Below are 72,089 nucleotides of genomic sequence, written 5' to 3'. Positions count from 1 at the left end.
ACCTTGTTTTAATAGTTTTAAATCGTTAAAAGTGCCTCCCCCCCCCCCCTTTAATTTTTATCTTAACAAAATTTACTTAAATTTATTTTTAAATCTTTTTTTCATTTCAAGCTATGTCATGTCAAGCTATTTGTTTTTTCATTAGTAGGTGAACAAGAAATTACTTTACCTTTACTACCCTCATCCTAAATTGTTCTCCTTCCTTCAGAAGATGTTTTTTCCTCCGATTTTTGTGTTTTTCTTTTTGTCCTTGTTTTCATCTCTGCTCAGTTCTGTTTGAAATGTTTCATGTTACTCTTTTTTTTTTTACTCTTTTGGTTATTTAAAATTTTAAGATTGCCCTTTCGCTTGTGTGCTTATTTGAGCAAATTTTTTCCTAATTGTTGAAGTTTTATGTCTTTTACGCCTTAAACAATTTCTCTTCTTTGGCACCTTTTTCGAATTGAAACAATCATTTGGTTCAGTATATTCCACTAAGGCTCTTATGCTAAAAAAAATAAATAAATAAAACCAAATTACTTTCTCCATATATCCTTATATATTATTTCTGTAGCCTGCTTTTGATTTCTACTACGCGAGATTTTCCTCAATTCTTGATCGATTTCTTTGATTTACACCTTATTTTAAAGCTTATCATGCAAGCTACTGACGAAAAATAGACCCACGGTCTAAAAAAAAAATTTTCGGGCAAAAAACCCTGTTTTAAAGAACCAGAATGAGGTTTTCGGTTAAATTTATAACTTTAACTTGCACTGTTACCGACAGAGCTGATTAGCTTGATCGGCAGAGCGTTCGACTGGTAACCAGGAGAATGCGTGTTCAGGCCCACGTCCGGACAATCTGCATCAAAAAACTAGAAAAATATCGCGCATTACATGAACAATGAATAACGAATATGAGGAAATGCATGAGGTAGAAACGCTCCTAGCTGTTATGAAAACTCGATGCAACACGGAGCTAAATTGATACTATTGCAAGGGTTTTTTTTTTTTTTTTTTTTTTTTTTTTTTTTTAAAGCTTTGACTCTGGGAAGAAAATTAAAGCATAATGTAAGCGAAAATATAAGTATCAGGTTTAAGATTTCAGACTACATTGGAATTGTTTTTTGTTCAGTAAAATATAATAAATCGTATGTGGAAATATAGATTCTTCTAATGAGTTTTTGACTCTTTGTACAAATAAAAAGAATACTACCTCAATTTAAAGGGTAATATATATATTTTTCTTCTTTTTGCATTAAAAAAAAAAAAAACAAGTAGCGTATCACATTTTTACTACATTTGAAAAGCTACGTTTAAAAAAGAACTTAGTTCAAATTATTTTGTATTTTAACCGTACTGTTAAATGATGAACACATGCTGCCATCTAAGTCATAACGGTTCAAACAGCCTGCGATAACAAATTGTAAAAATTTTTAAAAATAAAAACACTTCTCGGCAAGAACAAAAATTTTAAATTACCTATGGGTTTTTTTTTTTCGGTAGAGCGTTCGGCTATAAACTGTCTGATATATGTCTCTAATAACTGTCTCTAATATTACGCATTACATGTACTCATAACATACAACAGATTACACACATAATAAAATAAATGCAGTGGGAATGCTATTTGGTGTTTCGACTCCTTTATGCAGGCTACAGTTATCATTCAGATAAGTTGACTGCTAATCGAAGGGTGTTCTTCCCCTTTTTTTTAAGCTTTGACTCCGTCCAGACCACTGAGCATAATGTAAGCATAAAAAAAAGTATTAGATATACCTCAAGGGAATCATTTTTGTGCAGAAAAACATTTTCATTCATGCTTAAATGTAGATTTTTCTAATAGCAGTGTTCGAACTTTTGTACAAATGAAAAAATACTACACCAAATTAAAACTTCGAGCTTCAACCAGTAAATCTTTAATTATTTATTCGAATACGATATAAAACATTAAAATTATTATCGACTTCATTAGTAAGAAATCATTTTCTACTCCTCTGCTTTCGGCTGAAAAAAAAAACATTTTGTCTACGTTTGAAAAATTACACTTAAAAAACGGACTCAGTTCAACTGGTTTTAATTTTGAATTTTAAGTGTTCGATTAAAAGAAAAACAAGTGCGGGCTTTTAAGCCGTACAGGTTAAAGAAGCCTGGTATGGGAAATTGTTGAATATTCAAAAATAAAAACACTTATTTTTTCAACCGAATTTATTACTTCGCTAGAATGTTTGTTTCAATCGCTACGTGAGATCTTCCTCATTCTTTAATCAAATTCCATGTTTTACGAATAATTTTAAATCGTATCATGCTGTCTAATGACAAAACATAGACGCATGATCTTATTATATTTTTTTCGACGAAAAACTTTTTTACTGTGTTTTATTACGCATTCCTTCAATGAATAGCATTCGAAAAGGAAGGCACAGTTGCTAGGTTTGTTGGAGCGTCTTACTGTTAATCAGAATGGCGCCAGTTCGAATCCGTGCCACTAAATATCTCTTTAATGTTTCTTTTTTTCCATCAGATGCTCACATGGGCAGGACTGTATTTGCCACAACCAGTTTTTTCACATGCAAAATTACTGATTTTTCACGTGTCACTAAGCCACACTTTTAATGATATTCATATTTGCAGGGCTCCCAAATGGTCCGCTTTTCCCGCCAAAGTCCGTTTTTTAAGGTTAAGTCCGCTTTAGACCGCTTTTTAACATTTTGGTCCGATTAGTCCGCTTTTATATTGTTTTTACTTAAAAATCAGATTTTAAAAGTTTCCATTGTGTTCAAAGATACTGTGCACCCAAACACGCGGCCGCGGCGCCTTAACTTGACTTTCCCATATTATTTCGCTTCAGATTGACGTCATTACTCCTTCAACCGCTGCAGCATGGAAATCCATAAAAAAGAGGTTTGGGGGAAGAGTTATGACGTCGAATCGCGGAACAGGGTGCTACGATATTTCTCGGAATTGCAGCCTCACGTTTGCGATAACGAATGAACTTTCCGATCTCGGATCTCGATAACTCGAATATTCATCTCAAAGTTTTCATTGGATCCCAAGCTCTTGAGACTTGTGTCGTGCGTTGACTGTAATAGTAACACTGCTATGAACCACCTCTTTTGCAAATAAATTCGGAAGTAATCTCGTGGCGCATGCGCCATTTTTTTTACAGGCGCATATGTTCGTAAATTTTACGCCCTTGAAAAACCTTGAAAAGTTCCTGAAAAATATAAAGTTTTTTTCCCAAATGCTTGAAAGCCTTGAAAAAGCATGAAAAGTTTCTTTATTGCCTGATTCTTTCAAAAATCATTACAAGCAATCTAAAGCATACTTCAGATTGCTTGTAATTCTTTTAAAAATATTTCATCAGTGCAATTTTCTGAACATAGGTTCGATATGCAGTATCGCGAAAAATTGCTTTCGTGTTTGAGGTTTCAATCCTTTTGCATCTTGTAAATATTTTGATGTTTTTACAATCGGAAGTTATTTTGACATGTGCTACCTTAGATTAGCTTATTTTTCGTTTAATTTTAATAATTAACGAAGGAATTAGTTTGGAAACCATGACAACATTGAACTTACTCAAACTTTGCGGAAAACTGCTTCTCGCGTTTGAAATTTCAATCCTTTTGCATCTTGTAAATATTTTGATTTTTTTAACAGTAGGAAGTTATTTTGACATATACTACTTTAGATTAGTTTATTTTTCGTTTAATTTCAACAATTAACGAAGAAATTTAGAAACCATGACAACATTAAACTTAATCGGACTTCGCAGAAAACTGCTTCTCGCCGTTTGAAATTTCAATCCTATTGCATCTTGTAAATATTTTGATGTTTTTGACAGCAGGAAGTTATTTTGACATATACTACTTTAGATTAGCTTATTTTTCGTTTAATTTCAATTATTAACGAAGGAATTAGTTTGGAAACCATGACAACATTGAACTTACTCGGACTTCGTGGAAAACTGCTTCTCGCGTTTGAAATTTCAATCCTTTTGCATCTTGTAAATATTTTGATGTTTATGACAATGGGAAGTTATTTTGACATATACTACTTTAGATTAGCTCATTTTTCGTTCAATTTTGATAATTAACGAAGGAATTAGTTTTGAAACCATCACAACATTGAACTTACTCGCACTTCGTGGAAAACTGATTCTCGCGTTTGAAATTTCAATCCTTTTGCATCTTGTAAATATTTTGATTTTTTTAACAGTAGGAAGTTATTTTGACATATACTACTTTAGATTAGTTTATTTTTCGTTTAATTTCAACAATTAACGAAGAAATTTGGAAACCATGACAACATTAAACTTAATCGGACTTCGCAGAAAACTGCTTCTCGCCGTTTGAAATTTCAATCCTATTGCATCTTGTAAATATTTTGATGTTTATGACAATAGGAAGTTATTTTGACATATACTACTTTAGATTAACTTATTTTTCACTTAATTTCAATTATTAACGAAGTAATTATTTTGGAAATCGTGGCAACACTGAACTTACTTGGACTTCGCGGAAAATGGGTTTTAGTGTTTGAAATTTCAATCTTTTTGCATCATGAAAATATTAAAATATTTTGCCCAATCGAATGTTATTTTCCCAAATGCTACCTAAGATTAGCATGTTTTGTGTTTAATTTAGTAGAAAATAAATAAATTTATTATATGGAAAGTATGCCAAACTTGAACTTGGTTCGTAAAAATTTGCTTATCTGAGCTTTCAATCGTTTTGCATCTAATAAATATTTTTATATTTTTGGCAATTTGAAGTTGTTTTGACATGCTGCATTAGATTAACTCGTTTTAATTTTTATTTAAGTAACTAAAAAAATAATATTTTTTTTTAAATTCAAATTTCTAGTTTTGCAACCTTAACTTGCAAACTTAAGTTTAATTATTATTAGCTTATTTTCGGTTATTACTGTTTCTTATAGGGGGGGGGGAGTATTAAATGTAAACAATTGAGTGCATAACATTTTAACTTAGTTTTTGTATTTAAAACAAAGTTGAAATATAAAATTTTATAAAGGTGAATTTTAGTACATTTTTTTCATTGTCATGATGCTTGCTAAAGAGGGGAATCAGTCCCCCCCCCCTCCACCCGCATAAAAGTTCAAAGCACTCATGGTCTTGCAATCATGGAGTTTTTTTTAAATCTAAGTTGATCTGCTTCTCTTTGTGATTAAGCATTTCAGACATTTTTAGGAAAACTTTCATTACAGTAAATCTTTTATTAAAGTGTCTCTTGTAGAAAAAGCAGTTTGTTTTCGTATACTTTTTATATTACTTTCTTTTATTTATATGTTAGCATTAAATGAAATCTGCATATAATATTTATGTGCGAATTTAGGGTAGTACCTTGAAAAACATTTTTTTACACTTTTTTTCTCCCTAAAGAGTATGAACCGTGTGATAAGGAGATTAAATTTAAAATTCAAATATAAAATATTTTATTATAAACTCAGTTGTAGCTTTGTTGAAAATCAAAACAATATTTTTTAGGTAGTGCAAATTTCTGAGCAAATAGTTAGATGAAACTGATGAAGATGGGAACAAAATTAGAGACTGGGGAAAACAACAAGAGAATAAAGTTTTTTTTTTTTTTTGTTTGATGTATGATAACGCTATATTAAGAAGCATTAAAAGACAGAAAAACATAAAAATAATTTTAAACTAAATAAAGATGAAGTGCAACTTCACCTATCCTTCAGTGAGACGTCAAAATATATCATTATGCCTATTTAGTTCTAAAGAGGCTGCCTTAAGTGCTGAACTAAGTGCTCCCCCCCCCCCCCCCAATGTTATGCACTTTTATCAATGGATAAAAAAAAATCAGTTTCACTGGTGATAAAAGAATTGTATCTCTCGTTATTATAGTTAATTAAGGAATTATCTTCACAAATTTAGCAGCTGGCAACTAATTTGCCTTTTGGTCTCTTCATGGGTTTAACTATGAGTGGTCCTCCCAAGGTCCTCTTTTTGATCCTAACTGGTCCTCTTTAGTCCCCTTTTTGATTGAAAATGGTCCTCTTTTACCCTTTTCTGAAGCTAATATGTGTTGGGAGCCCTGTATTTGCATTGAAAATACGTACAATCAAAAGGGGAGCGATGATCAAATTATCACAACGTTGTATTTAACGAGGTTTTGTTACTGATGTCTTCAAATTACATGCCTTCTCTTGTGAGCTTACTTTTTTCCGTTTACTTTTTTCGGTTTTTCTTCATAATATTCTTTCTTTGAAATTTTTAAAGAGCGAAATGCCTTATTAAACGATTCGAAGTACAGTGCGGAGATCCGCACGGGTTGACTAGTAAATTTATATTTATATTACGAAGGTATAAAAACAGTTATCTTACCTTATTTTTTATTTCGTGTGAAAACCTGACTGACATGAGTCAACTTTAAGCTATTTGCACATGCTAAATACCTGTATTTGTATCTTTAACTTTAAAGTTGAATATACAAACACGTTTCCATATTTCTTAACCTGGTTTCTGCATGTTATTAAGGTTATAAAAGATAAATATTTTTTCTCCTGCCAATAAAATTTATCTTAAACTTGATTGTTTCCCCTTGACGTATGTAATCATATATTTTCCTACTTTTTTAAGTTATTTTTTCGTACTTTTTTGATTTTTAATTCCATATTTCCTACTCCCCCCCCCCCCCCCAAAAAAAACACTTCGGGGCCTGTGTGGCATCTAATGCTATAAAACTTCCACATAATTAAACATTTAATACAAGCTGAATCATTGGACGCCATACTTACAGAATGACGTTATCAGTGTGGCTAACCTTGGAGAAACAGTTTGAGGAGCATTTTGAAATTTTGTGGAGCAGCTGGGTGTATTCTACAAAAATCATTAAAAACTAAACGCAATCTAAAACTTTTTGAGCTTTGATGTTCATTTTAAACATTAGCATAAAAATGGTTATTTTTAAATTTATAAAGTTTTAAACACTGTGTCATGATTTGAGAATTTAAGCATCTTTAATTTCCTATATTTACATGTCCGTCATAATAAAGTAGCACAGTATAATTAAAATAAATTTGAATTTATTAAGATCTTCAAGAGCTATATCTTTAGTAAGCCTGATAAGCAATAAAACTAGATTTGAAGAATGATGTTGGCTTAAATTAACTCGAATTGAATAGGATAAACATTTTTGAATAGGCGTGGCAGTCTTCATAAAATAAATAAATAAAGAATAAGAAAGGTTGAAAATATTAGTCTACAAAAAGACATTAATGTCTAAGCAGTAGAATGGCATAGCAGATAAAAATGAGAGAGTATTACAGAAGCGGATGCAATCAGATTTCAAAAGCTACATCTAACATTGCACCCACCGGCACTCTCCAGCATTTCCCCTTCCACTCCTACTTCACCCTCTTCAGTCTTCACCAACAGCAAAAAGTTCTTTACTCAAGAAAGAACATGTGCTTCAGCAAGAATCCTGATGGGAAGATCGGGACAGAAGGGATGTGAGGGAGTATTCACGCGATCGCTAGAAAGTGGCTGTGAAATGGGCGTGGTCAAAACACTGAGTGTACAAGTCTTCAGCAAAAAAATAAAATACGTACAAGAAGGGTTGAAAATAATAGTCTACAAAAAGTTATAAAGGTTTAAGTGATAGGATGGCGTAGTAGACAAAAATGAGTGAGTGTTATGGAAGCGGATGCAATCAGATTTCGAAATGCATAAACGCTGATGCTTTCTATGTCATTCTCGAGCCTTTTTCCCTCCCCACCCACGAAACGAAGTTCCTTTCATCTTTCTACCTTCGTAAGAGCATGTGAGTCAGCAAAAATCCTGACAGGAAGAACGCCATCCGAATCGCTCGCTTGAAAATGCTTGTTTGCCAGGAAATGAAAAAAATACAAGGCGGAAAATCGCGGATCCGCGGAACATTTTCATCCCTGTTAAATGGATACATGATTGAAAGCGAAATAAGCATTGTATTACTGTAAATTTTACTTTCTCATTAGGTTTGGTTTCAAATACCTGCAGATAGTTTTGAGTTGTGTGCGCAGGTACTTTATATTTTTTATCTTACTATGGGGAGGGAGAGGTCCGGTGCCCCTTGCAAGCACAGTTTTTGATATTGAAGTCTTAGAATTTGGATTGTAGGCCGTCTTCAGAAATATTAGAGGAACCTTTCCCCATAAAGATTCCAAACTTGAAGTTTCCAAAAGTTGCAATTTGATACAGTGTTCAATGATTTTCGGGAAAGGAAGGTTGGGGATGCTCTCTCCCCCCCCCCCCCCCCCCGAATTTCTATAGGCATTATTCTAAATAATCATCACTGTTAAGGGAAGGAAATTTTGGGGACTTTCCCCCTTGAGGGAATTTTTTTAACTTGAAAGTCCTAAAAATATAACTATAGGCCAATTTTCAGGCCCGTCTCCTGGGGTAGGGGACCTAGGCCAAATCAGGACAGCAAAATAAAAGGAGGAAAAAAAGTGAAAAACTCAAATTCCCCCTTCCCCCTTTTTTTTCCAGCTCAAATTGCAGCAATACGTGAGAGTATGCTCAATATGATTTAAGGGAAAAAAATGAATTATTAAGACCAGGGGTGGCACTTGTCAACATCGCCTGGAGAGGCAAATCTACTACAGTCAGCACTGTTTGAAAAGGTATAAGGGTTTGATATCCCTTCCAGAAATTTTTAGAAATTGAGGTTATGAAACACAATTTTAGATTCTTTCTAATGATGTTAAAAGGAGTAGGGTCAGTGAACAACGTGCTTTCTTGTTACATATGATCTTATGCAGAAAATTACATTGATTTATTGTTAATAAATTAAGTCAGGTTGGTTTCTTGTTCAAAGAACATTTAATGATTTTTAAAATATTGAAAAGTAATTAAATTATACTTTCCCCAAAAATTAATCGTTAAAATTTGGTCAATTATGAATAATCCACAAAGTGGCCAGTCATCCATTACTTCCAATTAATTGGCACATCCTTGACCCCGCCCTTACTAGATGTCCTGGGAACATTTCTATTCTCTCAAAATATTGACTTTCAGGCTGTACCTTGATATTCTCCAGTCCGAACTGTAATGACGAAAGAAATGGCAATCTGTAAAGCAGCTGCAGAAATCATCTCACCTTCTCAAAACCAGCCCAGCCCAAGTAAAGTAGTCCTGCAAACTGCTCATTTTGTTTTAGCGAATTATGTACTTGATTCGATATTTAAATATATTTTTTAATTTTAAAATACTTTTAAATTTAGTCGGAAAAATGTAAGCAATTGTTAAGGACTTGTATAAAACTGCAGGATATCAAATACAAACTTATGGGGTGCAGAAATCAGAAGAAACATTGATTTGCTTTGTGAAACCCCCTAAACATGCTTGGAGAGGAATATGCCCTCCTGTTTTAAGATTGAATGTTGTCCTCTGATACATGTTCAATTTTAATTTTGTCTCATTTTTTATAGATAAATAAATCAAGATGTCCTACATGTTAGAACATCTTCATAATGGATGGCAAGTTGACCGTGCTATTCTATCAGAAGAAGACAGATTGGTTGTGATTCGATTTGGACATGATTGGGACCCAACTTGTATGAAAATGGATGAAACTCTTTATAAGATAGCTCAAAGAATCAAAAATTTTGCTGTCATTTATTTAGTAGATACCACAGAAGTGCCGGACTTTAACAAAATGTATGAACTTTATGACCCTTGCACGCTGATGTTCTTTTTCCGTAATAAGCACATTCAAATTGATTTAGGAACTGGCAACAATAATAAGATAAACTGGGCAATTGAAGATAAAAATGAGATGATTGATATTTTAGAAGTTTTGTATAGAGGAGCCAGAAAAGGGAGAGGTTTAGTTATATCACCTAAAGATTATTCGACAAAATACCGCTACTGATTTGTTTATGATATGTATGTTTTCTTATGTTGAGTATGATGTGTATGTGTATATTTTTTCATTGCACCAGGGTATTTAGCCAATTGAAAATTTATCCCTGATATTTTTCCAACCACACTTTATCTTACATGGTGAACTGAAGAACACTTATTAATGAAGCACTTCAATGTGAAGTAATTTTTACATACATTCATCAGAAGTATTTTCAGCTTTGTTTTTTGTACATAAATTTCTGGATCATGTGTATGTTATTCATTTACTTAAAAGAAAATGTAATTTATAGCCAATGTTGTCCTTGTCAAATAATTTAAAGTGTTGATAACCAATAAAATTAATTATTTGTAATTGGAAATGATACAGCATTTTGCTCTTGTTATTTTGTGCATTGAATAGTTTTATTCCAAAAAAACATATATTTTTTCGTATTGAACCTGTAAATTCTGTTACAAGTATCATTTAATTTTCTGGAGAAAAAAGAAAGTGAAACATTTTGTAGGGGATAATTTTAAGGGGATTTTAATCTTATTTTGTGGGCATTGCTCATATACTCTCGATGTATATCAATTGACGGCAAAATAGTTTACACTTTAAAAGTGAATGCACAAATTCTGTTTTTTAAAAAAAATATGTGGACGGCTATTTGTCACTCCGTTCCAAGTTATTTTCCTTTAATTGATTTTTACAATTCGTTACAAAAAAAAAAATTTCTTATAAACAAATCTTTTTAAATAATATAATATTTTTCAATCCAGGATTCATTCAGAAGAAAATTGGTTCAGATTACAGATCTTTCATATAACTCCAAACTTTTAAAAACAGACTGCATGTAGGGGCATTCCAACAGGAGGTAGGAGGTCACTGTGATCTCCGAGGGTTTCCTTTTTTTTTTTAATGATTCACTTTTTTTTTTTTTTTGTCTGTTTAAAAAAAATAATTAATGAACCCTAATAATATTTGCGTGTTCGTATTTTATCATTTGGTAAGACAGAGTTTTATTCAGTGAATTGAAAAATTTCATCTCTCAAAGTTTTAAGTTTCAGCGCCTTTTGATTTCACGAAATTGCTAAGTCTAAAAACGGTCTAACTCTAACTTCACAAAACTACAAACTTCGCAAACGAACCCTTTCAAGTTATTATTTAGTACTGGACCTCTATAAATCTTACAACCACGGATCCAGTGCAATTCCTGATATCAGGGGGTTTTTCAGTAAAACATAACCAAATGATCATCTAAATGGGCGACTCAGCTAGGCAGCAGAAATGACACAACGGGGAAAAAAAAAGCTTGATTTATTCTGAAATAGTACAATATGAACTTGACATTTATAGATTTATATGTTTAATTAGGGATGCCCCCCCCCCTCAGAAAAAAAGTTTAATACCACTAAACATTTTAATGGCGCAGCAATGCGCTCAAATATTTTCCCCGTGGTTTAGCTGGATATTTTCCCCATGAAAACTGATTTCAGGACAGATTAGAGTCATTAAAATTTGACATTTTTAATAACTTATTCATTAATGCATGGAGAAGAAATGTTTTTACATTTTTGCAAAGAAAAAAGTACTAAAAGCAAGGTTCGAAGGGGGGCCCTTGCCCCCCCCCCCTATATGGGTGCCCTTGCAAGGTACGGCATGTTGCTCTTCTCAGCAAGATAGCTGACATAGGAATAGGAGGAAAAACTTTACTTAGGGTTAGAAATTGGCTCACTGGTAGTTATCAAAGAGTAGTTGTGAGAGGAAATCATTCTATTTGGTATGATGTTTTAACTGGGGTTTCTCATGGATCAGTTTTAGGGCCTCTTTTGTTTATTATATTTATGAATGACATCAATGAAAATATTTCTGGAAGCATGAATTGTTTTGCTGGTGATGTAAAAGTTATGGGGATTGTCGAAAATGAAGAACAAGTAAAACAGCTGCAAGAGGATCAAGATCATATTACGGAGTGGGCTGATAAATGGGGTATGGCTGTTAATGTTGGGAAATGTCGTGTCGTGCTCAGTGGTTGGAAGTAGCGACGCTACTGTAGTAGCTACATTTTTTAGTAGTTTGTAGTGTAGCGCACTACTTTTTAAAAAAAGTAGAGTAGCGAGTAGTTCGCTACAAAAAAAAGTAGTTTGTAGCGATTTCTGGAAACTACTTTTGAATAAAGTTTAAAAAAAAAAACGTGTTTTCAAACGAATCTGACTGGTGCAATTATTACGCGAGTAAAACTTGCACCAATGAGATTCGTAACACTGAAAAATATGAGCTGACCTCTGATATATTATTTTGACGCCATACGTAGTATCTGTTTGACGCCATACGTTGTATCTGTTTGACGCCATTAGTTTGTTTGGCATAGAAACTTTAACATTTTCCCAATATTCCCCTTGAGTAGAGCATGGCTTAGAAAGAAAAAAACGAATTTATTCCGTTTCATGCAAACTTTGCCCGTAAACAAAAAGCTTTCGGTATCAATGCCATTTGCACATGCAGTCGAACCTCAACTTACGCGAGGGATACATTTCTAACTTTAGATAAACAGCCCGCTTAGGTGAAATTATGTTTCATCAACTTAATATTTCGAAAAAAAAATGCGGAGCGGCGATTTGTACGTTAGCAATCTGATGTTTCGACTCTACGGTGCGGGGAATTTTGGCTTTCAGTGATGCCAAAGGGAAATTCCATTCACGAAACTAATATTTAGTACCCAAGAAAGAGGGTGATATAAACCCTGCGCTTCTGCTCCAAAAATTTTCGTATAGCGGGTGAGGAATTCGCGTCAGCTGCAAAATTCGTTTCTCGAGTAAAACTCGCTATATAGACAAAATTAGTCAATTATTAAATGTTCTGAGTTTTTGAGATTATTCGGTAAAATTGAAAAATTCGTTATTTTATTTTGTCAGGGGCATTAGAAAAGAGATGTGTCCAGGTCCGGAACCGTAGCTTGAAGCTCAAAAGCAATTAATTCCTACGAAATATAAGTTCTTCTAAAATTAACTCATATAATGAAAATTAAAGTTCTTCTCTTTTGTTTAAAAGATGATGCTTTTCATCATCTAAATAAATTTTATGTATATGTATGTCTATGTAAAATTTAAATCAAATTATGACTAGATTTATCTCAATTTCAAGTAGCCGAGTTACACTTCTTGAACGAAATACTATTTACTGTCAGGAAAGGATTAAAAATTTGAAAGTTGAATTCCTTCCACATTTAAGTCCTTTCTTGCAGGGAATATTTGCAAATGGTATACAATGTTTGAATTGACGAATCGTTTCAGTAAAGGAAAGAAAGAATAGATAATTTATAGCAATATTCCATGTTCAAATGAACCAATATATCAATCTCAACATTTTTTTTATTCAATCCGCAAACGGTGTGTATTATGTGTATGTTATTTATTTATTTTTTGAAAAGTAGCGAAGTAGCGACTACATTTCAAAAGTAGTTTGTAGTTACTACATTTTGAAAAAAGTAGTTGTAGTTGTAGTTTAACTACATTTGTGTTAAAGTAGTTGTAGTTGTAGTTCGCTACAAAAAAAATGTAGTTTTTCCAACCACTGGTCGTGCTACAGTTAGGTCATGGAAATAAGCGTATGAGATATCGTTTACAGGGTTCAGTCATAAATCAGGCAGAAAATGTTATGGATCTGGGTATCTTAATAAATCAGGACTTCAAGTTTAGTCAACAGTGCATTGCTAGTAACAAAGCCAACAAAATGCTTGGATTTATCAATAGATCTATTTCAAACAAATCTAAGAAGGTTCTTCTGCCTTTATATAGGAGTTTAGTAAGATTTCATTTGGAGTATGCTGTTCAGTTTTGGTCGCCTTATCTGAAGAAAGATATTTTTATATTGGAAAGGGTTCAAAGATGGGTAACTAAATTAATAAGGGGACTCTCAGATTTAGATTATGATACCAGACTTAATAGGCTTAATATGTATAGCCTGGAGCAAAGGAAAGTCAGATGGGACATGATTCAGTTATTTAAATTTATCAAAATGAATGATGTAAATGAATTAAATTTTTGCAGGGAAAGCAGGACAAGGGGTCATTGTTTTAAGCTATTTAAATCTCAGGCTAACTTGGAAATTAGGAAAAACTACTACTTTAGCAGGGTTGCGGGCACTTGGAATAATTTACCGGAAGAGACGGTAATGAGCAAGGGGGTGGATAGCCTTAAGAGGGCCTTTGATCTGCATTGGGGACTAATTAACTGACTAGGACTATATAGGGACTCTATTCCAAACCATCTCCTGAAGACTCTTCCCCCACACTTCATTGAAAGTCGTCGAAAATAACGTTTTTAAAGCTTCAATTGCGAAGAATTGTCGGTCCTCTTTACGTTCAGCAAAGAAGACCTACAATCCCTTTCTTTAGATTTCAATTTCAGAAAAATTCCTGGAGAGCACCCGCGAACCTCTTCTCTCCCTAGGTCATCTAGAATGCATTTTTAAGACAATAAATTAAAAAAATTCCTGAGGGAGGGGGCGCCGGATCTTTACTCTCATTAACATTGACAAGGATAGTCTAATGACGTTCATTAAAATTATACTTTCTATTTTTGCGCGATATCGCGTGAAAAGTTCCTCCTCTCTAACGATAGCAATCCAGCTTGTAACCCAGCTGAAAACGCAAGACATTTACGACAAGCCTGGCAACGGCAAGCCAGATCATATGATTTCTGTTAACTGTAACCTACAAGAAAAGTTTTGTTTACTTGTTCTGTGTGTTTTCTTGTCACGTTAATTGTAAAAGAAGCAAGTTTTCTGAACGATACTGAATTCCATGAGTATTAATACAATGCAAATAATGCTCGGAAGCTGAAAGTTTTGATTGATATTATTGTCTCTGTTTTCTTGACAAGTTATTGTAAATGGGGAGCTCAGCGTATTTTTGTGTTTTGATATTACTGTTGCAATTTTTGCACTTTTCTAGCACCAGGGACTATCCCTTTTCCAGTGATTTCTCTAATGAATCGGAACTTTTCGAAAATATAGATAGTGATTTTATTCGTAATTCTGCTATTTCCGAAAATTGCAGCGAGGCACTTGAAGCATTCATAATCAAATCAACGAACTTTACACGTTGTGCTGCATTAAATGCTAGTCCAGTACGGCTATGTCGCTCTTGCTATAAAGAATTGAATTCCACTCATGCTGCTTATAAAAAATTAAAATTGGTTTGTCTTTTTTTTTTTCATTGTTTAAGCTCAAATATTTAATATTTGAATGATTTATGTCTGGTATATTCTTCTGAGAATTTTATTTATTTTTTTTTTTTCAAATTTTGTTTAGTTGGTAAAATTTAAATGATGTGAAATCAATAGGTAATATGTATCAAAAAATAAATACATAAATAAATTTAAGAAAAATAAAGTTAAAAAAAGGATAATTGACCAATGCTTCAAATCCTAAATTTGTTGATGTCTTCAGTTAGTAACTTTGACTGATTTCAAAAGTGAAAATTTCTTTTTTGGGTCAATACTGCTGTAAATGTAACACAAGGTAGTACATTTCAAAAAACACTAATTTCTCACAAAAATGTTCTTATTTTTTGAAATATGAAGGGGGGGGGGGTGAGATTGTCCACATGATAGGTCGCCCCCCATATTGAGATGGATGTGCCCTTGGCCCTGGTTTCTCATGTGCCATGACCAGTCGCGGGAGAGGTTTTGGGTTTAAAACCCCTCCCAGAACTCAAACACATTTATTTTCCTGTACAAATCAAGAAACAAAACAGTATTTAAACTTTTCCAAGCGGGATAGGTTTCAACAAAATATCTTACTGCTTTTAGTGTTTGAGAAGCAATCATAAATTACATTTCTTAAGTATGCAAGTAAAATTTCATGTTGAGCACCCCTATGGAAAAAAGAGAGCTAAAATGATGTAATGCAACAATGTATCATGGTCATAAGAGTGGTGCAAAAAAGGTCCTTTTTTAAAAATTTCTGATTTTCACTGATCTCACCCTCCTGTTTGGTTCCATTTATGTAAGAAAAAATTATTGTGAAGTTAGAAAGCTCATAATTTTATAATTTAGAGGTAGCTTAACATACTTCAAGTTTGGTAATAGGGGCATTCTACAGTATTTTTGACATTATGTAGAGTCCCTAACGTGACCTTATTTTGCCATAACTTTTTAATTTACCGTTTGATTTGCAAATTATTTTAATTTGAGCTGATGTGTTGGTAGGAAAAGATCAAAATAAAATAATATGCTAATCAAACAGTAAATTAAAAAGTTATGGCAAAAAAGGTCACGTTACGGACTCTACATAAATGTCAAAAATACCGTGGAATGCCCCAATATTTGATTTTACTCAATAAATGCAAAAGGAAAGAAAAAGGCTGAGAAAACAATGTTTCTTTATTTCATTTAAATCTTTAGCATTTTGCTAGTTAAAAATTGTAACAGAACAATTATATTTAAATCACTATGGATGTGATTGTGCAAGTACCTACAAAACTATTTTTTGCTATTCGTATTAGGCACACCAATGTTTTTTGACAAACTGCAACAAGAATTGAAATTGATCTTCAATGGTTATTATTATTTTTTGATTAAACTCTTTTATAATATATATTATTTCCTTTCCAAGATTATTAATAACTCACTCCCTTCAATAAATTTTAGTGCTTTGTGATAATTCTCCCAGGGGTGATTGTGTTCCGGTATTTTACCGAATTTCCGGTATTTTCGGACGTATTTCCGGTATTTTTATGTCCGAAAATACCGGAATTATGTTTTTTTTTGTTATGCTTTTATCTCCCTACCTCCGCAATTTTTTAAAAACTATATAATACTCATCAAATATACCTCCAAGAGCCGTAAGATGACACCTATCCCTTAAGATGGACAAATGTCACGATAGTTTTGGATAACACCAGCTCAAAATTAACTTTGTAACCCATTAAAATTTTAATCAAATGTACACACACTATTTTGACTCTGATTATTGAACTATTTAATACTATGGCATAGGTGCACTTAAGTAATAGGGGCCAAAGATCCCCCCCCCCCCGTTCTCGCTTTGAAACTTGCAGGTATTTTTTGATGAACTCACAATCGCCCCTGTTCTCCCAAAACTCGCAGATTTAATTGATCTCCCAAAGTTAGCATGAAAAAATGTATCAGGTAAACTATAATCGGCCAATTTTCGTCAATTAATTAGTAACAAAGATTTGTTTTAACTAAAATACCTTAAAGTATTTCCAGAACAAATACCTGTGCTGAATGAGTTAATTAATAATACATTGATATGTTTATTTTTATTTGTACATTTGGGTTCAAGAGCACATGAATCAAAGGATGATGTCTGTCGCGAATTTGCTCTTTCATGTAATCGTTTTATTCGGAGTACCGCGTTGGGTAAGTTTCCATATTTTTTTGGGATGGTTTGCCGCTCCGATATGTAAGTGAGAATAAGCACTTTAGTCCCAAGTTTTTTTTTTATTGACATAGGAAAAAGGGACACATCACAATTCACATAAAATATTTACATCTCGTATAGTATGATTGCTCGAAAAAACAAAAATGTCCAAGAAAGTCAACGAGAGACAAGACATCTCCGGAGCTCTAATCGCATCCTTCCTTCTCTCGTCCTGTTCTCCGCATCTCTCCCTTTCGTCCAGTCACCCGGTTCCCACCAACCCCATTCGAAAAGAGCCCCCACATCCGGTCAGGGGTCAAGAGGGGTGTGAGAGGCGACCTTGACGAGCGTGGGAGCAGCTGTTCACGACACGCCCCCACCAAGAGGGAAAATTAGCTCCTTTTTATAGGGGCTTAATTTCACTAACTGCACATAGTAGCACAAATGTCTAACACTGGAACAAAACACATCAGGCAAAATGACAAATGCTCCAATTTACAATATTTTAATTGCAATCTGCAGGGATACACATTACTATGGAAAACATATTTACCAGCATTTAACATTATATTCTACTCCAGCCTGGAGAGTGCATCTGCGCTTAAATGCTGCTTCCCAGGACGGTGGGTAATAAAATGGCTCCACCGCTGCAAAGCTAATGCCCAGCGTGTTAATTTAGGACTCTTAGGAGTCGTCTCATTAAGATACTTCAGTGGGTTATGGTCAGTGATAATTTCCACCTGCGACCCGAAAATCCATTTGTCAAATTTATTTAGCCCAAAGAGTACCGCCCAAGCTTCCTTTTCAATGCTAGCCCAATTTCTCTGACTACCTGAAAATTTTTGGCTAGCGAAAGCGATAGGTCGGAAATTTCCTTCCGTATCTAGTTGTGTTAGACAACTACCGACGGCATAGTCTGACGCATCACAGTGCACCTGAAATGGTTCCTCAAAATTCGGGGTGGATAGCGCCGTGACCCGACATAAAGCAGTTTTTAAACTTTCGAAGGCTCTCTCTTCCACCTCTCCCCATCTGACTAAATTCGGACCCTTTTTCTTTGTTAGTTCCGTAAGCGGGGCTGCTATCTCAGCGTAATGAGGTATGTATTCTCGATAAAACCCCATCAGTCCTAACACCGATCTTACCCCCTTTTTAGTAGTGGGCCTGGTTAATCTTTTTATCGCCCCTATTTTTTCTTCGTCCGGTGCATGCTCTCCACTCCCTATTGTATGACCCAAATACTTGATTTTTCTAGCCGAAAAAATACATTTATCAAAGCGCACAGCAAACCCTAAATCTTGCAGGTGCGTTAATACTGCCTTTACGTGTATCAAATGTTCTTCGAATGTTTTTGAGAAAATTATTACGTCGTCGATGTATGCTTGCGCGTAATCTTTATGCTTAGCTAGCGCCCGGTTAATCTCTCTCTGGAATGTACCAGAGGCCCCGGCAAGCCCGAAGGGCATGGTTTTCCATTGACAAACCCCATAATGAGTTGCAAACGCCGTTAGATGTTTGCTCCGTTCGTCCATTTTTATCTGCCAATAACCCCTCAATAAATCTAAACTTGTAAGATATTGTGCAGATCCAGCTTCAAAAATCAATTCCTGCATGTCTTTCATTGGAAATACCGGAATTTTCGTTACCGCATTCAATGCCCTAAAATCTACGCACATCCTAATAGTTGCATCCTTTTTAGCCACACAAACAATGGGATGAGCAATTTCTGATTTTGATGGCTCAATTAGATCTAACTCTAGTAATTCCCGGATTTGCCTGTCCACCTCCCTTCTATAAGCAGCAGGGATGCTGTAGCAGTGCGGTTTCTTATACTCCAAATTGGGTTTTAGCTCAATTTTATGACATCCAACCCCAGCTGGCTGAACTGTTTTCGTAAAAACATATTCATATTGGGTAAGCAAGTTCTTTACCTCGTTTGTTTGTGAGGGAGTTAAATGGGGCATTTTCAAATCGCTAACCGCTTTCAGAAAATTACTGCCTGGCTCTGTAGTTGGCATTAATTCTACTTTCCCAAATTCTTCTTCACCCTCAAAAATCACGTTTACAGCATTAGCTCTTGATATATAATGTCGTATTTTATTTTGATGCACATGTCTTTTGGCACCATCGTGCATTTGGATAATAAAAGAGTGCTTGTTTCTCTTTTCCACTATCGTCGCCGGCCCCTGCCAACGCGTGTAAATTTTATTTGTTGAATCGGGAATTAAAACCACGACACTTTCTCCTACCTCAAATTTTCTATCCGATGATCGTAAATTGTAATAATGCGCAGCTCTTTCCTGAGCGATTTCCGCGGTAATTTCCGCTTCTCTTGCTGCATTTTCTAACCTAGTCTTTAGCTGTTGCAAATAACTTGAAACCGGAGTCGTGTTTAATTGCAGATTATCAAACTTTCCCGTCCAAGTATTTTTTAGGATTGCTAAGGGACCCTGAGGTGGCCTGCCATACATGAGTTGAAAGGGCGCAACTCCCGTCGTAGTATTGGGTACCTCCCTATATGCCCAAAGAACATAAGGAATTTGCAGGTGCCACCGCCTCCCCTCCTCTCTGATCACATAGTGTAACATCCTTTTTAAAGTTTGATTAAACCTCTCCACTAATCCATTACTCAAAGGATATGCAGGCGTGGAAAATCTAGGGCTCGACCCGATCCTTTTTTCAAATTCCTTCGTTAACTCTGCATTAAAGTTCGGGCCATTATCCGAAGCTATAACATTTGGAATTCCTGTTCGGGAAAAAATTGCTAGTAACGCTTCACAAGTAGCTTTAGCGGTAATACTAGTAAGTGGTACGGCTTCTGCCCATCTCGTATGTTGGTCAACCAAACACAAAATATACTTATGACCCCGTGAGCTGGCTGGCTCAATTGGTCCAATTAAATCAACATTGACCACCTGAAACGGTAAATCTGGACGCGAAACAGGAGTTATTGGGGCCCTATCTGACACTTTAATAGGTTTCCTCAATTGGCATTCTTTGCAGGCTGCGATGAACCTTTGAACATCGGAGCGTAGACCTTCCCAGAAGAATGAATATTTAATTCTCTCTAGAGTTTTCCTCACCCCCATATGATCACCGAAAACGGAATTATGGGCCAAACTCATAACTTCTTCTCTGGAATCCTTTGGGACCACCAATTGTCCCACCTTTTCCCCCAAAACAGTATCCCTATGAAATAAAACGTTATCTACAACGTAATAATTTCCCTTTCCTTCTTGGGCTTTTTTCCATCCCTCAGCGAGTCCTTCGCACAGCTCCTGCTTCCGGCGAAAATGGTCAGCTGTTCGACCACCGAATTCTTCCATCCCATTTTCCCCCGAATTCTGCTCTCTTCCGGTGCTCCCTTCATCCGCAGATCGCTTATCTCTCCCCGAGGTGACCTCTAAATCTTCCTCCCCCACTACTTCTTCCACCGCTTGACCAGAAAGCCCCTTTCGTGGCAAACTCTGCTGAGTTTCCTCCCGTTCTTCTCTTCTTGCCCTACTAGGGTTCGTTTTTTCTCCTAACGACTCCTCCACTGGGGTGGGTGAGCAAATCCCCCCTCCCTCGCCAAGCATTTCAAAAATCTCCGGGGGTAGCAAAATTTCCTCCGCTAACTCATCCGCGATCGCGCAGAGCACTTCTCGATGAGCGCTGATGCCTTCTCCCGTTACTATTCCTAACGGTACATTCACCAACGGACATTTTACTGCTGGACCAAAAATACCCTTCAAAAATATTGCGGGTTTTCCCTTAGTTTGGATATTTTCTACTAGTTGTCGTCTAATGACGGTAATTTCCGTCCCGGAATCCAATAAGGCTTTCGCATGCTTCCCATTCACACTGACGGGCACCCTTTTTAATTTGCAAAACCGATTTTCTCAGTTACGAATAGGCATACCCAATGAAACCACCTTTGCGACTACCACTTCCTCATCCACAGACCCTTCTGCTGTGTTAACCTGATTAACATTGGCTCTTGGTTTAAATTCCGAGGTTACAGTTTTCCTTTGTGAATTTTCCTTTGGACAATTTCTCTTCAGGTGAAATTTTGAACCACAAGTATAGCATTCCAAATTATTTGGTTTGCTCCTACTCCGATCAAACTGAGGCGCCGCGGTTTTGACTGAAGCAAAGTTTTTCTTCTCCGTGCCCTTTTCGTCCCGAGGCTTTCCGTTTGAAAATTCGGCCCCCCGTCCTTTTTGAATTCCATATGATTTTCCCTTAGCAGAAAAAAACACATCGCATTCACGACCTAGCTTTTCCGGCTTAAACCACCCGCTTTCCTGTCGTACACTTATGTGCACCGCTGTTTCTTCGTCCAGCCCTTGGTATATTTTGTCGGCAATTATCAACTGATTCAGTGTATCAAAATCTGCCATAACGCGGTCAGTCGGGTTGAACATTGACCAAAAGTCTCCCCATCACTCCGTCTGGCCTTTCTGAAATTCTCTAAGCATACTTGCGGAGACGGTTCATACTCTTTAAGCACTATTTTTTTCAATTCGGCATAATCATCATATTTGTCGTCAACTAAATAGGTTAAGAGATTGGCTGCCTTTTCTCCCAGAAGGTTTATAAGTACTTTAGCTTTGTGTTCTGACCCTACCTTTTCGCTTACGAATGCCCTTTCCAGACTATGAAAAAAATGGTTCCACCCGTCCGCTTTGTTCGGGACTCTAAGAGTTAGGACTCGAACTGCTCTAACTATCTCTTCCAAAGTCCTCTCTCTCTGGTAGTTTTCTCCACTATCAGAATTCCTACGTTCCCTCAATACCCCCTGCTGATTGATTCTCGCCAATTCAATGCGCTCTTCACCTTCTCGTTTTTCACGTTCGCGCTCCCGCTCCTCTTTTTCCTGTTCCTCCCTTCGTAATCTTTCCTCCACCACACTCCCATATATATCCTTTATCCCCTCTTCATCTTTTTTAAAATCATCACTTTCTGTAATTAGTTTTATCAACTCACAAATTTTACTGTTAGGTGTAACCTGCAAGCCCATTTCTTCTGCTATCACCATTAGATCTACCTTTCTCCCTTTCTTTAGGAAAGCCATTTTATTTACTTATTTTAACAATAGCAAAAGAAATATACTTCAACTAAAACTTTCCCGAATGACAAAATTTAAATATGTTCAAAAATACATTTACGTTAAAGCTATTTCATTAACCAACAATGCATTCAGAATTACAGATAAGAATATATTTTACTTTAAGAATGACATTAAAATTTCTTTTTTAAATTTGCCACCTCTTAGAACATTCTAATTCTATTAAATATACATTGTTAAACATTACTGACACACAATTAAAGATCGAATAGAATCTCTGCAAAAAGCAAATAAAATGAAAAGAAGCAAATGCCACTCACCACACTCGATTGAAGACTTCGGGATCATCACTACCACTCGTGCACAGATGAGAGTTTCAACTTAATCACCACGAAGACGGTCACACACGAATCACTAGCAGCACACAATTTCTGCTGGAAACCAATTCTTCCACAAAACACGAAAAAGAACACTTTGCGGCTAGTCGAAGAGCTCTTCTGTCCTCATCGTTACGAACGGAATGGAGGCTCATCAGTCGTCCACCGGCGCAACTTCTCGACGTCATCAACGGAAGACGGTTAAATCGACAGTCAATCGGATACCCTTATCGGCATCATCATTAGAAGACGGCTTGAATAACGGTCCACTGGATCCACATCTTGGCGTCATCATCAGAAGACGGCTTAAATAACGGTCATTATTTGGAGCCACATCTTATAATCCTTGCCAGCAACCAGATCTGTAAACTGCACTCCGTTGGAGCTATTTCTCATCATCAGATCATCGTCGCAGCCAAACCAATCCCTCACCGCTGCCACCAATGTCGCGAATTTGCTCTTTCATGTAATCGTTTTATTCGGAGTACCGCGTTGGGTAAGTTTCCATATTTTTTTGGGATGGTTTGCCGCTCCGATATGTAAGTGAGAATAAGCACTTTAGTCCCAAGTTTTTTTTTTATTGACATAGGAAAAAGGGACACATCACAATTCACATAAAATATTTACATCTCGTATAGTATGATTGCTCGAAAAAACAAAAATGTCCAAGAAAGTCAACGAGAGACAAGACATCTCCGGAGCTCTAATCGCATCCTTCCTTCTCTCGTCCTGTTCTCCGCATCTCTCCCTTTCGTCCAGTCACCCGGTTCCCACCAACCCCATTCGAAAAGAGCTCCCACATCCGGTCAGGGGTCAGGGGTCAAGAGGGGTGTGAGAGGCGACCTTGACGAGCGTGGGAGCAGCTGTTCACGACAATGTCCAACAAAAATAACTAATTCTGTATTACTTTTTGCATTGAAAAATTCGTTCCTTGTAACGCCGAAATATTTCTCTGCAGTAATCTGCAATTTGTGCTTTCTGACGTTGTTATTTCTTACTTTACTTTTCAGCACAAAGGTATTTATCTTAATTCTGTAATGTTGTAAGACTAGTCTGCTTTTCGAAAATTGCCGAGGGAAACCAGAATTTTTTTTTAACTTTATTTTTTTTATGATGATATTTACTGTTTGTAATTTCTTCAAGCTAGTAATTTGGCTTAATTTATTTGTTTATTATTTCTTTCCCAGATTCCTGATCCTTGTAATTCTACATTTTTCCAAAGTCATCAGATTTGTATTATAGATGTCATCTATAACCAAGTTAATGCAGTTTGGAGTAAAAGTGGTAATTGTGATAGTAAGTATTAAAATGGAAAAAGAAAGTGCTTAAGAATAAAAATGAAAATTTTTCCTATTTTATAATTTTTATTTTTTTATTTATTTACTTTATTTTTAAAAAAATAGCATTGATTTCTTTTAAAGATATGAACTATCAGGGGCGCCGACTTGCAAAAATTATTGGGGGTGCCAGACATCACCGAGGGTTTAGGGGGTTATTTAATCCCTCAAAGGTCCCCCCCCCCCACCTCAAATAAAGGTCAGATTTTTGTTCCTTGAAAATGCCATGTTTTCTGGTGTGTGTAATTTTTACAAACAAATAGTATGTGACACGACATTTTCGAAGTAAAAGAATCTAAAAATTGGTTTACAAATTTTCTGGTTCAACTTTTAAATCATATCACTTGTCTTAGAGAGATTTTTTTGTGCTATTTTATGGAGAGCCGTGCAAGTGCCGTAACTAGGCATTGATATTGTAAGGTAGGAAGGACACTTGACTTGAATGGAAGGGCACTCCCAGAGACGCCGACATTTAAAATAATGGGGGGGGGGGGGGTAAACCGGGGGAAATTTTTTAAATTTGAGATGAAACATAGTGAGTTTTAAAGTTTTTTTTAAGTTTTTTGAAATCAAATAATCAACATAAGAACCCCGAAAACTCGACAAGCCTGACATATTTTTTGGCTTTGAAAAAGGGAAAACATAGATACAAACACGCACAGTATTTTCGTAAAAAAATAATTTCATTTATGCATGTTTTTTTAAGACCAGTTGTTTTTTCATTAGTTATACCGGCTAACATATTCAAGTGTAAACGCAGTCTCCTAATGTCTAGGTTATTTTTGAAAACTCAGTTGATTTTTCAAAATTTGTTTCACATCTGTTTAGTAAAAACAAGCACTCTTGATCAACTGCAATGATCTGTGTGAGTCCAGTTGATGTAAACCGCCCAAAAATGCAGTATTGCACCATTTCACAAACCTCAATGCAAAGTGCCTTGTAGTACTCCTTTCTGATTTTGAAAGCGTGCGGTGAGCTGGCTTCATTGTTTTCATACTTCTTTGGTATACGTCGGTTCCGAGGAAGCGAAGGATCATCATTTTGTGAAGGTTTTTCTTTTAAACACAATTCCCAAAAGTATTCAAAACTATCACGCCTCCCATTTAATACGCAAATCAAACCCTCATATATTTTTTCCAGATCAGCAACACTTAGATGAGCTCGCCGCAGCGCTGCCCACCGGCAACAGATTTGACCCGTAAGTTAGCGCACTTGGATAAATTCTAAGTGTGCTTGCAGCACTATAACACCATCATTATTCACACTACCTGCTTACCATTTAACTTGCTTACTACCGTAGTAATTATTTTTTAAAACTCATTACTGAATGTATTTTACAAGGAAAACTATCTTCAAACAAGGAAAATAAAAGATAAATTTATGAGTTTAGAAAACATAATATAACTAATACTTTTCTTGATTTATTGGGGGGGGGGGGGCTCTGCCCCTCAAAAATATTTTTGAGGGGGCTCGGGCCCCTCAGGCCCCATGGAGTCGGCGCCACTGTGAACTCTTGAAATTAAGTATACATGCATTAAATGGTTATCAGTTTGTCCCGCCCACGTAAAATTCAAAAGGTTTCTTTAAGGGTTGATAATTTACCAGCAAAAACGTATTTTTGCCAGGACAGTGGAAAAAACCTTGGGAAAAATGACAAAAACTCAATTTAAAAAAAGTTGATTTGAATTCTGTTAATTACGGAATTGTTATGAATAAATAATACACTAAATAAATATTTAAGTTATCAATTTTATTGTCTACTAGAAAGTCGTCTGTCAAGGTATGACAGGTGAAAATTGCTTCTACTCTTTTACATTTGAACAAAGCCATTGCCTCTTTGGGGATATTTTGATAGTTGAAATTGTAACCCTAACTCCAGTGAATTAACTCTAAACTCCAGTAGGTGTGTTCATTGTTGACCTTTTTTTGTTGCTTCATTTCCCTGAAATGACAGTCTTACCATCAAAACAGTTAACTTACCGGATCGAGTTTAGCCATCTCAAAATAAAGCATTTTCCTGCATGTTAAACATTTCCAAAACATATTATCAAATTATCATGCCATGGTGGGAGTTTCATTGTTGAAACTCTCACGTTACTTGATCATTTTTTAATATATATATGAGGATTATGTTAATTTAAAAATGAGAAAGTCCAATTCTTTTAATAGTCTTTGAAATTAGTAAATTTATTAATACTTGTAACATTGCTTAGATTTTTTTTCTTGATTCCATTAAGAGTTTTAAGCTATTTATTTTGATAGAAGTAGTGAAATATTATAAAGAAGGGTTAGAATTTTTTTTTTTTCCTCACTACAGGACTACCTTTTTGTCTCCTTTACCAGGGAAAAAATATGGGAGAAAAGTTGTCAAGATGGGCGAAAAAACTACCTGTATATCTTTAGTTCTATAAGGCAATCAATCCCCTTTAAGTTATAAGCAATTATTTTCCTGTGATAGTTACAGTCATAAATATTGTTTCTATTTTTAAAAATAAAATTTTCAAAGTACAGTAGAACCTTGATTATCTGAAGGAATTGGGACCGAACCTACTTCTGGTAATCAAAATTTTCGGATAATCAAGAATTCATCAATAAGCTTCTAGTTTACTATCTGGAATCATCATTAAACTGTTATTATGCCTATTTTGCAGTTAAATTAAAATTATTAAGGAAAATAAATTAATATCTGAAACAAATACTGAACACAAAGTGACTCTTTCCTTTTTCAAATTAAAAAAAAAAAAACTTAAAAAATGCTTGTTTGTTAAGAGAAAATTTTGGATGATAGTAGAAAGTAAAAAAGGAACCGACTTTAGTTAATGGAGAGTTTCAGTTAATCGAGGTTCTACTGCATTTAACTTTTAAAGGAAATAAAAAAATACTACATTTATTTAAAACTGGAAAACAAAAAAAAAAAAAAAAAAAATTAACATTTTATAAAAGTATATCTTCAATGCTTTTTTTTAACTAGCTGAGGAAAAAAGCTATAAAAAACTGCATCCGTAAGTTGTCAGTCGAAATTCTATTTTTGCCACTCAGGCAAGAACTGGCAAAAACCTAACAGTGTTTTTTTTTTTTTTTCACTCCTAGCAAAAGCTTGCCAGCCCTGATTTCTTTGAAAATCTAAAAGTTATACTCAGTAAATTATGGCCTATTAGCCAGGACTAAAGCAGAAACACATGAAATACACCGCCAGTTCAGTCATTCCAGCCGAGGACAGCAGTTAAGTGCTTGTTAGCACTCATCAGCCCGGCATAGGAAGCGACTGAGCTGGAGGTGGAAAACCTCTTAAGGAAGCTAAGAGTGCCAAACAAACCGGTAGCTAATACAGAATTAGCACTGACCAGACGAGTGACCAAAAGAATGGTTCGGTTCAACTCGAAGATTGAAGGCAAGGCATGGTATATTTCATGTATTTCTGCCTTAGTCCTGGCTAATGGGTGGTAACTTACTGAATATACCATGCCTTGCCTTCAATCTTCGAGTTGAACTGAACCATTGTTTTGATCTTTCGTCTGGTCAGTGCTAATTCTGTATTAGCTACCAGTTTGTTTGGCACTCTTGACTTCCTTAAGAAGTTTTCCACCTCCAGCTCAGTCGCTACCTATGCCAGGCTGATGAGTGTTAACAAGTACGAAACTGCTGTCCTTGGGTCATGGGCACCCATATGCAAAATTCTAAGGGGGAGGGGAGTCAGAAATTTTCACAATGGTTTATCAGAGCATTTTCCTCACGGAAACTGATTTCAGTACAGATTAGAGATATCAAAATTTGACATTTTTAGTAACTTATTAATTGATGGATAGAAAAGAATTTTTTTTACATTTTTGCAAAGAAAAAAACACTAAAAGGAAGGAAGTTTTCATCTCAAAGGGGGATTTGAGCCCCCCCCCCCCCTGTTCTCATATATGGGCGCCCTTGCTTTGGGTGGAATGACTGAGCTGGTGGTGTATTTAATGTAACAGTTAATTAAATTTTTTTGACATAGCTGCAAAATTATCCATATTGCATATGTCAAGAAAACTTTTTTTTGGTCTGAGGGGCATTTGAGTTTTGTTATTGATGACCAATGGGTTATTTGTGCATATACAGACAAAAAACTTACTTTCATAAAAATAACTTTTCCAATTCAAATTTTTTCTATTTCTCTTACCAAACCTTTGAAATACAATGTGCAATCTTTTAGCATTCGTAAGAGGAATTAGAATTTCTGTGGGATGGATGTATATATATATATATATATATATATATATATATATATATATATATATATATATATATATATATATTATATATATATATATATATATATATATATATATATATATATATATATACTATTTTTGAATATTTCATTACACAAATTGCCAAGATATTATATGTTCTTTTCCTTTCCTTTCTTGTACATTTTTCCCCCTTGAGTAAAATTTATAACATTTTTTAAATTTTGAATATTTGTGCAAATATATTGAAATAGAAATGAGAAATTTTTGTAATTTTTTTGAAGTTATTGAAAAAAAAAAGGATATTAAATGTCAATTTTACTATGTAAGAAACACAAAATTTTAAATGCTTAAATAATGTTACCACTTTCTCTCCCAATATATTCCCTCCAAAAATAAATCTCAGTGTCAAATCTTTCTTCTCCTCCATAGTTTGAATTTTTGACCCTGACTGTCATTTCTCTTCATTTGTAGGCTGCTATGGAAAGCTGCAAGGTGTCACAGATAAATTTTTTGATACCGGCGATGAATTGGATGCATGCTTACAGAAATCAAATGTGAGAAACAAATTGCATTTAATGATTAAATCTAGATATTTTAATTTTATTTATAATATGTTGCAGTTTGTATTATTCAATGTTGTTTTTAATATTCTTTCATTATTTTAAACATTTTGTTTTATAATACAGTGGAATCCCGCTACAACAAAACATCGGTTTCAACGAATAAAACATTTGGTCCCGTTTTAAAACCCATTAAAAATTATGGGTTTTTTTTATAAAAATTCTCATTTTAACAAAACAACTTTTTCATAAATTCATTACAACAAAATGCTTTTCTCAACATCAGTTTGAATAGTTTTTAATTACAGCTGTTTTTGGAAGTTAAAAAACGATTTTCAAAAGGTGGAATGTGAAAACTCAGTTTGAACTTTTAAAACAGAGCCATTCAAGGTAACAATATTCACGATAGAATCAGTGTCTAGCCATATGCAGTCGATTTCTACGCGCCAAGCATGAGACACCCTGCAAATTCGCAAGGGGGTCAGGAAGATTTAAACTTTTTGCGTGGTCAGTAAAGTTTTGCTCATAAATTAGAATCTTTTATAATATCCTCTGGGAATAAGTTTCTTGTACAAAAGAAAATAACACTTTCTGTGAAGACGATTAATGAATAAAATGTCGGTTTTCAATGTTTTCCTCTTTGTTTTTTTGGGGAAAAAATGTTTAATTATATTTTAGATCAGCGGTTCTCAATCTTTTTAGTTGTGTGGCCCACCAGTTTTGAGAAAACACCATCAAGGTCCTCTAACTACAAAAAATTACTTGCACAGTAAAAATTTACTTTCTGGGGGGTGGGGGCATCTGCTCATAACTGTTCTTAAGTGTGAATAATATACCCTATTAGGATTGAAAGTGGGTTAAAAACAAGAGCTCTGGAGATGTTAATCCCCTTCTCCCCTCATGCTGTACCCCTCACAGATATACTGAACAAGAACAATTTTCAAATTAATTTTAAGAAAGAAAAACAACTTTATTACATTCACTTTGCTTGTATTGTTTTAAGAAAACTCAAAAACAAGTCATCTAAGTCAGTATCTTGAGTTGGCATCTGGATTGAAACTGAAAAGTTTTAGTCTAAAATAACTTGCAACATTCAATGCATTCCTATATTATTTCATTTAAAAACTGCAATGAAAAGTCTCATTCAAATAGGTGGGATGTTGAAAAGCCTTTCAAGTGTCTCAATTCACTGGTTAGTCGTACCAGTTCAACAAAGGAGGAGCATTTTTAGCTTGAAGCTAATACTAATAGTTTCTTTGATAATTTTCTTTTAAGATGTTTCTGATTCATTAGATTTCATCTTCAATTTTTGGGGAATTGGAAAAATTTAATCCTAAACTTCCTTATTGGCTATGAGCCAGGGAAAGCTTTTGAGTGATGGTACATCTAATAAGTGAATTTTTGCAAAGAACAGAAATTAAGACCCCAAGATTTATTTTTGTTCAAATTCACGACCAGTGTCCACAGCCCAGTAATAAGCTGTTTGCGGCACATGGGTTCGGAACCGCTGTATTAGATCATTAGTAATGGTAAATGATGCATAGTTAATTATATTAGAGTGTAGATTTGAAAAATTAACACTTTTATAAAAATAAAGAAAGTTGTAAGACGATTCGTTACAACAAATATTCCATTGCAACGAAACATTTTATCGGTCTCTTGGAGTTCATTGTAACAAGATTACACTGTATTTCTTTAAACTAGAGTTTTGCTTATGTGTATGTTGCCAAGAACTAAAATTCTAAACCGAGAAGGATTTCTCAGTGTACTGAAACTAAAATTGTAATAACTCCAGAATTATGCCACTTTCTTTTCATACCTCCATCGCCTGTTTCACTTACAAATCACAGTGTGAATTGTTAGAACTGTCAAAAACACACACACACACACAAAAAAAAACTTTTCTTTATCTGCCTCAAAATTGAAAGTGCTAATATTACTGGAGTTAATGGCAAAGGCTGGAGGTTTGAAGAAAATTTATTTCAAATACTCATAGAAGAGATGTTGAATTTAGCTTTAAAATGCAGGGAAATTGAAAATTTTTAACATGAGAAATTTCTGAGAGGAAGATGTTCGCAGTTAATAGATCTGATTGTATTAGCTGTAAGTTTTTGCTACTAGAAATATGGAATTGGTTTAGTTTTTTTTATATCAGGCATTTTTAAAAAAATAGTTATTATAAAGTATTAAAACTAGCTATAATCAGCATTTATTTCTTTATTATTTTTATATAAAAATGAAGATGAAATTTTATATCTCTTTTGTTTTCATATACTCTTTTTGTTTTTATATAACTTTGGCCCTAATGTTTATTTATTTTTACAAGCAATAAATTTAAATTTATCTCAACTTAATAATTTTAAAATTTAATTTTTCAGTTTTCTGGAAAGAGTACAAATGACACTTGTGAAATGTGTAACGAATTATATAAAAATGTGACTATTATTTATAAGGAATATTTGAAACTCTGTGATAAAAAAGATCTTGGGCTTTGTGAGGATATTGTAGATAAAGTAAGTATATTTCAATTCTATTTGATTTAAAATGCTCTCTGTGTAGTAACATTTATCTTTTGAGAACCCATAATTTTAGTTTTTTCTAGGAGTGGGAGGGCCGTTAATAAATAAATATGTATTCTGAAATAACAAACAAACACACGAACACACATAAATGCTTATATTTCTCAAAGCAAAGATAAGGAGGCAATTTCCAAGCGGTCCTGTATTGTTTCTTACTGATCTAAAAACATATTCTTTCTGGGATATATAACATTTTGGTAGCATGATGTCATTTATCTTTGTCTTCTAAGGAATTAATTTGAATTTTTTTATTTTTCATCTCTTTGGTATTATACTGCCATTTGCAGGTAAATGACAGTATCTGTGAAACTGAGGCTTTGAGATATTTGAGGAAATTCATTTTGGATTTATAATACTAACAATACATAAATGTTGGAATTAGGCTTATTTCGCAGTTTTTTTCTTCAGCGGAAACCAAATAAGCATGCTTGCACAATAAAGTTAACGTAGAATTGATGAAAAAAATGCGAAATTTTTTTTTCAAAATGCAGTTACTGCTCTTTACCTGTGCACAACTGTATCATTTACTACAACTACAGTTGGCTCTCTGTTTAACGACGCTCTATTTAACGACTTTCTCTATTTAACGATGGCTTTTCACGGTCCCAGATGTTCCACTATAGTGTTAAAAGCATTTTATTTAAGGACGCTTTCTACTTAAGGACGATTTTTTGTGGTTCATTGAAAGTCGTTAAACAGAGAGCCAACTGTATATTCATTTAGGGTAACTTTGAGCACAAGTTCTCTATTTTTAACCAGGGTTTGTTGATTTAAATCAGCTTGGTTTAAATCATGATTAAAATCATAATTTAAATCAAGTGGGTTTTTTTTAAATCATCAGTTTAAATCAGTTGATTTGAATCAAGTGATTTTTTTAACAAAATCATTAATTAAAATCAGTTGAATTTACTTTTATAAATTAATTTTGCATTTTTAGAATGTATTGCTCTAAATTTAACTACACTGTATTATACTATCTTAACTTCAACAGGTAAAACTACATAGAACCCTATTTCTGTGTGTAACAGACTTTCACTCTATTGCTTTTACTCTAAAATTAGTTTAGAACAAAATAAAAATTTGTAGTTTTTCTTATACACCATGACTAATATAGTTCAAAAAAGTAACTGTTCAACATATTATTTTACACTCAAAACATACATGATAATAGAAACCTTATCTTTAAGCAAAGTATAAAACAAAATCACATCTTATCCAAGCATTATAATGTATTTAGAAATCTTAAAATATTATTGAATAGTTAGAGAACTTATCTTAATTTTTAAAGTAAGTTGAATGGATTCATCTATTGTATGAAATACATTATGTTCATAAATGTAAAATAATTAATATCTACAAATTTTTGAACATTAAAAAAAATGATTTAAATATTTAAAAAAAATCCGATTTAAATAAAAAAAAACACCAACCCTGTTCTTAACTGTGGCACGCATGTTAAAGTAGTTTTATTGTGTTTCCCGTTAAAACAAAAAGAAAATGCTCCTGATATATGGTCTTCTTATCAAAAATAAAGAACTAATAATTATTAAATCCATTTAAAAGGCATTTATAGCCGAATTGAAAGTTATCCAGTCATATAGGCAGGGCCAGCTTTAGACTTAACGAGGCCCTAAGCTATTTCAGGCATTGGGCCCCTTTTGTAGTCCAGACAACTTTTTCTAAAGAGGCTTTGTTTAAGCCCTTTTTTTTTGTCCAACTATGTTTGTCTTTTCCCCTGTAATACATTAAGCAATACTCTCTTTTTATTTTTGGGATTTTTCATTGTGTTTGCCTGCTGTCCTTATTGTATTGCCCTTAAGAGGGAGAATAGTATCAAGAGAGTGATGCAGGGCTCCCCATTTTTTAGAGGTCTCAGGGAAAGATTTTGAAAAATCCTCAAAGCAGAATACTTGACGATATTCTGCAACGTAAAATCATTTGACCAAAATTGTTCTGCAAGTACTTCAAGCATTGTATACACAAGCAACCAATGTGATCTTTTCCACAAATTATGAGCCCTAAATCAAAATTGTTATATAAATAGGAGTTTTTCTTTTTCCCCCAGTTTTTAAAACTTCATTGTTGCTATTCATTTCTGTGGAACCTAGACTGATTGAAATTCTCCAAAAATATTTTATATACTTTCTAAAATGCATAGAAAGAGCAAAGATACAAAATTTTATGAAAATCCAAACCTAGGTGTCAAACCACTATTTTTTTGGTCCAGTTTACATCGCATGAACTATAAATTAAAATAATGTTAATAAATAAATAAATTACTAAAATAATAAATAAAATGAGTCGAGTTAAGGTAGCATATAATAAAACACTCTAAAACTTTCTAAATAATTGGAAATATTTTCAAGAGGCAAAAAAATTTGAAATCTCTGTTAAATTATCGTAATTTCTTAGAATTTTAAATTTTCTTCTGATTTAAAGAAATCTGCAGAATTTGTGCAAAATTCTGTCTAGAGTTGGAAGATGTTTGTAGAAAATCTGCAGTTTCTAGAGAAGTTTCACAGAAATCTATAGAATTTCTGCAGAAAATTTGTCTTGAGTTTTCTTCTCACATTTTAACCCACTTATTCTGCAGATCAGGCATTTGTTTTGCGACGTACCTCTCAAATTTAGTAGTATTCTGCTTTGGGGTGAAAAATGAATGTAAAATTCTGCATTTTGCAGGCTTATAAAGGGGGATTGGGAAAAAAATATCCGAGAAAAAATAGGTAAAAAAAAAACTTTTTAAAAGTTACCCTTTTGCAAATTAAGAACACAGTAGAAATTTTTTGGGGTTGACACTTTGATGAAGCAGTCCACGGAGAGATAGAGCACGGGAGGAGAAAAGATAATGCACTGTTACTTGCTCACATGGGCTTTTGATACAGTTAGTTTTCAACCACCCCTCCAACCCACCGACAAATATGATGATCAATTAAATATAAAATGATCAATAGTGAAAAGTGCTTTACAAGAAATGGTGTATAGATTTAGAAAGTAGGTAACAAGAGAGTAACATACTGCCAACTTGAACAATTCATAATTTATAGGCTTAGTAAGAATTTAAATTGAAGCACACTTCGATTAACACACATTGAAGCACACTGAAAAATTGACATATTTAGGCATTCCTCCTCCCTACCAACTTGGAGCACCATTTATATATTTCTTGTCTTTTAGTTACACATCAGTACTTGCTCTGCATTCTGCTCTATTTATGTTGTATATTAATTCAGTTATAACATGTTCATATATAAGTATATATGATTATGCAATAGCTTTAAGGTATGGGGGGGGGGGGAGGGAGTGAAATATTATTATAATGGGTTGCAATAATGATGCAAGTGCTTTTTTGCCTAGTTTTTACTGCATTGCTTTAGAAATACAAGGCATATTCCAAAACTAAGGTCCATTTATTCATTTAAAAATAATTAATTTATAAGAAAGAGTTTTTATATATTGACAGTAATATTTTTACTACGTATCTACTTTACTCAGGGCTCATAGTTCTCCTATATCTCCTTTATTTCCTATATTTTCACAATTTGTCAGATATTCTCCTATATTTTCGATATGTTCTGACCAACTCATATATTTTTTTTGTTGGATGTTAAATTCTATCTTTGGTGTAATCCACATTAGAATCCTTTCATTTCATGCATTTTGGAATTTGCACAAGTGTTTTTGTTTCGTTTCTCTTCAGAGCTATTTTCTCATACCACCTCTGTCTGAGGCAAAAGCGATTGTAGTGACATCAGAAAAGACGGTATGACATGTGTGGCGCCTTGTTTTTTTCTCTAGTATCATTGACTGCAAATATGGTGCGATTTTGTCTAAGAGCTATGCAGTGGCGTACCAAGACGGATGGGGGCCTGGGGCGCTACTCGAAATGGGGGCCTATCTGGTATTGAAACTGAAGTTTCTCAAACTATCTGTATGTACCATATATTACAGTAATTACTTTAAGTGGTACATTTTTACATATTTCAGGTAGTGTTGGTTTGATTTCGGACACTATTGTAAATACCACAGTAAAACACATGGTTTTAAGTGAAACTAAGTAAATACTATATTTTTAATAACATTGTGCTTTGTCAGAAAATATCAAAAACAGAAAAAAGTCTTAAAATTATATTGTATCTTAAAAAATTATTGCATCTGAAAATCCAAGTATATATTTAAAAACATATAAAACAAATTTAAGCAGCTAATTCTAATCTAGTTGTATAAAAGTTGCAATTCTTCATTATAAAATTCAATTAGTACTCATGAATTGAAATATTTTTTAAAAATATTAGTAACTACATTTTACTGATCTTTTATGCATGTGTAGAAATGAGGGCATTCAAAATATAGAACCGATTTCTAAAGCGAAGAGCGTAATTTCCCCCGATTATCGGACAAAGCGCTAGGAACTATTTCTTTTGCTTGGCTGCAGCTCATTTCTCCATAGTCAAGTAAGCTTGCAATCGAGTATAGAATGGATGGGAGGAGGTATTATGCAGTCAAGGTCAAAAGTCCCGATTAAACAGTTTTATGCTGTCGAAAGGGGCATAGCAAAAAGGAAGTCCCCTTTGCTTGAGTCAGAAGGGTTCTGTCCGATTTGCTCTTAGAAGTTACAGCTTTGGGCAGAAGACAAAACTTAAAACCACAGAAGTGCAGCTGGTAAAAAGAAAAATTTATCTGGCTGATTCTTCCAACGCCACAAAGGATAGACAACTGCTCATTTAGGAATGGATTTTCTTGGTTATATGTTTGAATTTGGTTTCAAAAATAGTGTATGAATTAAGACTGGACCATCATAGTCTTAATACACAAAACAAAACATAAAACAGATATTTTAGCTGTATACTGTAATGATCAAAAATTATAAACGTGAATCTGTTATGCATTCGTTTTTTTTTTAAATAAATTGTTTGAAAAAAAATGCATAAAATTTTGCTAAAAGCACTTAACGAAATAAAAGCAACGATTTTTATAGGTTGGGTTAATTTAAAAATTTGGGGGCCCCCATTAAATTTGTGGCCCAAGCGCTCATGTGCCTTTGTACACTAGGACGGGTCACTGAGGAAAAAAAGTCATATTTAACAAAATTTATGATATATACTTGCATATATATAGGTAACTAATTAATATTTCTAATCATGATGTATATGACAGGTCTATTGGAGAAAAATAAGATACAATTTCGGGGCCTATGTCAAAGCGGGGCCTGTGGGACATAATTTGCTCACTCTTTGTATGGGCAAGAGAGGTACTGAGAAAATATTCATTCTACATAAAAAGACAACTTTTTATTTATCTAAACCATGACATAAGGCAGGTCTGGCGAAAAAGAAAACAAATTAAAATTTTGAGGCCTATGTCAAAGCGGGGCCTGGGTATCATAAACCCTCCATTGATCCCGAAGAGAAGTCACTGTGAACAAAGATTTGTTCTTTACAAAAATTATGATTTATTAAGCCAACTTGTTTAAGTATTCAAACCAAGATATGCGACAAAATATTGGTGAAAACCAAAAATTGAAATTTAGGGGCCTATGTCAAAGCGGGGCCTGGGGCGGACCGCCCCTCCCGCCCCCCTTCAGTATGCCACTGGAGCTATGATTTGTGCATTTGGTTAACGTTTATTTTTCAACAATAACGGATCTCTTGTTTGCCATGTTTTTTGCTCGACTTTTGAGAGGATTCGATATATTTTCCCCATGCTGAAAAAAGGTGAGCTGGACTTGTTGAAATTTTTTTAGCAGAGATTTGGTTCCCGCTGCGGCAAAGCAATGTCTGGCCGGGCTTTTCAATTTAGCCATGATCTTTGAATGCTGTGGTTATGCCTGGTAAAAGTGAAGGTGCATGATGGCTGTGTGTTCGGTATTTGTGAATTGATGGCAATTTTATAAGTGGAAGTGTGTAATTATACAATGCGAGTGATGTTTCGCCACTGTGATCGCTACCAAGGCAATGCACGACAAATGAGAGAAAAGTCGGACATTCATGAACTTTGCAGAAATAAACTTCATTATTTATTTATCTAAACTCTTGTGCAGATTCTTTTGTGGTCATGTGGACTTATCCTCGCCTGTGTGACGCGAAATCAATGATGGGTGAGATTCTTTAGTTTCATGTAACATATAATTTAACTTGTGCCAACTTATTTCAGTTATTTAAAAAGTGCATAGTTCGTAAAATGTTGTGGTTTAAGTCTGAATCTCCCAGCCACTTGATTTTCACACCTAGAGTTTTTTTGTGATTGTCGTGTTTACAAGACTCTGACTTGGGTTTTCGCACAACATTGTACCCACTATAGATTACGGTAGCCAATCCTCTAATTTTTCTCCCACCTCAGGTTAAACTACATGTCACTACCCAAAAATGCAAAAACCTTTGATCCATTTTTTCTTCTTTCTCCACTGCTCTGTGCACTCTTGCTATTGCTCCCCCCCCCCCCACTTTTTGTAATGATTTTCTCAGGAAAAGTACAACAAAACCAGTGAGACGGAAAGAGACATGGAATCGACGGGACTTCTGTGCTTTCAGCTTTCTCATCCTTAGTGTTAGCATTGAAGCAATGAGGTACCAATATTTAGGACTAAGGGTAGATTTATGACATTAAAAAAGAATGTCCAACATAATTATTACCTGGTTTTAACAATCAATAAGTGATACATTTTTTGAAGCTCAAAAGTTAAAATCTGAATTTTGTAATTGCTTTTTCATGCTGTTTTGCGATAAAATTCTTTGAATAATCAGGGAATGAATATTTTGAGTTAGTAGTATACTTCTAATGATAGCTCATTTGATTAAAAATTTAATAAAGTTCTCTTAAATTGTATGTAGAATTCCACAATTTAAAAAAAAGAAAAGAAAAACACACACACACACAATTTTGCTTAGTTTTGCTAAAGTTATTAAAATTTAAAAAAAATTTTTGGAAAAAAATAGAACCGACTTCAAAATTGCTCTAAAAAGGGAAAAATAATTTTATTCTTTAAACACCATCGAAAATACTTTTAAACATAATTTTTGAAGTTGGCGCAAAAACAAAAAATAAAATCCAGTGTAACCATGCTTCGTTCATATTTTTTTCAGAAAATCATCCAAAGTTAGAAACGAAACATTTATATCGTTACTCAAAGATGCTGTTATCAATGCATAATGTATGTGGTAGTAAAGGAACTAGGCCTGGTAAAATTTATAGTTGTAGTTGAATTATGGCGGTGAATGATCTGTTCTATCGTTTTTGCGCCAACTTCAAAAATTATGTTTAAAAGTATTTTCGATGGTGTTTAAAGAATAAAATTATTTTTCCCTTTTTAGAGCAATTTTGAAGTCGGTTCTATTTTTTCCCAAATTTTTTTTTTCATCCTTTTTAGTGTAAATGTATATATTTCTGTAAAAGTCAGAAGTTACCAACATGAAACTTTACCCTTTTTTTTCCTAAAAATGCTACATACTAAAAAAAAACTATAAGCACATCTTAAACTTCAAGCGATTGACACTAAAAATGTATTTTACCACTTGAGAAAGTGCGGGAACTTTCCAGACTTGGAAAGATACAGAAATTAAAAGAAGATTCGAGAAAATATGGCAAACAGTAGAAACGAAATTTTAGTAAAATTCACTTTGTCCTGGTCGGGATTTGAACCCGGGTTGCTCGCGTGGAAGGCGAGAATTCTACCACTGAGCCACCGTTATCCACGGCAAGTATGCGCGAACTTCGTTACAATATTTAATCATTTAATAGGGAAATTGCGTGAAATTTATGGTTTTTTTCCCATAACTTTTTTTCTAAAGGACAAATATGGTCAAACAAAGTAATGGGACCTAAGTTGAGCCATCCCCTATCCATTAAAGAAAGAATCATCAAAATCGGTTCACTAGGTGAGACGCTGTGAGTGGACAAACAAAAAAAAAAAAACATACATACGGTATGAACTGATAACCGCCTCCTTTTTGAAGTCGGTTAAAAAGAAAAGAAATGGACATGAGAATGAGGAATACTGGTCCAGAGTTCACAAACATTGAAATAGTTTGATTCAAATAGGGATTTTCCTTCAAAATTTACTAAGTGTGGAGGGGGAGGGGCAACCTTATCTTCAATTTTTCCATGTATATTGAAATAATGTTTGTTTTTCATGCCTTTCAAAAAAAAAAAAAAAGATATTAAAATGAAAAACATATTCTCTCTTAGTTAAAATATGAGAAAATATATGAATAATGCTTCTCATTCCTGGGAGTGGTAACCTTCCCAATTAACCTACAGTCGGATCTCAAAAATGTGAGGTAATTGGGGTTCATGCTACCTCGGATTATTGAAAACTCTGATTATCCAAAAAAATTCTTTGGCTTAAATAAGGACGTGTACTGTTTGCTTAATTACGCTATGAAAAGGAAACATAATCTACTCAAAAAATTTATCACTAAAATTTCATCATGAATTTATATTTTAATAAACACTATGCGAGTTTTGATTAGTTTTTTTTTAAATGTCTGAACGTACTTGTGTGTAAACATGCAGGCAACCAAAAAATACCCTTTGATCGTCCTCGAATAAATTTTGATGAGTTTGTAGTGACATTTGTGTCTGTGTAGTGTGTGCCTACGTATTGTTTTAGATACTTCTTCGCTCGGTATAAAATGCCGGGCGTTTTGTGAATGCAGGAATTGGTTTGCTTTCTAACTGTGGAGTTTCGTTTCTCGTTGCGCTTAGTTCTGTGTTATTGTGTATTTTGATGTAAATACATGTTTTACCGTTGAGTTTACGGTGTTAATTGATATTTGCCTAATTGCTATGGTTAAGTCAACAGTTGTAAACGATATTTCTTGTACATAATTGTAAATAAATCTCCTGTGTTTTCTCAAGAACTGTGTTGTCATTTAAAGAAAGTTTGAAGCTGCATGGAACTCGTAACAGTATGTACCTAACATAATACAAAAAAAATTAATCATAGAAGGATAAAATTTCATACCTTGGCGGATACAAGGGGAGGGTCATGGGGGTCATAACCTCCCCCCACCCCAAACCCTGGACAGTAATATATGTCCACATTGGGTTCAAAAACTGCATGAATAAAGTAAACGATTTCCTTTATCTTTTAAATTCATTAATTATTTTGGAAATTTCTCCATTCTTTGCATATGAAATTATAAAATTAATTTGCAACGTTTAAGCCTATTAGAAGCCCTATTCTTGATCGATTTCGTACTTTTTATTGGCAGACAAGAATTTAAAAAAAAGGTTTTTGCCCCTAACCGTAGGTTCTTAAGGGGGGGGGGAGGTCATTGTTCAACATGCCCCCCCCCCTAAAATGGCAGTCTGTATCCACCCCTCAATTCTTATATACGATTCCGATTGGTACAACATCAAGTTTCATACTTTGTTTTTTAATTACAATTAGATATTCCAAAAGAGCTGTTTTTTCGTTCTTTGACGCAAAACAATGGTTTAATTTGAAGTTATTTTTTGTACTTCCTACTTTCTCCAATTCAGCTCTTAATCCATCTCCAGGGCCAGATTTAGGGGAGGGCAGGCAGGGCTACTGCCCCGGGGTCTCCACAACAAAGGGACCCCCACAATAAAATTTTTACAAAATATCCTAACTTTCACGGGTCAGCAAATTTTACGTTTTTTCTCCCCTATAAATAATAATAATAATAATATAAAAAAATAAATGGCAGTAACTTCAGGATGTATTTACTATTAAAGTGCTGATTTAAAATATCGGATATATACATATATATCAAAATGTTCGGGTATATATCAAAGTATCGGATATTTTCAAAAATATGATCTTTTTGAACCCTGATTAGGGGCCTCCACTTCTTCGTTGCCCGAGGCCTCCACACTTCCAAATCCGGCCCTGTCCATCTCTAACAGTCAATGAATATTTCATGCCACTTGGCAAGTGTTATGATATAATAAACCTTTCAATATATTTTTATTACCTTATCGTATGTTTTTAGGGAAATTCTATATAGCAAAGTTTTTCGATTTTCAGACTAAAACATTTCTTTCAAATGTTTACCTTAAAAAAACCAACAAAGCACCTCAAATTAAGCGGAACCTCGGAATTTTGAGATTCTACTGTATTTGTAAAACCTATATGGACTATCAGTTAAGATGTTATTCACCGGACTGTAATTTTAAAGTTCGCCTCAAATAGCAAATTTTAGCCAATGAAAAAAGTTGTCATTAATATATTTTATTTGAAGTGAAAATAAACTCATCAATGTCTTAAATACTAATGTCTTGACTTTTAAAATAGATGAACATTACACGACAATTTTGGCAATCCCAGTGTGGACGAATTTTTGATTATAACATTGGATATGCAAATGTGCTGACAGCTGTGCTAGTAGGCACAATGCCTGTGTTTTTCTATCTCCTTGCCAAAAATATTTCCATCATAGAAGATGTGAAAATTGTTCGACGTAAGTTTATTATTCTTCATTGATTTACTGTTTATTAAAGTATTATATTTAATGTAAACAGTTCAAAAAGAAACTGATTATTGTGTTTCATTTGAACTATCATAACCCTAGTTCCTACAAACCTACTATAAAGAAATGTGTGGGTCCTTCAACAAAAGCTTTGTGCACTTTTAATTTTAAGCAGAAAATCCATAATATTCAAACAAAAATGTAACTGTTATATTTATTAGCGAGTAAGAAAAAACACCTAAGGGATTTTATTAAAGAAATGCTGGTCTTGAGCACAATTGACCAAATTTCAATTAGTTTTAATTGCAAGTTCATTAATTCTATGCCATCATTATATATAAATTACATTAATTGATTCAAGTTTACCTGTTATTCAAAACATATTTACAAACTTTTCATTATTTAGGCCTGATTGGTTGAACGTTTTGTATTTTTTTTTTTTTTTTTTGAAATAAAAAAGACACCAAACCAATAGCGAAATGCAACATTCATCCAATTCAACAAGAAAAATAACTTGATTGTCTCAGTTTTTTTTTTTTTTTTTTTTTGAATTTAACATATGTTAAAATTCATGAGAAATTAAGAAATATATAAACTCTGGCCACTTGTTGCGAAATTTTTTTTTTTTTTTTGAATTTTCAGGTTTGCCATTACATAAAGAGTTCCTTAGAAACCCTCATTTTTTTCAAATGCCTCTAAATCTGTTAAACGAAGTGGAAGCTCTCCTTTTTCAGGGAACGTAGTGCTCAGTGGTACTAATAAACTTAAAAAAAATGAAAATTTTTGAAATTGACATTTTTGAGACAAGTCAAAAAAATTATTTTAAACTTTTTTTTTAATGACTGTGGAAAAAAAAACTAAAGCTCATATTTCAAAATGTTGCATATGTTTTTAAACAAGAAAAAATATCCTTTTAAATAAAAAAACCCACAGCAAAATATGTTACACCATAGGGTCCATATGCAAAGTTGCAAGGGAGGGCTCAAATATTTTCCCCGTGGTTTAGCTGGATATTTTCCCCGTGAAAACTGATTTTAGGACAGATTAGAATCATTAAAATTTGACATTTTTAATAACTTATTCATTAACAGCTGGAGAAGAAATGTTTTTACATTTTTGCAAAGAAAAAAAGTACTAAAAGCAAAAAAGTTCTAATTTCAAAGGGGGGGGCTCAAGCCCCCTTGCCCTCCTATATGGACGCCCTTGTGTTACACCCTTTTTGAGATAATCTACTTTAAAGATTTAGACGAAAATCTGAAGTGAGAAATCATGACAGGACTGCCATTTTTGGCAGTCTGTAACTCGCCCTAGGAATTTTTTTGGGCACAAGAAAAAAAACCTATTTCTTAATTTTTTATGAGTTTTAACATATGTTAAATTCAGAAAAAAATCCGAGACTATCAAGTTACACCGCTTGTTGAATTGACATGGATTCTACCTAGATATTTAGCCAGTTAGGTCCCCGAAATTATTTCTTTCCTTTTCCGTTGTAAGAGGCATTTTAAAATTGCTTCAGAACTTGAATTTTGTTATGAATCCGGAGTAATGTTTTGAAACCCTCTCCCCTAACATCATCGAAGGTTGTCTGAAATTAGGCTTTTTTAAGCTTCAGTTTCAAAAAATTACCCCAGGATAGCCCATGAACCCATTCTTTCCCTTAACACTACCTGAGACATCTACAATTGTTTCTTTAACTCTTAAAATTTCAAAAAATCCGAGGAAAGAATTCCAAAATTCTCATAATAACACCAAAAATTGTCTGAACTTGCTTTTTGAAGCTATACAATTCTGGAAAGTTTTCAAGAGGGAGGTTTGAACCCTATACTTTTGCTGACATCAGCAGAAAGGGCCTACACGTGCATTTTAGGTCTTCAATTTAAAAAAAAAAAAAATTGCCAATGCAGGGTTCCTTGGGGGTGAGGGGGGGGGGGGTTGATCGCTCCCTCTCTTGTATCTGGCTTTGATTTAAATAATTATTCTCAGGAGAAGAATTCTCAGAAGTCAAAAACAATGAGAAAATAATTCATAAACCCACCATGCCATTTTTCCTACTTGCTGCAAAAGAAGCTTGATGGTCATGTAAGACTTACCTTACAGAAATCGGTACAGTTTTCAGTTTGATGCTATATCCATCTCTAATGCATAATAATTTTGATCTTAGTTTTTTAAGGACTAGCAAGTTGTGATTTTCAAAGTATCATAAACAGCACTCTCCAAACTGTTCATATTTTTTCAGTTTAAAATATGAAAGTGTCACAATTTCTTCTGAAAAATATTGTATACATTCTTAATGTATATGTTACCATTAAAGTATATAATGCAGTTATTTTATAGAATACCTAGTTATTCCAAGAAATAACTGATGGTATCTGTTAAAGTGTGTAATATGTTATTAATTTGACTCTTTAACTAGTTATTCTATAAATTAACTCATGAGAGACCGTTAAACTGTAAAATAAATAATTTATATAAAATTACTTTTAAATTTAAAAAAAAACGCCTTCAAAAAACACCAAGGAACTAAAAAGCAAAAAATAATTGATTGCACTTACATACCATTTCCTACTCAAAACTAGAAATGAAATTTATTTTTCAATTCCAGTACAAAAGTCAACTAAACACCCAAATGTAAAACAAACACTAATTTTAATTACTATACAATGAATTATTTTAAATGCTTAACTAATTATATACAATCTCTTAATTTTTTAACATCTTAATTAAATTTTGGGGCACAACACAAATGACTTTTCCGGTCCCCTCTCCATATTGTTTACCCCTATAGTTCACCCCTAGTTTTAAAAATATTGGGCCCCCTTCATTCTCAGTTCCAGACCAACAGGTGTTCTTTCTCTACCCCCCCCCCATGTGCACGCCCCTGGCTTATAGAACATTGTACAAAGAAAGAACTAATCCGATATTTCATAACCTCCTCCTTTTTTTGAAGCCTGTAATTAGTATAACCCTAATTTCAAATTAAACTGGCGGCATTGTGAAATAGTAAATCTCGAATACTGGTCAAACGTGAGAAATTAGACACCAGTTACAACATATTATTATATACGTTAAATCATCGGGGGAGGGATGTTCTGTATTCACGTCCCCTTGGATTGAACACTAAATATGTTTAAAAACTGAATTATCAAAAAATAACATTATAGTGAACAAATTAAGTTATTTTAGTTTAAAATAATATTAAGGTAATTGATTCAAAATAATTTTCTAAAGTAGCAAAATATATTTAATTTACTGCTTTGCTACGTAGTAAAACATTGGTAACACCTATAAGTAAAAATTAACAGGCGGCGAAAATTAATCATCCATATGTCGGGAGAATTCTTGTTCAAGACAAAGGCAAAACCTTTGCTGTGAAAATACACTGGTCATAAAAAAAACAAGTGACCTGTGATGTAACTCGCCCGCTGACGTATGCTGGATTACGTATCCACAACGTGTGAAGTTCAAAGTTTCTTGGATTTCTCCGGGACCCCTTATCAGATCCAGACCAAATTACCATGGGACCATCTGGGAAGTATACCCTTCCAAATAAAAGAAAAAAATTTCAAATCAGTCCAGTATTCTTGGAATAATTCGAAAACATACATAAAAAGTCGCATGACGAAATCATAACCTCCTTTTTTAAAGTCAGTTAAAAATGAAATAACTATGTATTCTATAAATAAACTAATTATAGACAATTAAAATGGAAAAGAACTAATTTATCTAATTTATGTAGCATATAAATGGTATTTATGAAAACGTACCATAAAATCATTTGTTACAACAAGGATTACTAAAATGACAAATGGGATTACAAAGAATATTATTTCTAAAACAAAACATTGTGCCAACACGCTTAACAAGTTCTCACCCTGTGGTCAGGAACAGTTCATAAATGCAATAGAGGTGGAAGGTAAATGTATTTGTCCTGCAAGATATATGATATAGATTGTTTCACACTTTAACGGGCTGCAGATCGTTATCCTATGAAATAACTAGTTAAACCATGAAATACACGAGAGTTTTACACTTTAACGAACTCAATCAGTTATTCCATGAAATAACTAGGTATTCTATAAAATTACGGATTTCATACTTTAACGATAACATATACAAAATGAAAAGAGCCGCCCTGACCTCTTTTGAAATGACTTTGCAAAGATAACCCCTTTAAATTTTTATGTAACAAATAGCAAAATTTTCTAATTTTTCACAGGTAGTTGCTATATTCATATGCAATCATTTTATAAATTAATTAGTTGTGACAAGAGCTTGACAATACAATAAAACTTATTTTCTGCAAAATCGTACAAAATGATTGACCAAATCAGGCATTGATCGACTTTTTTTAAATGATCATTAAATGGTAAACTTAGCAAAGAACATAGCAAAGTTTCCTACACTACTATGTACCTACTGGAGTTTAAAATTCAAGATGGGATGGCGGGATGCCCCCATCTCTTGAAAACTCAGATCGTCTTCTTAAAAAATAGTAGGAGGTGGGAGACTCTCACCCTCAGAAGGTTCAAAACTCTTCCATGATAACGAACAATTGTTAATCATTTGGATAAAATCATTGGCGTATATATGTTTTTATTTTGGAGGGGCCCCATATAACCAAGATTACCCCCCTCACTTTTTTTGTAATATTTTTTTTGAAGAGGGGGGGGGGGGGAGCAAAATTGCCCTGATCTTTTTTTCGAGGTGAGCAATGACTTCATACTGTCACCTATTGGCGCAACCAAAAAATAATGTTAAGGGAGCATTCTTAAAAAATTCTCGCTTTCGTGGGAGGGGGTGGAGGGAAGTCCGAGGGTTCTCCCCCGAAATTTTTTTTGGAATTATAGTCCTAAGAACGCAGTTTTAGACGGTTTTTGGTACTGGTACGGGGAGGAAAAAGTTGGGGGGGGAGGCCTTCTGTGGAAACGTTTAGAAATTGAAATCTTTAAAACGCCATTATAGGCTATATTTTTTGACGTTAGTGTAATGAAAGGAATGGGGCTTTTTGAAGTTGCCCTCAATTGATTTTTTTTTAACTAGAGCGAAATCCACCACTCCTCTGCTCAACTTTTAGAAATTGAAAGTTCTAAAAACGCTGCTTCAGAATATCTTCATTGATGTTACGGACAGGGCTGGTTCTGGGGCTCTCCGCAAAAACTATTTTGAAATTTAAGTTTTAAAAAACGAGGTTTTAAAGAGATATTCAATGATACTAGATGGAAGGATTTAAACGCTCTCCACCTTAAATTTTTTGAAACTAGTTTTTTTCGCTTTCAGATATCATACGGGAGCAATCGAACCCTTTTTTCGTAATTGAAGTCTTAAAACCGCGACTGTGAACCATATTTGGTAACATTATAGGGGTTCCATTTTTCGAAACTGAAGCTCTATTAAAGCAATCTTAAATGACTTTCAATGCTTTCAGAAGGCAAAGCGTTTGGTATTGTTCCCTTGTAAAAATTTTTGACACTGAAGTCCTGAAAACGAGGTTTGAGAAGCTCTTTAATGGTTTTAGTGGATGGAGGGGTCTTGCAAAGTGTAGCATTTTGAAGACTTTCCTTTTTTAGACCGACTAGGAAAAAGAAAAAATAAATAAACATGGGGCGAGGGGGGGGGGAAGAAACATCAGGTTTTGGACGAAATAAACTGATAAATAGTCGTAACTTTTAATTATTTTTATTTTAAGGTTCTTTTCAAAAGCAATTCAAACTTTTTCCCTAACATTAGGTATTTTTGGAAAGGAAGAATTTAAGAATCCTCCTCTGAAAGGTAAAACGCAATTTCAGGTCATCTTTGGAGACGATTAAACGAAAGAAGAGGTTTCAGGGATCTTCCTCCGAAGCTTTTCAAAAATGAAATCTTAAAGGCACAATTTCAGACTATTTTTTGTAGTAACCTTAGTGAAGGGGTGTTGTTTCAGGGACCCTCCTTCGGAAATGTTTTGAAATTGATGTCTGAAAAACGCCTAATAAATGCGTCTTTACGACGTCAATTTCTATCATTACTCCAACCGAACAACTGAAAATTATTTTAAATGTCTTGCAGGGGACGCGAGTTAAAGAGAGAAACATTTTGAAGACCCTTCTTTTCAGACAGACAAGAAAGGGAAAAAAAGAGGGGGGAACTTAATTTGCTAAGCAATAAGCTGCATCTGTTAAAAAAAAATTAATTCAAAGATATATTTTTGGAAGAATTGAGATCTTTTTCTCAACATAATTTGTTTTTCTTTTTGTTGAAATAACCTCGCTTTCCCAAGACACGTTCTTTTTTTGAGTAAGGGGTACAGATCCCCTGACCCCTTTTGTACACCATTGCTTACTACCAGCCCAGCTAATGCAAGGTTCCCAAACTTTAATGATTCACAAGGCACCCTTTGAAGAATTAGAATTTTCTCACAGCATCCTATAGTCTCTTCGCGGCACAACTCACCTCCTCCTGCAGCACCCAGTTTGGAAATCTCTGATCTAACTTTTTATAATTTTTACTATCACTATCATTTATTTATTTATTTTATTTATTTATTTATTTTTGTAGCTAAAAGTTTGGAAATTCTTTGTGAGCAACTAAAACCAAAAATAACAAATTACCTTTAGCAAAAAACATCCAGATTTTGGAGGGGGCCCGGCCCCCCCTCAGCCCCTCCCTTATATACGCCCTTGGATAAAATTGTGAAAAATGCAAGACATCAAAAACAAACATATACACTGTAGGAGTACACAAAACGTTGTAATAGTGGGACAGTATTGTCACCTTTTTCCCCTTTCAAAAATTAGAATCCTCTTCAAGCATATCCCTGCTTAGGGAATTTGAGGGTATTAAATAAAAAATTCTGTGCAGTAGTTAAGAAAATGATAAATTTAGTAGTTGAAGAGAATTGAGTTACTCTACTAGAAAATACTTGGAAATAATCTGCAGGGCATGTCTTGCTACAAATTGAAATTGGCTATTTTGATTTCATTTAATACTGTTGATAAAATAATTACTAAAATAACAAACAATAAATGTTTAAAAATGCCTATTGCAACAGTAAAAAATACGATTTTTACATTACTCAATTCATGAAATCTAACAATCAAAATTCTCAATTGGATATGTACAGTTGAACCTCCATATATTGAACTTCCACATATCAAAATTTTCTGTATATCAAAATCCCAGCAAATTTCTATGTTCATTACATAGAAAAATTGTTTCTATATAATGATAAAGTCTCTATATATTGAAATTTTTTTTTGAAACATTCGTAGGTTTTTTTCCATTTTAGACTGTTTTTCTCATGAAAAATGAAGGTTAGCGGAGAAAATTATGATCACTAGAGGTTGCTACGAAACTCATAAGGAATCTGGGGTTCAGGGGTGTGTATATAGGGTCGTTGTTCCATTCTGGAGTTCTTACCTACATTCAAGTTTATTTCAAATCTTACTTGCAACCAGTAACGCTGTAAAATCAGTTTCAAGTCATCCCCTTTGTCTGTTGATTATCATTCCTAGTATTTTTAGCTTCAGTAAAAATCATTCAAATTAAGTAGATTGATTTTTTACTTTTTTCTCGATTACATTTTCTAAACGAAAATTCCCTAATGTGGCGGTTCAAGTTGAATTGCCGAAGAATGAAGGTGTACGAAGGCGCAAAAATGCAATTTCTGTTAGATTTTTAATTATTAACTTTCATTTAATCCGATGCTCGTTTAAATTAGACATTGGGTTTCATGCATGAAAATTAGTTTTAATTTTAATGTTTTAGGATATTTTTATGATAAAATAAGATTGTTCTATATATTGAAATTTCCCCCAACATCTTAAGAGTAATTAAAGCCATTAGAATCAGATGGCTGGGGCACGTATTTAGGCGTGCAGATCTGGACCCGGTTAAAAAGCTTACTTTTTCGAAGATTGAGGGTACAAGGAGAAGGGGAAGACCAGCAACAAGGTGGCTGGATAGTGTTGAGAAGGACCTAAAAATTTTGGGAGTGAACAGGTGAAGAAACCTGGCAACTTGTCGTACCGCCTGGAGGAAGCAGATGGAGAAAGCCTTGGCCTGCACCAGGCTGTTGTGCTGATGAAGAAGAAAATATATCAAAATTTCTATATATCGAATTTTTTTCTGGCAATTTGCTACTTCGATGTATGGAGGTCCAACTGTATTATTAAGTCAAGTAGAAAAAAAAGTGAATTCTGAAATAAGCATTGCATTAAATTTGTAAATTATCAATTGAATATCTATAAAAGTTGGAACTCTTTTCCTTGAGTGAAAGAACTTTTTTTTCTTTCTAATTTTATGGTAGTGGTTTATTGAACAATAAAGTAATTTTAACATGCCATTTTTTTCCCTTTGTTAATCATGTGTTATGACATTTTCTTTTTGTTGCAGCGAAAAGAAAAAATTATATTTCCATACCCTCATCATAATGAATCTTCAGGTCATCATTTTCAGATTTCAAGCAGTGTGAATGAACATGAATCAGGGTTTGTAACTGGTTAACTCTTCATTGTAAAACATTTCGCACTAATCTTGTTATTTCAATTATTTACAAGCTGATAATTTCTATAAATTGTAAATTGTGTTCAAATAATATGTTCTACATGCAGAAAATGTTTATGCTGTATGGAAATTAAAGAATTTTAAAAGTTTATGAAAAGAGAGAGAGAGATCAACTAAGCTGTGTGATAATCATATTTAATTTTTTAAATGATTTTCCCCTACTCTTAGTACAGTTGACGTTTGTTATAATGATCCCTGTCATCATAGGCATAGTGTCGGGGGGGGGGGGACACTTGCCCCCTTCACCCTAACTTGCAGGATACTTAACCTTTTGTCACAGAATTATAAAGAAATCAGCACAAAAATCAAAAAGAGTATTTTTTTCAAATTTCTATGGTCTAAAAAATGCATTCTAGACTATCTTTGCTAATGATAGGGTAAAAAAGTGGCCTGGGGACGTTTTCCCCGGTCATTTTTCAACACAATATTATGTTTTTTCTCTAATTACATTAAAGAGGTTTGGATTCTTCCTCAAAAGTGTTTCAAATTAGTTGTTTTGAAAACGCAGTTTAGACAATATTCAGAGACGTTTAGGAGAGGATAAATCCGGGGCCTCCTCTTGCCAATTTTTCGAAAATGAACAATCTAAAAAATGCAATTGTAGGCTGTCTTTGATATCGTTATGGTGGACCGGAAATTTTTCGAAATTGGAATGAACAATGCATTGCAAAGGTTCTAATGTAAACAGAGCATCCTGTATCGGTTGTTATAATGTAAAAGACACAGTATTGGGAAGTCATTGTAAAGAGCATTGACTATATTTGAATTGATAGCATAGTATTACTGTACTTAAACAACTTAACTGAAGTTATGTCTTTCTAATGATTCCACAATGGAATATTCACAGTTTGTGAGCGTATCTTCATTCCATGGCAGTCAGAAGCTTAATTAATGAAAAGTATGAGATTTTCAAAAGTGTAGGTTTCAATTATTGAAAACATGCATGAAATCTAAAAACAACATTTGCATACATTTGACCATTAAATTTTAAAAAAAAGAGCTGAAATGCATATATCGCTGTTTCATTGGAACATTGACATAACTGCAAAAGTAATTGAAATGAGTTACTGTCGTCACTGGGTCCAAACATGGTCACCCCATAAGGATAACCACTGACAGATTTGTTTTTCAACTTTTAGCCGCCAGGGTAGTCACTTAACTATATTTCATTGTATGAGGTTTTATATATATTTGGTTCTCCTGTAAAAAAAGTTTTTTTTTTTAAAGCTTTTCTCAATATTTTACTGTAAACTTAGTGCTTTTTGATTTAGTAAATCAAAGAGAAAATCAACTAAATAAGTTAATGTAGAAAACTATGAAGTTAAAAACTAAAATATATTTTATACTACAGAAGTTAGAGATGTGAATCTAGAACATTTTCTGAGAATGAGATTCCATTGACATTAAAAGTTGGAAAACAAACAAGAATATAATTTCCCTTACAAGCAAATGATAAGTATTATGAATACATATAGTATAAACATGTAGTACTGTTTTGTTATGATCAAACCAGAATATATATATATTTTTTGTTTTGTTTACACACATTATAATGGTTATTTTCATTTGAAAGAATTTTTTTTAAGTGTTTGTATCAATTTTTTTAGTTGATTAGATGATTTAAACAAAATAGAAAATCTTTAAAGGATACACCTTTAAAAAAATGTTTTAAAAGTGATTTACAAAACACAAAAAACTGTTTCCTTTTTTCTTTCCTTTTTTTTTTTTTTTTTTTTTTGCTTGTACATTACATTAAACAAAATAACTGCTTATTCATAATTACCTTCACTATGGAAGTTTTAATACAAAATAGCCACTCGTTATATCGCACCTCGATATATTGCTCCTTTCTTCTGTCTCGCAAAATGTTAAAACCTAAAATTAAAACTTTGCTTTACGCTTGAAACCATTCATGAAAACATTTGGTTTTACTCAGAAACGGCTTTATCTTTATTTTGTCAATGAACAAAACGAAGATGCTCCTATTCTTCTGAGTTCACTGGAAAAGCAGCTGCAACTCCTGCCATCCAAATGTACATGCATGCAGTATATTTTAGTTTAAGATATAGTTTGGAAACTACTTGACGTTTTCTTTTGTATTCATACTAAGACATTTACGAAATTTCAATACCTGTAATAGTAAATTCGTGGACTATATCGAAACCATTTGAAACTCATGTCAAAAAGAGTGAATGCTAGTTTACTTGTATGTGTTGGATGGATAAGTATTTTTAATGGCCTCGGTTACATTGCGCTTTCAGATACATCGCGCTTTTTCTTTGTCCCCCAAAAAGCATGATATAACGAGTGGTTACTGTACTATCATCCTCTTCAAGGGACACATAAACTGCCTAATGCGCTTTAGTGCTGTCAAATACTGGGAAGTTACTGTAAAATAGTAAACTGAACCATACAGTGCAGCAAATCAAAACCCATTTGTAACCCGAAAAGTTAACATCACAATTGGAATGACCATTGCAAAACATTTTTTACATTTTAGTCATCGGTATGGCGGTATTGCTGACCATATTTCTGATCACATCACAGTTTTCTCTTCATTTGGGGTAGTAAGTTTGTTGAAAACTGTTCTTGAAGTGGTTATTTCTCCTTTCATTTTAATGGCTGTGGACCGTTCACAAAAGTCCTCTTGTTTTCTGTAATGATTGGGCATGAAAATCAGCATATTTTGTACTTAGACCCGTCATTTCAAATTTTACAGGGGGGGGGGAGGGGCAACAGGTGTATGCAAATTATACCAATTTTACTGAAATACAGCAAATTCTACACTCATTTACATGTAAATACAATAATTTCCCAAAGCTGGGGGGGGGGGGCAATTGACCAACCTAATTGACTTATCTGTTTGTGATCATTCCATATTTTTCATTCTTCCTGAACTTCTCATTGGTTTTAAAAGTTCATAACCAGAGCTGTTGCTAGGTATTTATTTTTATTTCTTTTAAGGCATGAAAATACTTCTTGACATTTTTTCAAGGAGTGAAATTTATTTTGGAGGAGGGAAATGCTCAAAAACATTGATACCATAATAGTGATCAATTTTCATATAAAAAAAAAAGTTACTTTCTAAGGATTAAATGGAAGATGGCAGGAAACGAAGTGATATGTACTATTTTGATGTTTTGACACTTTAGATATTTTGCAGTCAAGAGAGTAACAAAACGTTCAAATGTAGTATTGTAAAATTTGCAATTTTTCTTTCTCTCTCCTCTCTAAAGGTGAAAGTTTTTATTCTTTTGACTATTTACGTCTTTCTTTAAAAAGTCAAAGAGAATCGAGCCAGAATAAAAAGTCGAAAAATTAATAAAAATTATCAATTAAAGAGAGAGAGAATTAAATCTGGCAAGTTGAGATAATTATTTTTATTATTATTCATTTAATTTGTATTTCTTGATCATTTTTGAGAGAAAACTTACTCATGACAATATTATAAATAAATTATTCTTAAATTTAGTGAAGTAATTTATTTTGTTCCTTAAAAAGTCATAATTGTTCATTGTATTTGTTAATATTTTCTATTTTTGTATCTTTTTCACTCAAAATATTTTTTTTTAAAGTAAAAAGTACTGTATTCTGTTCTTTTACTTTACTTAAACACTAAATTTGGTTCACATCTCCTTTCTACTTTAAACGTTTTTGTATTGAGAATTTTTGCAAATTTCTCCCCTGCTCCCATTTTTAAGGATGCTTAAAGCTTTAAAATACATTTACATAAATTTCTGGGCCTTTTTCGAACTTCAGATAGGTGAAATATGCTTGCAGAGAAGGGAAAATTAAAAATGTTTCTGTTTTTTGCCTTGATTAAATATTCTCTGAATTTTTCGCATGTGTTTTGCCATGGAATGCTTATCCAAGGACTCCCAAATGGTCCGCTTTTCCCGCCAAAGTCCGTTTTTTAGGGTAAAGTCTGCTTTTTAACATTTTGGTCCAATTAGTCTGCTTTTATATTCTTTTTTACTTAAAAATCAGATTTTAAAAATTTTCATTACGTTAGTGCTGATGTTTCTTACGCCCAAACACACAGCCGCTGTACCTTTTTTCTATTGAACCTGACTTTCCCTTATTATTTCGCTTCAGATTGACATCATTACTCCTCCTTCAACCGCTTGCAGCATGAAAATCTAGCAAATGGAGAGGTTTTTCGGAGAAGTTATGACGTCAATTCAAAGCAGAGTACTGCCGATATTTCTTCAAGTTCGTACGCCCTTGAAAAACCTTGAAAACTGCTTAATAAAAATTTTATTTTCTAATACTTGAAAAAAAGTTTTAAAACCTTGAAAAAAATTTGAAAGCTATTTTAGTGTTTGAAATCGGTAGAAAATCATTGAATTGTGCTTAAATATTTTTCAAGAATATTTCATCAGTGCCATTTTCTGAACTTGTGTTTGATATGCAGCATCGCGAAAAATTGCTTCCTGTGTTTACGAGTTCAGTTTTTTTGAATCTTGTTAATATTTTAATATTTTTGACAATCAGAAGTTATTTTGACATACTTTACCTAAGGTTAGCTTATTTTACGTTTAATTTCAATAATAAACTACCTTTTCTTTGGAACCATGGCAACATCAAACTTACTCGGACGTCACGGTAAATTACTTGTCGTGTTTGAGATTTCAATCTCTTTGCATCTTGAAAATATTTTTGTATTTTTGGCAATCTGTAGTTATTTTGACATGCACCACCATTGATTAGTTTATTTTTTGTTGAATTTTAATAGATAATAAACTTTCTTATTTTTGGAACCATAGCAACATTGCACTTACTCGAACTTAGCAAAAAATTGCTTCTTGTGTTTGAGATTTTAATCTTTTTGCATCTTGTAAACATTTTAATCTTTTGGGCAATCAAATGTTACTTTCACATATGCTATCTTAAGACTAGCATATTTTATGTTTAATTTTAGTTATGCTTAGTATTAGTAAGTAATAAACAAATTTAGTTTTGGAAAACATACCAACAGTGAACGTACTTCGCGAAAATTTGATTCTCGTGTTCAAGATTTCAATCCTTTTGCATCTTATAGTTATTTTAATATATTTTGGAAACTGGAAGCTATTTTGACATATGCTACCTAAGATTTAATTTTATTTTTAAATAACTAAAAACTGATTTACTTTTGTATTTTTATATTTTTATTTGTTATTTAAAATGCTCATGATGAGTAATTTCAATTTGAAAGTATAGCTCTGTGAATCTGAACTTGCTAATTTATTGATTACATTAAGTTATTCAGCAAAAGCAGCCTCAAATTTACATTCAGTGTATTTATCACTTAAGCAGCAATTGAATATTTTTGGGTGTGGCGACTTCAATAAAATATTTTCTTTCTTATTAATTTTTGTATGTACTTGAAGACAGTTACAATACCTTGGTGGCAAAACAACTAATAGTTCATACATAAGAAGAAATGATTTGGATACTTAAAATACTAATAAATGATTTTTGAACTTAGGCAGTGGCACAGCCAGAAATTTATCTCCTGGGTGGGGTGATATGTATATAAACTATAATATTAGGGTTGGAAATATCTGTTGAAACCAGGGCTCTGGGGGACCTCCTGGCCTCTAAACTATATCTTCTTGTCTTGCAGTACCTTATATCAAAATGAATTCTGTTTAAACTGGTGACATGAAAATTTTTATAAATGACTATGTACTAAGATGTTTACTGTAATAACTGTATCTAAAAGGTCTTAACTAGGTATGCACTGATTCATCGGTCACTTAGGTGATTATTTAGAATCAACCAGTTTTCACCTGTTAATTATTTTTCAATTAAAATTACTCAGTAAGATCGTTAGTTACATATTTTCTTGTAACCCCCCCCCCCCATCCAAATGTTTGTGTAAATAATATAATTTTATGGATAAAAAGTTCAGTTGTACAGAAGGTGATAAAGGAATTGTGTCATCAAAAATCGTTACTGTGGTTAATTAACGAATGATCTTCACGGATTTAGCAGCAGGCAACTAATTTGCTGTTGCTTCACTGGGTTTAACTATGAATGGTCCTCTCAAGGTCCTCTTTTTAATCCTAACTGGTCTTCTTTAGTCCCCTTTTTGATTGAAAGTCGTCCTCTTTTACCCTTTTCTATGGCTAAAATATGTTGGGAGCCGTGCCATCTATACTTGACCCATCTATAGCAAGTATAACTAAGTATACAATTTTGATGATAAATCTTGTTATAAGAATTTTTGCATTAAATTGGTTTAATGCTTCTTCTTATGATGACTTTTTTTTAAATAAAGTGTTTGGTTGTGTAGGGCACAGTCATCGAGGAATTTAGAATGTCTAAAAAATATTGTAATTACTTTATTATTAATCATAAATTAGTCATCTGTTATTTAATGAGTGTTGTAATGAACTAAGTTTTTCTCATGAACTTGGCCCTAAACAAGTCTTTCTTTCATTATTCTATATTTAAAATTTTTTTGATGCTTGAAACACTTAAATTATATCCATTAACTAAGAGAGAATGTACACTTCAAACATAAGTAAGGAATTTTAAAGACATTTTATTAAAGTTGTAATGTGCTTCTAATTTGAATAACATATAAAACTGAGCTTATATATATTTATGAAGTTTGTGTACAGTACAAGATATCTATTTCTGTGTAATGTATATGTATTCTGTGTAATAATATACATGTGTATTATGTGCACATGTGTATTATGTGATATTAAGTGTTAATGTATAATTTACACTTAAAAGAGCATCATTTTAAATAGAAATAGTTACTTGAAAAGTTTGAAATTTTTAGATTAATTCTGGATTACTTTCATAATTTTTGATGCATTACTTAAAAGGATACTATTTTATGACTGGATTTATAATGTTTTATTTTGACTGGAAAATTAGACATGCATCTAAGAAAAAAAGTGTTACTTTTCAAAACTGTTTTCATTCATTCTATCTTTGCAAAATGTAATATTGTTTAAAATGTAATGTTTCAATAAGAACTTAACAATGATTTTGACCAATGTATTTGCTTAAGAAATTAACAGTATCAAATGATTCTCAATCTCAATTGTTATGCATTTATCATAATTAAAATTTTTAAATTAAAATTTTTTTTGTAAACAAATGTTTAGGGAAAAAAGTTTGATTTTGAAGAATTTGATTTAATGTTTAAAAAAAAAAATGCATGACACAAGGGTGCTGTTGTGCTCAAGCACCTCTCCCCACCCCCGAAAGTTGTGCAAAACACAGGCAGTTTTTTTTACGTTGGGGAGTATCTTAAGTTTTTCTTTTTATTGCTGTTTTATTTTTTGTATTCCCTTTTCTTTTTTTCTCTCTCTCTTATCTCTTTGCTTTTTTCTATACATGCAGAAAGTTTAGATGACATTTTGATGGAAATGATTAGTTAAAGATTCTGCGTTAGAAAATATTCTTAGAATTTTAAAACAAAAAAAATATAAATAAAAATCTAAGACACAATAACATTGATTTTTTTTTCTTTTGAATTATTTGCAGGGTAATCCGCGCACCTGGAAAATCATGGGTTTCGACCATAATTGAAAATGGTCATCGGAAATCATGATTTTCAGAAAAAAATGCTCAAAAGTCATGGAAACCAACAGCTGGTCATGGATTTTACTTTCTAGAGCATACAATACTTAATGAATTTTAGATTAGGTGTAAAAAATACACATCTTAGCCATGCAGCCATTGTTATCATCTATGCATCAATCGCGATTTTTTACAAATTTCAAAACCAGATTGCATTTGCTTCATAAATCTTATCACTGGCATTTTAAAAATGTGTAGCAGATATTGTATTTTATAGCTGTGTATGAAAATTTTACATACTTTATGTAATATTTTTTTGTTTGCACAAAATAGGTTTTGCAATTTTTCCTCAAAAATAGGTTAATTGTTAACTGTTGAATTAAATTTAAGTGAGTTTTTTTTCTTCAGATAAAAACTTATGAAAATTGTACATAATAACAATGGAAAAAATTGAGACAGTTGCAAAGCTCAGTTATTTTATTCATGTTTTAAGCATAGCACAAAATACAACAATTTGCTATAACCAAAAAAAATATGAAGCACCATTGCCAACAGTTGAAATTGCTACATAATACAAATATTAAAACATTTAGTCTAGTTTACTACTATCAAAAAAAAAAAAAAAAAATTAACTTTTCATTCTTCTCAAACTTTTGGCAAAAAAGACAATTTTAATACTTGTAAAAAAATTTAAAACATCTTGTTCATCTTCCGAGTCAGATCTGAAGTTTGTCACAATTTTTTGAGTCTGATTGTAACTAACCAAAGCTTTCCAATCATACATGATTTAACAAAGCTAAGTGTTCTTCTCTACTGTTAAAAGTAAATCACAGCATACAGCACAAAGAGGAAAATTCAAAAATCTGACATTTTTAGACAAAAACAACTAAAATGGGAAGATCTTGAAAAGTAAGGAAAAAACATATCGGCAAAAAACAGTAGAAACACATGCATATTTTATATTCCCAATGCAAGGGTTATTGTTGCACATAAATCAATAGCAAGTAAAAATATAAACTTAATAACCCATCTAAAAAATGTAATTACAGTAGAACTCCGATTTAACGTCTCCCACATTTAAAGTTTCTTCTCGTTGGACCCAAATTTCTTCAATGTTGTTGGTGTTATTTACTCCAATACATTACGTTTCTCGATTCACCCTATTCCAGTTTAACGTTTTATCCAAACGATACCAATTATTTTTTTTACTATAATGTGTTATTTCATTTTTTAATTTTAAAACCATACACATTGAGAGAGATGTGGTTTAAAACATTGCTTACAACTTGTTCGTTGTAATGTAGAAATTTTTACTAAACCAAGCAGGGATGAGGTCACAAATGAAATGTCTTATGACAGAGGGGTCAAATAACAAAATCCGCTTTTCCTTTGCAGCCCAATTGGGCTGCCCCCCCCCTCCCCGAATTCGAAGGTTTTGGTTAACTTTTGTAATCTGCTCATTTTTCTTTCCCAGGAAATGAACATGGAGAATAAAATCCAGCTGTGCAATTTGTGAATTATCTGCTCTTCTAAAGTTTGTTTGCTGCAAAAATATTTGATCTACAAAATGAAATATTGTTTGAACGGAATCAGAAAACTGCCCATTAGATAATCAGTCGGGAAAATTTATTTTAGAAGCACTGCTCTTGATATTCCCAGCATTCATTATAACACAAAACTGCTTTGTTCATCATCTCATGGAAAGTGGCTTTCCCTTGATATCAGATAAGAATTCCGATCAAAAAGTTAATATGTTGAGTGTTGAGGATTTCTTGAAAAGCAATTTCAATTTTGAAGAATTGTGATACAAATCATATCACCTCACAGCAGTTCCAGAAATATCTGACTTATTACTCATCAGACAGCAACAGAGGGGGCGATCGGGACTAAAAAGTGGGGGTGTGGGGGAGCAAAGAAAAAACGACAACTAAAAGCCATAGGACTTTTAGCAGCAGCAAAAAAAAAAATTTTTTTTTTAAGGGGGAAAAGTACAATATTTTGCTAGGGCTGGTTTTGAGAGCAGATGCATGGTATTTGGTGTATATTGAACAACTTAACTCATGTTTTTATTAAGATTTTGATGCATTTTATACAGAGTAACTTTCTCCGGAGAAACACTTACCCACTATTAATTAGATTTACATTATTCACCCAAAGTATTTTGACATGTCACAAACACTTGGTAATAATTTCATTGAACAAGTATAGCTTGTATTTAATTTACTAATATTTAAACAATGAATACAAAAACTAAAAGTTACTGCTTGTGCTAAATAATGTTTCATAAACAGATATACATTGTAAAACAAATAATTATGTTCTGGAAATTTTGACATTTCTGCTTTTTTTATATTTTTTAATTTTAAATTCTAAATTAGAAAAAAATTACATAAAAAGGGGGGGGGCTATTGCACCCTCCTCCCCTTGAGTCACCGCCACTGGACAGCAAAAGTAAACATGTGGAAGTTGAATTCAGAATTGCACTTTTAAGTATTTTATTTTGTCTTGTCTGTATGAAATACATTTAATATATATAACATTTACCAATGCTGTAGTCCTAACAGTGGCACAAGATTGATGCACATGAATTAAGAAGTAAAAGGGCTTTGAAAAATTTGAGGGAAGTTGATGGGTAACTTCAATTAAAATGTAGAAAATGGATACCAAGCATTTTTGTTTTTCTGAAAATACCTCCCATACTATAGCAGGATGAGTTGGATATTGATAAAAATAAAATGTAATGATAAATGAAAAATAAAAATTAAATTAGAAAAAAAAAATCAGATATTGCTAGGTGATATTGTTTATGTTGCTGTTTTCAAAAAATGATTAAAATGCATATAAATTCTCAAATTCATTAAAAATCAGAAGGTATGCTTTTTTGAACGAAATCACTAGGTACAACCCATAGACAGCCATATATCCTCCAATTCAGGACTGATAACAATTTTGTAAACATTTTTACTATTAGAACATTCAGAACAACCTCGTTTATTTAGGCGAAACCCGACTAAATGCAATCCAGAGAATCGAAAATTCAAATTATACATGTTTAACAAAACAAACCTTAAATAAGCAGAATTAGGTAGCCTTGAAGCCCTTTTTTGATAAAAAATAACAATTTGTAATTAAAAAAAAACACAGAACTGCTGGCAATTCCAGAACAGCTCATTTAAAGCTGTTCAGTGTTCGCTTGCAATTCCGTCCTCCAGCTATGGGGTGGTTATTTGTAGCTTTATACATTATGTATAATATGTATCAGAATTATTTACTAGACATAAAAATGAATGAAAATACTTTCTCACATAATTTCTTACCAAAGAATCGGTCCACTGTCTTCTGTTGCAAATATGAGTGACGTTGAAAAGCTTTATTTTTAATAGTTCAGCTGGAGTGATTTCTGACTGATGCTTCAATGTCTACAAGTATGTATGCCATGTTTGTTAGAAACTGTAATTTATTGAAATCTTTGCAAGAGCTGTACATGTGATAAAAATCAAAGGAAAATGTTTGGCGTACTTATACAAATGTGACGACCAGCAACAGGCTCTGGGCCCAGCTAGGCTGGTCCTAGTCAATTAATTAATCCCCAATGAACATCAATGGCCTTTTAAAGCTATCCACTCCCTTGCTCATTACCGCCTCTTCCGGTAAGCTATTCCAAGTGCCCACGACCCTGCTAAAGTAGTAGTTTTTCCTGATTTCCAAGTTAGCCTGAGATTTAAATAGCTTAAAACAATGACCCCTTGTCCTGCTTTCCCCGCAAAAATTTAATCCATTTCAATCTTTCATTTTGATAAATTTAAATAACTGAATCATGTCCCCTCTGACTCTCTTTTGCTCCAGGCTATACATGTTAAGCCTATTAAGTCTGGTATCATAATCTAAATCTGAGAGTCCCCTTACTAATTTAGTTACCCTTCTTTCAACCCTTTCCAATACAAAAATATCTTTCTTCAGATAAGGCGACCAAAACTGAACAGCATACTCCAAATGAGGTCTTACTAAACTCCTATATAAAGGCAGAAGAACTTTCTTAGATTTGTTTGAAATAGATCTATTGATGAACCCAAGCATTTTGTTGGCTTTGTTACTAGCAATACTGCACTGTTGACTAAACTTGAAGTCCTGATTTATAAAGACACCCAGATCCATAACATTTTCTGCCTGATTTATGACTGAACCCTGTAAACGATATCTCATATGCTTATTTCCATGACCTAAGTGTAGCACTTGACATTTCCCTACATTAACTGCCGTATCCCATTTATCTGCCCACTTAGTAATATGATCTAAATCCTCTTGCAGCTGTTTTACTTGTTCTTCATTTTCGACAATCCCCATAACTTTTACATCGTCAGCAAAACAATTCATGTTTCCAGAAATATTTTCATTGATGTCATTCATAAATATAATAAACAAATGAGGCCCTAAAACTGATCCCTGAGGAACCCCACTTAAAACATCACTCCAATTAGAATGATTTCCTCTCACAATTACACTTTGCTTCCTACCAGTAAGCCAATTTCTAACCCAAAGTCAAGTTTTTCCTCCTATTCCAATGTCATCTAACTTGCTGAGAAGAGCAACATGCGGTACCTTGTCAAAAGCTTTTTGAAAATCAATATAAACAACATCCACACATTTTTTGTTATCTAAAGCTGAGGTAACCTTGTCGTAGAAATGCAATAAATTAGTAGTACAGGATTTACCTTTCCTGAAACCATACTGCAAACTAGTCAACAGACTATCAGTCTCTAAGAACTTCATGATCTTAATTTTGATCAAAGTTTCGAAAATCTTACAAATCACCGAAGTCAAACTTACAGGTCTATAATTCCCAGCAATACCTTTAGACCCCTTCTTGAAGAGTGGCTTTATGTTAGCCAGCTTCCAGTCCTCTGGCACCGTCCCCCGAGTTATAAGATGCATTGAAAATATTCAAAATAACATCCACTAATTCCTCTGCACATTCAACTAAAATTTTTATCTGGTCCCGGAGCTTTAGTTGCTTTAATCTTTTTCAAATGAAATAAAACCTCCTCCCTGGAAAATACAAAATCCTCAAGCTGTATAATAGCTTGTGTCTTGTTAGTGTCAACTGTTGAGATACAGTTATCGTTAAACACACTGGAAAAAAAGTTATTTAGAACATTTGCAATATCCCTATCATTTTGGATTAAATTTTTATACTCGTCAACCAAAGGCCCAATTTGACTGTTTCGAGCTTTCCCAGAATTAGCGTAAGCAAAAAACCTCTTAGGGTTCCCATCAATGTCATCTGCCAGCCTTTGCTCCAATTCCTTTTTCTGAATCCGTACCAAATACTTAAAATTTCGCCTTGCCTTACCATACTGGAGCCTCTCCGCACTCTGACCAGTTTCTTTAAACTTACGAAAAGTGGCTTGCTTATAATTAAGAGCTTCTTTAGTCTCCCTGGAGAACTACATGGGCCAAATTTTGGTATTAACACCTTTTCTCCTAAATGGAACATAGTCCACAACCGTTTTAGCAAGTTTATCCTTAAATTCCGATTGGTTCTGAAATCAGTGTTTCTGAAATTGGGCACAAACCTAAAATTATCATCATTGCACACTTCAAATTTAACCCGGAACCTAATGCTGTTATGATCACTATCTCCAATATGCTCCCCTACACACAACCCCTGAACAAAACTACCTATGTCACAAAAAAACAGATCCAAAATCACCTCCTCTCGAGTTCCCTGAGTTACAACTTGATCTAAGAAACAGTCACCAATTACTTTTAAAAATTCCTCTTCTTTGCCATTACCAGGATAAAAATTATTCCAATCAATACCCGGAAAATTGAAATCCGCCATTATGATAACGGATCCCTTGCTAGACATGTCACTAATAATACAGTACATCTGTTCATCTTGTCCCTGGTTTGAATTAGGTGGCCTATAAATGTTTCAAAACGTTGCTTTTTGCCCTTACTGCTCATCAACTCCAGCCAAACCATATCAATATCAGTAGGCTTATCATTTATGACCAATTCATTGCAAATAAAATTGTCTCTAACATAAAATAAAACCCCACCACCTCTTTTACCTACTCGATTCTGCCTGAACAAATTATACCCAGCAATATGTAATTACTCTGCATCAGATTCGGTAGCCCATGTCTCTGTAATTCCAATAACATCCAACTTCTCATCCATAATTATGCTTTTCAATTCATCCATCTTGTTCCTAATGCTGCGAGCATTGGTATAGAAAACTTTAAGCATGCCTAAGTTGCTTTTATTTAACACCCTGAAATTTCCTAAATTACAATTGTTAACATTACTACTCTTGTTCCTCACTTTATTTCCATTTCTAGCAATACCCAAAAAAATTTCATTCTCTCGATACCTGATGCTTGAACCATGCACCCCATTCCAACTTAGTTTTTTGACTCCGAAGCCCTTAAAATTAATCCACTAACCATTTTGACCCCTGTAGAGCTCAGATGCAGGCCATCCCTAGCAATCCAATCCCGTTTACAATGACTCCATACATCAATGTTGCTTATACTGCACCAGGTTTTGTTTACAAAACAACTTTAAAATTATTAATAACTTTAATATGACTAGTAGAAACAGAATTTTAAATATTTAACTGTTGAGTAAATGCATCCATTTCTTTTACTTATTTTGCAACTAACTGTAGAAAATAAAATATTTAAAAATTTATGCAAGACATTTATAAGTTACTCTTCTCAGTTCATTACCCTTAAATTTTTAGAAATTCTAAAATTAATCTGTGAAGAAGCCTGATACATTTAAAGTATTAACATAAAATTTTTTTAAAAAATCAGCAAGAGAACTTACTCTTAACGTATAAGTAACGTAATGTGAACTTGTAGTTATGTTTTGGCGATCATAATTATTCAAGCGAAGGTAATTTTTTTAAAAAGCTTCTAAATTTGATCCGGATAGACGAGGTATCTTTATAGGGTTTTTGATGAAATTTTGATTAACCCTCTTGTACTGCCGTGCTAAGCGCAAAAGTTGTATCTGTACTTTTTACGGAAATGTAGTTTTGGTCACCAGGTGGTTTTTTGAAACATTTTAACTAAATACAATGTTTTTTTGTAAATAAGAAAAAATTAAAAAGCATTCTGAACAAATGGCATTTGAATCAAGGGTATGGAAGCATAATATAATAAAAAGCAATTTCTCATTTTGAACTTGGCAGCAGATACAACCTTTATGCTTAGTACGGCTGTATGAAATTTTCCTGCCTATTACGTTTTTTTATTTTTTTTTGTCAGTCCCACAATAACGGTTAAATCAGGGTTCTACTATATTTGTAAATATATTTTGTACTTCTGGAAAGATTGAAAAAATATCTTCCTACAATGTCATACATTAATATAATATTTAAAAATGCTTTTTAATTCTATACTTTTGCTACATAATAATATAAAATTTTAAAACTTCACTTTTATTGAATTCTTTAGCCTTTTACAATTTACAAATGAGATAGACATTACTAAAATAGCTTCCTGTACTGGAATAGATCCTTAACTCTCTTTCCTTTTCTATGTATAAAAATAATTTTTAATAATGTGCACTTTTTTTAGTCTGAGAGTCTGTACACATCAACTGCGTAAACAAAAACAAAGAAAAAAGTTTTATCACTATTATCAAAACTCTACTTCAAAATATAATTTAAAAATTGACAATAAATTTATATATAGTGAATTTAGTTTAAAAAATAAAATGTTCACCTTTGAGCAGTAACATAATAAGGTTAAAATTATACAAATAGTAAATAAGAATTGAATTTTGAAGTTACAAGGAGTTGACAGCCCTTCTTCAATGCTAGAAAAGAGCTTATGGATGAAAAGAACTAATCCAGCAACTACTGATAAAACCTTGGTGGCAAGTTTGAATGAGATAAAGATTAGAAAGAAATGTTCTATCAATTTGATTCGTTAACTTATAACCCTGAGCTATCATGCACACGTAGGGAGGTCTAAAAGAAGGGGACTTTTTAAGGTAATTAAGTATACCATAGTGTACAGGGTGGTTCGAAAGTGGGCTCACCCCCCCCCCCCCCCATTTTATTTTCATTATGTAAATTATGGCTAAGTGTTTTATTATGTAAGTTATGGTTAAGTGTTTGTTGTACACAATTACCTTGAAGGCATAAGAGTCATCAATATCAGTAGGACACCATCCATGTTTTAACCATAACTGAATTCTGCACTACGTTCTCGCAGAAGTTTTGAGGCAAAACATCTCTGAATCCCCTCAAAATATCTACAAGAACATAGTGCAGATTTAACGTGTGTGTTACCGGGACTGCGGAGTCGGAAGGAAAATGGCTGACTACGACTCCTGGATTTTGAAACGCCCGACTCCGACTCCGTATTTTTTTTTAATTGTATTTTTTCAACTCCCTCTTTCCATTCAAGGGAAAACCTCTAAACAGAGATTGAAATATTGATTCCTTTTTATGAAAATTTCACATTTTTGGTTTTTATTGTAAACCCAAGACGCATACAACGTTAGAAATTCAATTTCAAAATCAAATTTTCCAATAGTTACGAGTTAAAAAGTGAGATGACTTAAAAATCCCTTTTAAAAAAATTGGAAAGGATTACCTGTAATTTGCCCCACTTTAATGTTTAACAAATAGATATTGAGCAAATCGTGTGCTTTCAATTTTTGAAAGTTGTATCTTGAGAGAAAAAAAGCTTTTTTTCTAAATCCAATTTCTTGAGAATGGGTGGTTTATCCCGGTTGACACCTATCTGATAGATACCCAAAGTTAATTTCAGAGTTTATAAAAAATATAAATCTTTTAATTCTGAAAATTTTTGCGAACATATTTTAAATTATATTTCATCAATAAAATGTCAACGAAAATAGGGCACATATGAGTCAGGAGCTAAATGGCGGTATACAAATTTGTACTTATAGCTTTAACTATACCTATATTTCTTCTTCGCTAAATTTTTAATTTAAATTTTATTGGTTGCTTTAGGATTAACCTTAATATGAAGATTTTAAGATTAACAGCAATAACTGAGTGTTGTAATCAAGAAATCATTTACATTATTTTGTTCCATACTTTTTAGTGGTAACCAATCTTATAGAAATAGTCTTAATAAAGAAAAAAAAACATTAGATTATTTCATCGGATCTTTTGGATTCGTGCTTTCGCGCCAGAACTTCTTTGAATTTGCCGATCACCCTTAAAAGTTTCAACTTTAGCTACAAGCCTCAACTTACTAATTTGTTACGTTTCTTTAACTATTTTATAACTGAGATCGAACAAAGCACTATATTTCTATTTTTATTTGAAAGTGATTACCTGAAAATGTTAGGCAACAAAACCATTTGCTGACAGTTGCTATTAGTTATGTTAAAAAGCAAGCAAACTAGGGGACGGCTACTGAAAGTTCGGTAAGCACTCAAGCTAGCTGATTGCCATAACGGCAGTTATTTTCTCATTAGTATTTTTTTTATACATGTAATCGAACCAAATGGTATTCAGTTTTAAAAAAATACAAAGAGAGTCAGTAAAAAGGAAAGAAAAAAAGAAGCCCGGAGTCGGAGTCGGCATGTTTTCTAAACGACTCCGACTCTTTCACCCCAAAATCAGTCCGACTCCGACTCCACAGTCCTGTGTGTTACGACACGGAAGGTCTGTAGATGTTTACAACTCTTAAGACTTCAAGGTAACTATATACAACATACTAAACCATAAGTGACATAATGCTGAAAATAAAAGAGAGGTAGGCCCACTTTTTATTATTTTGTTAACTATAATCAAGCATAGATTTCCAATTTTGAAACTTAGAAAATTTTTCTCAGGCCTCATCACAAGAGTATGCACAAGGGAGAAGAAGGGACAGGTGTTGGGCTGAGCATGAGGGGGCCTCCGAGATTTTTATAATGGGGATAAAATTATGTAGGGACATTGAGGGGAAAATATGGAGGGAGGCCTGTAAAAGTCATTTGTGACTGGCCTCAAAATTTCTGTGCACATCCCTGCCTCATCATGTTGCCTAGGTTTAAATTCTTATTTCTGAAACTGGCTCTTTTCCTTGCGTTAGCTCTTTATTTGACAACGCTTAACCTGGTAGTTACCGAGTTTGAATTGGGGTTATAAAGTGAGAAGTATTTGTGTAAACCAATAATGTATACATTTAAGCAAAATATAACAGGTGAAGGTATCACCTTCATACAAAGAGTAATATGCAAACTTGACCTTGGAGACTTTTTGAATGAGGTAAAGATTATTTTTATAGTAATCCTTAGTGTTATTTTGTTTGAGATGTTTTAATTTACTAAGGTGACAATCCAACCATAAGTGGTTGAACTACTATGTTAGATAATCGAGATCTTGCCAGTGGTGGATTTACAGGTTTGGGGACTCGTCACCATCACAATGCATTTTTTGAACACTTTTGCCTATCACGAAACTATGTAAAACAATTATCAAATGCATTTTTAAATCTCCTTTGAGGCACTTATGGCTGTGGCCCTCACAAGTGTGACTGGATAAATCCACCACTAGATCTTACCAAGGTGGAGTTAACAAATTACTTTTGGATGCAACATTGATGAAGTCATCATTGAATTTGGCTTTTTGACAGTGTTTCACCGAGGCTTACACAAGATGCAAATTTTGCAGCTTCTGGATCCTTGTTACATGTGCAGACTGCAACAACCTTCGACTCCTTACAATAATAAGCAATAAACTGAAGACTCTCTATATCTCCCTTAATAATAATCTCATCAAAGCCTTCACCATAACCAGCATAACGAAAGCTTTTCCCAAACATTGTGCTCCAAAAGAAAGGAACAGTTTGAAGAACTGCGTTTTTATCAATCATATTCAAAGCCGCATATCGTCCATGAACTAATGCCATTTGCCAGTGACAAATATTGACCCTTTTGTTTTCATAGGAAGTTAGAGGAAATTCAACTATATCACCTCCAGCATATACTCCTTTTAAGTTAGTTTCTAACATCTCATTTACCAGTATATGTCCTTTATTATTCATAGTAATCCCAGAATCCTTCAGAAACTCAGTAGCAGGTCTGACGCCAATACCAACAATGCATATATCGGCAGGAATTTTCGTGCCGGATGATAATTCCACCGACTCAAGCACACCATCAGTGCCATTAAGTTTTGAAATGTTATCACCACTGTGAAATATCACACCTTTCTCAATGAATATATCTTTTATTCTTTGACCAATTTCTTTACCAAATATAGCAGAAAACGGAACAGAACTACGACCAATAACATTGATAGAACTGGCTTTATTAAGCATATAAGATGCAACTTCCATACCAATAAATGAAGAGCCTAGTATGACGACAGATTTTCCTGCTGCTTCTTTAGCAATCATTTGGCCATCATTTGGCGTTCTTAAATAAAATATATTTTTCAAATCGGATCCAGGGACAGTCAAAGTGACTGGCTCACCACCTGTAGCGATCATCAATTTATCATATTTCACCTTGAGTTTACCATTATTGCAAGCCACCCATTTTTCAACAGTGTCTACAGATGTAACTTCGGTATTTAACATTACTGATATATCCGTTTTTTTATAAAAATCTTCATTTCGCATGTACAGGTCTGAGGCTTTTGCATCAAGAACTTTGCTGAGCTTGGGTCTATCATAAGGAAGGGAATTTTCTCTGCTGACGAGGATTATCTTGCCAGAAAATCCTTCTTGCCGCAAGGTTTCTGCACAAACATGACCAGCAGCACCACCTCCAATCACTACAAAAGTTGCTGGATTAGCATGAGAATATTTTATCAGAGGCTTTACTCGTTTGTTATTTTTTAAAGCTTCTACAGATGCTTTCACTTTTACTTCACCATTACTAACACTCACTTGGTAACACGGTAAACTGTCAAGTCCCGGGAAATCTTCAATGTCTCCTGTTTTACTATTGAAGCAAGCTCCATGCCAATGACATCTTATCTTACCATCCATTAAAACTCCATTTTTTAGGGGGGCTCCATAGTGGGTGCATTTTGTACCCAATGCAGAGTAGATTCCATTTTCTTTGATGAGAAGAATTTTACCTTCTTGTCCCATTTCATATTCTGCCATGCAACCATCTTGTAATTCATCATCTTTACAAACAACTTTTTCAATAAATTGATTGTCAGCATCCTGACGCTGTTCCGAATTTCCAATCTTATACTCTTTTTTAGAACCACGAGCGCCCATATTTCCTAATGTGTTTCCGATTACGTTTATTTGAACCGCCTGTATTTCATAATAAACAACAATTCAACAAGTGGGCGGAGTTAAATGACCCGAAAAAGCAGTTAACAGTTACAGTGTAAAAAATATCGACTTTCGGTGAATACATTCGGGGCACGTGCTTACGTTCGACGAGAACGTCCGGTTAGTTAATTCACGTGACAGCAATGACGTCAGCGGTTTTCGAACCGGTTGTTCACGAACCAATGCTTCATCGAACGTTTTTGGTTGATCACCGATCACTTACGCAGACGAATAACACGCAGGTGAAAAATACATATTATTGATCAAAAATGTCACATGGTTTCATCAAGCAGCTAGAGTTGCGGTCGATCGGTAGATCAACCGGTGAGACTCTTAAAACGACATCAGAAGCAACCAGTTAACCAGTAGCTCTCAAGAACGCTGCGGTTAGCAATCGGTTACTCACCGGTAGACAGGTGAGGTTCGTCGAACGCAAGCCATGTGACGTTGCAGAAACGGTATAATAATGGACCTTATTCACGGTTTGACAACGGTCCCGTCGGCTGTCCGTCTGCGGCAGCGAAAGGCTTCCCCCGGCTAAGGGGAAGTGAGCTATCCAGAAATTCTTGTTCAGATTAGTGATCTGCCGCGCACAGAGGTGGGTAAGGGAAGGGGAAAAGTCTACCAAAGAAAGTAATGGTATCCAATTGTGGAAGCACTAGGGAAAACGTTCATAAAGAGAAAGAAATGTGTAGCACTTTCATAATTTTTATTGTCAGAGCGTAAAGTATGCTTACTTATCACATACAACAATGTAAAAAGGTGTGCGAGGATTCTTATTTTTATTCGTTTTTGTTGCTTGTGATTGTTAGAATGTAGAGTAGTTATTCATTTCTCACCATTACTACTCAATTTCAGAATCTTAATTGCACTTAATTTATGAAAAAGGAAGTCTAAAGCAATGTTTAGTTAGAATTAGGCGTAAATTCTGAATAGTGTATGAACATGTAACATATAAATTATACTTTAAAATGAGGATTCTTTTGATCTTAAATTTTGAACATTGTTTGAAAGAACTACAGAATGCACAAAATGCGGAAAATATTTGTATTATGCACATAATGTTGTCATATGGAAAGTAAAACAAATGTATAACAAAAACTTTAGTTTCTCAAAAAATACTCTCTAAATAGTCAAATTTAAATAATTTTTTGTAACATTTTCTTCATCAAGAGTTCCCTTCAAAAAGTTTTGTTCAAAAAATATCTGTCTATTAGTTCACGATTTATATGTTGCTCAAGCCATTTGCATAAATGAGAAATAGTTACGTATATATTTGCCCTTTATTTCTGGAATTTTAAGGTTCGACTTTTAGTTGTATTATATTCAAATATAATGAATCATTGTGTATCATGATATTAAGTAGCAACTTTATAAAGTTTACCTGCATTCAAAAAATCATGATTTGTAAATCACAATTAAAAGCCAAAATTAAAAATTTCGGAAATAAAGCGTAAATGTATTGTGTAAAACATCACACCACTGTAAACGAATTGAGCAATATGCCTGTTTTGATAGGATTGGTCGTTTTTCAACAAAAGTTTTTTTTTTTTTTTTTTTTTTTTTGCCAGAAGAGGTGGCAAAAACTAAAGAAAACCTACAAAAACTAAAATATTGCCAGTTATAAAAAGTTACAAAAGATCAATATAATTTTGTACGTAATTTAATTGAAACTTTAATCAAAGAAGACATTTGAGATTTTACTAGGTTTTTCACTAACATAAATTTATAATTAAAGCAATTTAAAGTAATTATTCAGTAAATTACCGCCCATTAGCCAGGGCTAAAGCAGAAATACATGAGGTATTTCATGGTGTATTTCATGAATTTAAAGTAATGTTAGGGGAAATAGGTAATACTTTAAAAGTTGACTATCGTAATGCAATGTTTTTAAAAAAATGTTCTGCTGTACAGAATTCAATTGAATTTAAATTTGCTTGAACTATTTCAA

At 33.4% G+C, this 72,089-nt stretch overlaps 2 protein-coding genes across 2 annotated transcripts; one reads left to right on the top strand and one right to left on the bottom strand.

Moving 5' to 3' along the window:
• The first annotated feature begins 14,592 nt into the window (after window positions 1-14,592).
• On the top strand, window positions 14,593-50,366 carry LOC129230645 (osteopetrosis-associated transmembrane protein 1-like). Its single transcript, XM_054865065.1, has 6 exons — window positions 14,593-15,039; window positions 23,845-23,953; window positions 28,692-28,774; window positions 31,159-31,293; window positions 41,618-41,783; window positions 50,163-50,366. The coding sequence occupies exons 1-6, from the start codon at window positions 14,734-14,736 to the stop codon at window positions 50,198-50,200; spliced, it is 837 nt and encodes a 278-aa protein (XP_054721040.1). The 5' UTR covers window positions 14,593-14,733; the 3' UTR covers window positions 50,201-50,366.
• A 17,956-nt stretch (window positions 50,367-68,322) lies between these two features.
• Window positions 68,323-70,078, bottom strand: LOC129234673 (apoptosis-inducing factor 3-like). The gene has a single exon (XM_054868716.1). The coding sequence runs from the start codon at window positions 70,076-70,078 to the stop codon at window positions 68,453-68,455; it is 1,626 nt and encodes a 541-aa protein (XP_054724691.1). The 3' UTR covers window positions 68,323-68,452.
• Between the last annotated feature and the right edge of the window lie 2,011 nt (window positions 70,079-72,089).

This window comes from Uloborus diversus, chromosome 1, assembly GCF_026930045.1.
Source record: "Uloborus diversus isolate 005 chromosome 1, Udiv.v.3.1, whole genome shotgun sequence".
Taxonomy (NCBI): Eukaryota; Metazoa; Arthropoda; class Arachnida; order Araneae; family Uloboridae; genus Uloborus; species Uloborus diversus.
Note: the sequence above shows the minus strand (reverse complement) of the source record. Positions and strands in the feature narration are given on the sequence as shown.

Excerpts from the sequence above, each read along its gene's own strand:
- LOC129230645 (XM_054865065.1), top strand. The coding sequence starts at position 14,734 with ATGGGGAGCTCAGCGTATTTTTGTGTTTTGATATTACTGTTGCAATTT. Across the intron at positions 15,040-23,844 it reads CTTATAAAAAATTAAAATTG|ATTCCTGATCCTTGTAATTC; the intron begins GTTTGTCTTTTT and ends TTTCTTTCCCAG. Across the intron at positions 41,784-50,162 it reads AGATGTGAAAATTGTTCGAC|CGAAAAGAAAAAATTATATT; the intron begins GTAAGTTTATTA and ends TTTTTGTTGCAG.
- LOC129234673 (XM_054868716.1), bottom strand. The coding sequence starts at position 70,078 with ATGGGCGCTCGTGGTTCTAAAAAAGAGTATAAGATTGGAAATTCGGAA.